At 52.2% G+C, this 68,048-nt stretch overlaps 2 protein-coding genes across 10 annotated transcripts; one reads left to right on the forward strand and one right to left on the reverse strand.

The window, feature by feature from the left end:
* The first annotated feature begins 16,020 nt into the window (after window positions 1–16,020).
* On the forward strand, window positions 16,021–47,893 carry C14H19orf12 (chromosome 14 C19orf12 homolog). 6 transcript variants are annotated; one of them, XM_074384336.1, is made up of 3 exons: window positions 16,021–16,253; window positions 23,036–23,205; window positions 47,004–47,893. In XM_074384336.1, exons 1-3 carry the CDS (start codon window positions 16,174–16,176, stop codon window positions 47,192–47,194), a joined length of 441 nt encoding a protein of 146 aa, XP_074240437.1. In that variant the 5' UTR covers window positions 16,021–16,173; the 3' UTR covers window positions 47,195–47,893. The 6 variants fall into 6 exon arrangements, with proteins under 6 accessions (XP_074240437.1, XP_010346162.1, XP_074240438.1 ...); XM_010347860.3 differs by lacking the exon at window positions 47,004–47,893 and adding an exon at window positions 28,230–31,960 and having other exon boundaries at window positions 16,039–16,253; XM_074384337.1 differs by lacking the exons at window positions 16,021–16,253; window positions 47,004–47,893 and adding exons at window positions 16,467–16,725; window positions 28,230–31,960.
* A 2,530-nt stretch (window positions 47,894–50,423) lies between these two features.
* Window positions 50,424–60,603, reverse strand: PLEKHF1 (pleckstrin homology and FYVE domain containing 1). 4 transcript variants are annotated; one of them, XM_074384334.1, is made up of 3 exons: window positions 60,521–60,603; window positions 56,021–56,138; window positions 50,424–51,967 (listed from the first exon to the last, which is right to left on the reverse strand). In XM_074384334.1, exon 3 carries the CDS (start codon window positions 51,952–51,954, stop codon window positions 51,115–51,117), a length of 840 nt encoding a protein of 279 aa, XP_074240435.1. In that variant the 5' UTR covers window positions 51,955–51,967; window positions 56,021–56,138; window positions 60,521–60,603; the 3' UTR covers window positions 50,424–51,114. The 4 variants fall into 4 exon arrangements, with proteins under 4 accessions (XP_074240435.1, XP_074240434.1, XP_003937349.1 ...); XM_074384333.1 differs by having other exon boundaries at window positions 50,424–55,715; XM_003937300.3 differs by lacking the exon at window positions 56,021–56,138.
* Between the last annotated feature and the right edge of the window lie 7,445 nt (window positions 60,604–68,048).

Here is a 68,048-nt window from a genome sequence, read left to right on the forward strand (position 1 = left end):
TTTGGGTAATTCACATGCAGGAGAAGACGTCATTTTCGGTGCAGTTCTGAAAGGAAGTATTAAGGGCGAGAATTTGATTTTAAGTGAGGGAAGGGAAAAAAAAAAAGGTGTGAATTGAGCTCCAGACTCTGCAGAGGATGAAAGAAGATGTTATATTTCTGTTTGAGACATTGCAAATCACTCTAGAGTGTCCTCTGAACTTCTCCCTCAGCCCACCTGTCCACAGAATGGCTGGGATTCACTCCACTTTGTGTACTCCGAAGCCTCCTGAGCCACAGTCTTTCGGGAACAGACCATCTCAGACAGCCCCTAAAATTACCGAGTGGACAACGAATTGTTCTGCAAAGTGATAGCGTAGAACGCACCAAAACATCTTGAAAGAAACTTTCTCAAGATGTGTTTGTTTCCTCAAGATGATTTTTTCTTTGTTTCAACCAGCAGTCTTGTGGGGACATATGTCTATGCTTAGCCAAAATGAAAAATGCTCTTAAAATTAAAACTCAGAAACTTTGACTAGAGTACTTGTATGTTCTAAGGGGGAAAGGGGGTTGCATAATTCATGCTGGGAGCAGATTAAACCTTCCCTCCACTTAGAAGAGTGGGGCTGGACGTGGTGGCTCATGCCTGTAGTCCCAGAACTTTGGGAGGCCAATGCAGGAGGCCAGGAATTCAAGATCAGCCTGAGCAATATAGGGAGACTCTGTCTCTAAAAATGGTTTAAAAATTAGCCGGGTGTGATAGCATGTACCTGTAGTCCCCGCTGAGGTGGGAGGCTCATTTGATTCCAGGAATTCCAGGCTGTAGTGAGCTATGATTATACCAGTGCATTCCAGCCTGGGTGACAGAGTGAGACTCTGTCTCTAAAAAATAATTTAAAACAAAATAGAAGAAAGATGGGCATTAAACCTAAAAATTTGACCACACTGAACCTAAGATATTTGTTCAGAGCTCTGGACTCCAAGTGCTGTGGCCTGCAGTGGGTTAGTGTTTTATTGTCCTGATACGGGAAGAAGAATCCAGGAAGAGAGGAAGAGTGAGCTGGAGGCTGGTCCACAGATGAGAGAGTAGCAGAAGGCTCTGTAAGATGGAGAGGGCCTGGCTGGGCCCAAGTAACTCTCAAGAACCAGGCGGTCTCCATATTCCATTCCAGGCACCTGGTGAGCCATGCTGCTACACTGAACCCTCACTGGTCACTGCAGACCCGACAGTCAAAGTCGATGGCGCCAATGCCTTGTGTTAGAGAGGCTTTGGGGGAGTCCCTGAGAAGATCTGGAGCTCCCAGCTCATTTGGGCCAGGCACACTGAAAAGAGGGTGGGCTGGAGGAGCTGAGGGAGGTGAGGAGGTGAATCCCAAAGAGTCAGGCTTTAGACATTTCTGATCAGGAGGAACGCAGAAGTGGCTCTTACCACCTCTCTCAGCAACCTTTGGAGATTCTGGGCTGGTGTTTGCTGGCTTAAAAATCACTCAATATGCCGGGCACGGTAATCTCAGCACTTTGTGAGGCCGAGGCAGGTGGATCACTTGAGGTCAGGAGTTCGAGAGCATCCTGACCAACATGGAGAAACCCTGTCTCTAGTAAAAATACAAACTTAGCTGGGAGTGGTGGGGCATGCCTGTAATCCCAGCTACTCGGGAGGCTGAGGCAGGAGAATTGCTTGAATCCGGGAGGTGGAGGTTGTGTTTAGCCAAGATCGTGCCACTGTACTTCAGCCTGAGCAACAAGAGTGAAACTCTGTCTCAAAAAAAAAAAAAAAAAAAAAAAAAAATCACTCAATATATACATTTAGAAAAGGAGGGCTTTATTTCTCATACAGGCTTACAACCTGCAAGGCAGCCACTCTGACCAGCTAAAAAGTGTAGTCTCCGGTAGAAATCAACAGGCAGGTACTTTGAGGACGGGTAGGAGGGGATAAGACAGGAATTCAAGCTGAATGGGTTGGCCAGGTATACGTATTCAATAGGATATAGGAAGAGCTGTGAATATTCACAGAAGGAGTCCGTGCACATGCGTGATAAGCAAACATGCATGTTACACGTGTCCCATGTTCACCTTGGGGTGGAGACTTCACATTTAAGTGTATTACAGTCATGCTGTAGACATCAAAAGGTGAAGCAGAGTCATAAAGGCATGCAATTGCACAGCCTCTGCAAACGGGCAGAACCAGGCCATGGTGAGTGGTCTCTTCTCAGAAGAAAGTTACTGCATCCGTCTCCTGTCCAATCAAAGCTGCAGTTCTGGCTAGAGGAGGGTCTGTCAGTGGGCGAGCTGCAATTGGTTTAACATTGCCTATCTCCAAGCCATTGGCTCGTTTAGCTGCTAGAGAAAAAGATACCCCTTGTGACAGCTAGAACATAGTTTATTTTTTAAGTGTAGCGATGTGAGACTTAACCCTTCCCCGATACAGCCCTTAGGTCTTGGTTATGATTTGTTATCTTACTGTCACAGAGTCCATTCTGCCAGTCTTATGACCTCTTATTTTTATTTTTTTGAGACAGGGTCTTAGTCTGCCACCCAGGCTGGAGTGCGGTGGCGCGATCTCTGTCCACTGCTACTTCCACCTCCCAGGTTCAAGCAATTCTCCTGCCTTAGTCCCTTGAGTATCTGGGATGACAGGTGTTCGCACACATGGCTAATTTTTGTATTTTTAGTAAAGAAATGGTTTCCTCATGTCGGCCAGGCTGGTCTCGAACTCCTGACCTCAGGTGATCCTCCCGTCTCAGCCTCCTAAAGTGCTGGGACTACAGGCATGAGCCACTGTACCTGCCGTGACCTCTATTTTAACATGAATGCTACTCATTTGTGTTTAAGCCACAAAAGGGTCAGGGTAGAGCAGGGTGTGTCTGACCTCCCTTCCCATCATGGCTGGGAACTCTGTTGTTAAGCTTCCTCTGGGGTCCCCTTGGCCAAAAGGGGGTCTGTGCAGTTGCTTGGGGGGCTTAGGATTTTATTTTTAGTTCTCACGTTTCTCTATAAGTAGATTGAGAACTTGAATCTCTTTTATTTATTCATGTTAAGGGGGACTTCCATTAAACCTGAAAGACTTGGGGACACCAAAAAGGCGGATAGCCATTAGATAATTATTATTAATGATAGTCATTAGTGATACCAATTAGGTACCAGTCATTCCAGGCATGAGTGCTATAAGGATGAATAAGACATAACAAGCTCCTTCCTTGTGGAGGCTGCCTTCTGGGAAGGGAGCGGTGGTGTTCCATGAAGATGTGACAACATCAAAAATCCATCTTAGGCCGAGTGCGGTGGCTCACGCCTGTAATCCCAGCACTTTGGGAGGCCGAGGCGGGTCGATCACTTGACGTCAGGAGTTTGAGACCAGCCTGACCAACATGGCAAAACTTCGTCTCTACTAAAAATACCAAAAATTAGCTGCGCATGGTGGCAGGCACCTGTAATCCCAGCTACTAGGGAAGCTGCAGCAAGGAAAATGCTTGAACTTGGGAGGTGGAGGTTGCAGTGAGCCGAGATTGTGGCTATTGTGCTCCAGCCTTGGTGACAAAGCCAGACTGTCTCAAAAAAAAAAAAAAAAAAAAAAAAATCTGTCTTAATCCAGTCTGTGGTTCCACTAAAAGGTTTGGCTTGCAGGAAATCTGAAATGCCTGGGACATTTCAGGTTTGCAATTTGGGGAGGACCAGGGTGTATAGACCTCCAACCCTGGCACTCAGAGCTTAGTCTCCTCCCTGAATGTCCCACCTTTTCTTTTTTGAAACAGGGTCTTGCTTTGTCATCCAGCCTGGAGTACAGTGGCATGATCATACGTCATTCGCAGCCTCAAGCTCCTGGATGCAAGCGATCCTCCTGCCCCAGCCTCCTGAGTAGCTGGGACTACAGATGTGCACCACCGCATCCAGCTAATTTTTTATTTTTGTAGCGTAGAGGTCTCCCTGTGTTGCCCAGGCTGGTCTTGAATGCCGGCCTCAAGCGATCCTCCCACCACCAGCTTCCCAAAGTGCTGGGATTACAGGTGCGAGCCTCTACACCTGGCCTGTACTTCTTCCCATTCGGCAGCACTGTTTCCATAATATTGTAGCACTGGTTGCTATGTTCATGCGTACACTTAGGTTTTCTTTCTCTGGAAAGTCAGGGATGCAGAGGGGGGACCTTATCTCTCTCAGCTACTGCTCTATTCCCCAGTCTGAAAGGAGAGCTGGCACTGGGAAGTCCCTGAGTCCATGTTTGAAGGCTGGGAACACCATTAAAGGTAACTGATCACTTTCGTTTGCATTGACTAGAAAGACAACCAAGAAATGACAGCTTTAGCTGTATAATACTCTCCTCTGGGCACTTGAAATAGTCCTACCAAATAATATTAATGACAATCACTTGTGGTAACCAGTCTCCAAGTTGGCTCCCAGTGATCCATGCCTACCAGCATTCACGCCTCTGTGCAGTCCCAGGCATATGGACGAATGTGTAGCCGGCGAGGTGTGGCCGGGGTGGTGTGTACCCGGAAAGCTACATCGTGAAGATGCCGTGGCTTCTGCTTCCTTGCTTGGATCCTCCCTCTGGAGGATGCCAGCTTCCTAATCACAAGGACATTGGAGCAGCCTGTGAAAAGCCCCACCTGCTGTGGCACTCGGGCCTCATGGCCAAGGGCCCAGGATGACTTGCCAGCCACATGAGCAAATGGTCCTCTCGGAAGCACATCACCAGCCCCAGGCATCCCTTCAGATGACTACAACCTCAAGAGAGGGCCCAGCTACAGCACTCCCAAACTTCTGACCCTTAAGAGCTGGGAGAGATGACATTGTTCTTAAGCCTTTAAGTTCTGGATTTGATATGCAGCAATAAATAACAGCGACAGTGATGCTGATGTTCCTTAATAATACCAACTAGTGATGATTTCTTAGTCTTTTTTTTTTTTTTTTTTTTTTTTTTTTTGGTAGAGATGGGGTCTTACTACTTTGCCTAGGCTGGAGGGCAGTGGTGCAATCATAGCTCACAGCAGCCTCAAACTCCTGGGCCCAAGAGATCCTCCTGCTTCAGCCTCCCAAGTAGCTGGGACTATGCGCACAGGCCACCATACTCAGCTAATTTTTAACTTTTTCTGTAGAGTTGCGGTCTCACTATGTTAGCCAGGCTGGTCTTGAATTCCTAGGCCTTCCAAAGTGCCAGGATTATAGGTGTGAGCCACCGCTAGGCCCCACATTACCTTTTTTAAAAGGCGCAACATAAAACCTTAACAAACAATGTGCTCGCTTTGCAAATGCAGCTTTAAAGAGAAGCTCCTTGAACAACCCGGCTGGGTCTCATGCCAGTAATCTCAGCAGTTTGGGAGGCCGAGGCATGTGGATCACCTGAAGTAAGGAGTTCGAGACCAGCCTGACCAACATGGAGAAACCTTGTCTCTTAAAAAAAAAAAAAAAAAAAAAAAAAAAAAGAAGGTGCAGGTGGGTGAGAAAACAAAAGAGAGAGAGAGAGAAACCCCTTACCTTCCAGCGCCTTCCAAACGCGTCATTGCCCTGAGTCCCTCCTATGCAGAAATGCTGGTGCTTCCACTGCAAGAAAAGCAGCCATAAGAAAGTGAGAGGGTTGAAGTTCTAGTTATTGCCACAGTCAAGGGGGCCAGCCAGAGCAAATGTAGGGTTTCCGGGGAGTTAGCTAAGGAGCGCAGCAGAAAGGCCGCTGGGTCTGGCTGGGAGGCCCGATTTCCTTAGCGCACGGTGCAGGCTGCCCGGGGAATAGGGGCGAATTATTTCAATAATAAAGGAAAGGAAGATTTTTATTTATGTCAATAAATCAAAAAACTTGACCATAATTGGTTAATTTTACTGAAATGGCATGCAAATTACTCGATGAAACTCAGCAGAAAAGCCCGGTGCAAACAACGGGCATTGTTTGGGAGCGCGTTTTCCGTTGGTCTCAAATCCACTTACAGTATTTCCTTCGTGCGTAATTATTTCCCCACTGTTCCCGTCTGCAGGGCTGAGCCCTTTGTCTGGCTCGCTTTGCACGCGGCGGGCAGCAAGTGCGGCGCCCTCCCCCGCGCCTGGCACAGATGGGGCCCCGGAGCCTTTGCTTTGGGGGTGCAGCGACACGATCTGTAAGGCCGGCGCCGTGGGCTCGGTGCACGTGCTGCGGGCGCGGGGTCCCCAGGCCGCCGTCCCCTTCCTTCCCGCTCCCCATTGTCTGCCCGGATATGGGAAGCCGCTGCGTTCCCGCCGCCCGGGCGCTGTCATCTCTGAGGTTTCTGAAGATTTGTGGAGGACCTTACTTGACACAATCGCTTGGCGCGCTCAGATCACTCTGCAGGCCTCTGGCACCCGCAGGGCCGCCGCCACAGCAAGAACTTCTGGTCTCCCGGGCCGGCGCCGCGCAGCTCCCCGCGCAGCTCCTCCAGCAAGGCACCTCCGCACCGAAAAAGAAAATCCTACGGTGGGATTTAGAGCAGAGAGGAGCGAGGGTTTGGGGCCTGGCACCTGCTTGAGTCTCGGGTAGGTGAGGGGCTTCCCTGGCTGCTGGGGGTGCTAGGGACCCACGCTCCACCCCTGAATTCCTAACCCCCAAGAACATCGCCCCAAAGTCACCCTGTTCGGGTGGGGTCTTTGCTTTCATAATGGAGAGGGGTTCCAGAAAGGGGACTGAGGAACGAACGTGTGCAAAGCACTGGTTTCATTCTGAAGTCAGAAGTGTGGTGTGTTCCCACCCCTCCTTCCCCGACCCTCCCACCCCCGTGGGCTAGAATTTTGCAGGGACAGCCGGCTATAGGATGGCTAATGCATGTAGGGTAGGAGGGAGGGCGGGCCCCAGAGACCCCACCCCACTGCAGGTGAGCCACAAAAGAACCCCTTGCAGATTCCAAGGTGCCTACTCTTCTGGGCTCTCTAAACTATCAGGATGTTTTCTGTGCTGGAGGAGTCCCTGACAGTTTTTCCTCTCTGATTTTCTCCACATTCCCAACGTGTGTGTGTGTGTGTGTGTGTGTGTGTGTGTGTGTGTGTGTGTGTATTTACCTTCCTGGGCTTCCCTGCCTTCCAAAGGTGCTCTGCATTCAGTCCAAATGTATCCACCCATAGGGCCTGTGTTGGTCAAGCTGGTCTCCCCATCTCTGCCAGCCTTGTGTTAAGGGAATAACAGAGGCTGGGAGGCCAAGAGAGGGAGTCTCACGCTTGTTGCCCAGGATGGAGTACAATGATGCAATCTCAGCTCACCACATCCTCTGCCTCCCGGGTTCAAGCAATTCTCCTTCCTCCGCCTCCCAAGTAGCTGGGATTACAGGTGCCCGCCACCACACCCAGCTAATTTTTTGTATTTTTAGTACAGATGGGGTTTCACTATGATGGTCAGGCTGGACTGGAACTCCTGACCTCAGGTGATCTACCCGCCTCAGCCTCCCAAAGTGCTGGGATTACAGGCGTAAGCCACCATGTCCCGCCCTGTTCTGATTCTGTTACTGACAGTGTGACCAGGGGCAGGTCCCTTCCTCTCTCTATTTCCTGAGTAGCCTAAGAAATATCTGAGAACTGGAGGGGCTCTGTCTAATCGAAGGCTGTGACTGGGGAACCTCAGTTCTTGGCAGGGCCCAGGACCTGCCCCTCCATCAGCAGTTTCAGACTCCGAGACTGGGAGTGTACATTACCAGGAACATGGAGACATGGTGGCTATGTGTGGAGGTGTGTTCTGACGGTGCTAGATTGCTGTGGGCAGATATTCCGGGACTTCTCATGGCCCTGAAATCTTTCCACTGTGGAAAAGCCAACTGGGCCAAAAGCTGGACCTAATGTCCAAGATTTGAGGATCAGCCTTCCCCGTGGGTGGCATCTTCTTGGAGGCGAAGACCTTCACTGTTGGAGACAGTAAGCACACTCCTGAATCCCACCTCGGCCTCCAGCAGCCTCTGATTTAACCAAAGAAATCTCCAGCCCCACCGCTCTTCAAGGTGGAGCTACCACCTGAAGCAGGATATGACCTAGCCTGAAGGCACCTAGAAGTTCAGCTTCTCTGTTTTCATGATCACTAGTATTAGTGTTACAAGATCACTAGTATTTTTTACCTTTTTAAAATACAGTGTATCATCTGGGTTCGGTGGCTCATGTCTGTAGTCCCAGCACTTTGGGAGGCCAAGGTGGGCAGATCAGTAGAGGGCAAATCGCTTGAGGTCAGGAGTTCAAGACCAGCCTGGCCAACATGGCGAAACCCCGTCCTTACTAAAAATACAAAAATTAACCAGAAATTGCTTGAACTCGGGAGGCAGATGTTGCAGTGAGCCAAGATTGTGCCACCACACTCGGGGCTGTGCAATAGAGCAAGACTTCCTCTAAAAAAAAATAAAAAACAAAAAGTTAGCCAGGCATGGCGGTGCACATCTGTAGTCCCAGCTACTAGGGAGGCTGAGGCAAGAGGATTGCTGGAACCTGGGAGGCGGAGGTTGTAGTGAGCCGAGATCATGCCACTGCAATCCAGTCTGGGTGACAAAGTGAGACTCCATCTCAAAAAAAATTAATACCAGGATTACGGAGACCTCTCCAGCAATAATGAAAGAAATTTTGCAGATACACAGAGACAGTCTAGGTAACATTCTTTTTAAAATTGTGTGTACCACAGGCTAACAAGCAAACAAATACCAGAGGTGGCTACACTGGAGTGAAAGTCATTCTGCTATAGAACAAAACCTCAAACAGACCAAAGTTGCAACAGAAGGAAAGACACACCACCCCCACCCCAAATTCAAAGCTGCCTTAATGTAAAACTAGTGGGAGAAAGAATTTCCATCCTCTGAGCAATTTGAAATAAAAACTTCAGAATCATAATAGTGACTCTACCATAATTTTCTGTAATAAAACATCTATTATAACAGATATGGCAATACAATAAAAGTCCTATTGTTCCAGAAACTGTATTATAACTGAAACAGGATAATTATAGAAATACTTTCGTGAGAATTGCATGTTCAACAGAACCATTGAAAAATCATTCTTCTCAGACTGAAAATAAGTCTTCCAGGCACAGAAGAACTCTTCAGTGAGATCTGAAATGCAAGACAAGGTGGGTTTTTTTTTTTTTTAAAGAAGTCTTTTATAGCAGCATGACCTTCTCAAGTCTCGTCAGGGCCATCTGTAAACTTGTCCAGGGGCCCGTCGGGCTCCAGCTCTGAGTTCCACACTTTCTTTGGAATACTAACAACTATGAGAAAAGATTTTTAAGTAGGGCATCTCTTTATGTTCTTTCAGTAGACAGATTTTAGGGTGAATCTCGGCTCTATCGAGTTCATTTGTAAATTCTAACTTAGAATTTTTAGCTGTTTAGAACAGCTGACCTCTGGAACATTTCGTAGAAATCCCATCCAATGTGAAAGGCATTGCTAACACCACCACCCTCCCTGATTTTTAGTTTACAAAGCACTTTTCAGTTTTTTCCTCCTTGAATTCTTGAAATAATCCCAGGTTGGTGAAAGCAGGCATTCTCATCCTGATTTTGTATTGGAGGAAATTGAGGATTATCTGTTTGGGGGCGGGGGCTGGGGGATTTGTCTGGAAGCTGTGTTTGCAGTAGAAGCACGCTGTTTTCACTTAGCTTATCTATTTTTTTTTTTTTTCCTGTCGCTTTGGGGAAACTGATGAGAATTACGGAAGAACCAGAGAGCCTGCAAGCCCTCTGTGACAAGTACAGCTTGTCACCACTACTGACTTTTAATGTCTCATCCTGAGTAACCTGGTACTTGAAAGGCTGGGAACCTGGAGGAGATTCACCGAGTGATAATGGTGGCTGAGAGGCTGAGGGAGGGAGCTGGGAGGAAATAATAATAATAATGACAGAGATGATAACACACACTCAACATGACAGCAAATATGCAGAGTGGTGCTAAGTGGGGACTAAAGGGACATGATAACCGTCTACAAATATTTGAAGGATGTAAACACCAAGGAAGAAGATGAATTAATTATTTAAAAGAACAGTGATGAAGCCTGGGAGGAGCTCATTACCAGTCCCCAAGCCACCTTGGCCTTCCACAGCGCTTTCAGAATTAAGCTCTCCCAAGACTGAAGGGAAGCGACAGGATGGTTCCCCTGCACACGACAGTCTTGACATAGGCATGGCCTGAGGCTGTTATTATTTTTTTTTGAGACAGAATCTCACTCTGTTGCCCAGGCTGGAGTGCAATGGCGTTGATCACAGCTCACTGCAGCCTCAGTCTCAAGCGATCCTCCCACCTTAGCCTCCCAAGTAGCTGGGACTACAGACTCATGCCACCACACGCAGCTACGTTTTAAATTTTTTGTAGAGATAAGGTCTTGCTATGTTGTCCAGGCTGGTCTTAAACTCCTGGTCTGAAGTACTCCTCTTACCTTGACCTCCCAAAGTGCTGAGATTACACTTGTGAGCCACCACGCCTAACCCAAGGCTGTTATTTTATTGTGCATGGGTGGACATGTATGTACTATGCACATGCTGAGATTATTGTTATTTTTTAATTTTTTATTTTTTGGAGACCGAGTTTCGCTCTTGTTACCCAGGCTGGAGTGCAATGGCACGATCTCGGCTCACCGCAACCTCCGCCTCCTGGGTTCAGGCAATTCTCCTGCCTCAGCCTCCCGAGTAGCTGGGATTACAGGCACGTGCCACCATGCCCAGCTAGTTTTTTTTTTATTTTTAGTAGAGACAGCGTTTCACCATGTTGACCAGGATGGTCTCATCTCTTGACCTCGTGATCCACCCACTTTGGCCTCCCAAAGTACTGGGATTAGAGGCGTGAGCCACTGCACCCGGCCCTCAGATTATAATTATCACGGCTGGTGCCTGGTGAATACTCATGCTAGGGTTCGCACGTCTTTAAAACTCATGTTGAAATTCAATGGCCATTGTGGTGACATATATATATTTATATTTTTGTTTTTGTTTTTTTGAGATGGAGTCTCACTCTGTCACCCAGGCTGGAGTGCAGTGGCGCCATCTCAGCTCACTGCAACTTCTGCCTCCTGGGTTCAAGCGATTCTCCTGCCTCAGCCTCCTGAGTAGCTGGGATTACAGGCATGTGCCACCACGACTGGCTATTTTTTATATTTTTAGTTGTGATGGGGTTTTGCCATGTTGGTCTGGCTGGTCGTAAACTTCTGACCTGAGGTCATCTGCCCACCTTGGTCCCCCAAATTGCTAGGAGACCCTTTCAGTGGTAATGATGTCATGAGTGGATTAATGCCGTTATCACAGGAGTAGACTCTTGATAAAAGGATAAGCCTGGCCCTATTCCCCTCTCTCACATCCCCTCTTTATGTGATACCTTCTGCCATATTATGACAAGAGGCTGTCACCAGATGTGGCCCCTGGATCTTGGAATTTCCTGCCTCCCTAAACTGTGAGCCAAAAAAAATCTTCTCTTTATAAATTAGTCAGTGTCATTCTGTTACGGCAGTAGAAAACAGATACCTGGTGTTAAGATCGAATTATATAAAGATGTGTTGAAGTCCTAACCCCATCACTGGGAATGTGATCTTATTTGGAAATAGGTTCTTTGCAGATTTCATCAAGTTAAAATGAAGTTATTAGGGAGGGCTTTTAATCTAATATAATTATTAGAAGAAGGAAGTTTGGGCCGGGTGTAGTGGCCGATGCCTGTAATCCCAGCACTTTGGGAGGCCAAGATGAGTGGATCACCTGAGGTCAGGTGTTTGAGAGCAGCCTTGCCAACATGGTGAAACCCCATCTCTACTACAAATACAAAAATCGGCCAGGTGTGGTGGCATGCACCTGTAATCACAGCTACTTGGGAGGCTGAGGCAGGAGAATCGCTTGAACCCGGGAGGCAGAGGTGGCAGTGAGCTGAGGTCGTGCCACTGCACTCCAGCCTTGGCAATAGTGCCAGACTCCATCTAAAGAAAAGAAAAGAAGAAGGAGAAGGAGAAGGAGAGGGAGAAGGAGAAGGAGAAGGAGAAGGAGAAGGAGAAGGAGAAGGAGAAGGAGAAGGAGAAGGGGAGGAGGAGGAGGAGGAGGAGGAGGAGGAGGAGGAGGAGGAGGAGGAGGAGGAAGGGGAAGGGGAAGGGGAAGGGGAAGGGAAAGAGGAAGGGGAAGGGGAAGAAGAGGAAAGTTTTGACACAGACATAGAATTTCATTTGGCAACAGAGGTAGTTCCAAGCCAAGGAACACTGAGGATTAAAGCCGCCACTAGAAGCTAGGGAAAATCAAGGAAAGTGTCTTCCCTACAGGTTCACGGGGACTGTCCAGGCCACTCAGGCTGCTGTAACAAAATACCTAGACTAGGTCATTTATAAACAACAACAACTGATTTCCCACAGTTCTGGAGGATGGGAAGTCCAAGATCAAGGCACCAGCAGACTCAATGTCTGGCGAGGGCCCACACCTCATAGATGGGACCTTGCTGCTGTGTAGTCACATGGGAGAAGGGGCAAACAACCTCTGTCCTGCAACTTTCTTTCTTTATTTTCTTCTTCTTTTTTTTTCTTTTCTGAGATGGAGTCTCACTTTGTCACCCAGGCTGGAGTGCAGTGGCGCAATCTCGGCTCACTGGAACCTCTGCCACTTGAGTTAAAGCGATTTTCCTGCCTCAGTTTCCCGAGTAGCTGGGATTACAGGCACCACTCACTGTGCCCAGCTATTTTTGTAGTTTTAGTAAAGGTTAGGGTTTCACCATCTTGGCCAGTCTGGTCTTGAACTCCTGACTTCGTGATCCACCTGCCTTGACCTCCCAAAGTGCTGGGATTACAGTCATGAGCTACCACATCCAGCATCTTTCACAGACCACTAATCCCAGCCACGAGGGCAGTGCCTGGATCACCTGTTCACCTCCCATAGGTCCTACCTCTTAATGCCACCACACTGGGGATTAACTTTCAACATATGAATTTTGGTGAGACATCAACATTCAGCCCATAGCGAGGAGCATGGGGCCACCTTGATTTTAGACATCTGCTCCAGAACTGTGAGATGATACATTTCTGTTTTAAGTGGCCCAGTTTATAATACCTTGTTATGGCAGCCAAGCAAATTCATACACCTAGTACATGTCCCGTGGGCTGCTGAAGACCACATATGACAGGAATGGTATGTATGGAGGGGTAAAGATCGGGCTGGGGAGACCTCCTCAAGCCCCTCAGGGCTAAGGACTCAGAGGTCCTTAGGAAGGGTGTTCTGGGCCCAGCATGTGGGGTTGCAACCTCTCCTGACCCAGGTGCTAATATTAAGAGGCTATAGGGTCCGGGCACTGTGGTTCATGCCTGTAATCCCAGCACTGTGGGAGGACAAGGAGGGTGGATCACTTGAGGCCAGGAGTTCGAGACCAGCCTGGCCAACATAACGAAACCCTATCTCTACTAAAAATAAAAATTAGCCAGGTATGATGGTGCACACCTGTAATCTTAGCTACCCTGGTGACTAAGGCATGAGAATCACTTGACTAAGGCCATGTGCTGTGGCTCCCGCCTGTAATCACAGCACATTGGGAGGCTGAGGCAGGCAGATCACAAGATCAGGAGTTCGAGACCAGCCTGACCAATATGGTGAAACCCCATCTCTACTAAAAAAAAAAAAAAAAAATACAAAAATTAGCAGGGCGTGGTGACGGGCACCTGTAGTCCCAGCTACTCGGGAGGCTGAGGCAGGAGAATCGCTGGAACCCCAGAGGCAGAGGTTGCAGTGAGCTGAGATCACACCACTGCACTCCAGCCTGGGCAACAGAGGGAGACTTCCTCTCAAAAACAAAGAAATAAACAAAAACCAAAAGATGCTGCAGGGACTCTGGGTGTGGCCCATGTGGCTGATCATCCAGCCCTGGTCTAGGTGGGTGGCATTAGCCTGAAAGCGCCATGGAAGTTTTAGGAGCTGGTGCACTCAGCTTCGAGAGAAAGTGAAGGCATACAAATGCTGGCCTCGGAGCGGGGGAGGGGCGGGAGTCTGAGTTCTGCTCTGGCTGGCCCTGTGAACACCACCTAGCAGCCTAGGGCATCATAGCATCATTGGGCCCCTCAGGAAGAGAGTGCTTCGTCAGGGTCGGGGTAGAACTGAATTTCCCACTACCTTGGGCACTTGAGGCTCATATTTGGGACTTTGGAGAAGCCACTCATTTTCCCATTCTGTAATGTAAACAAGAATAATCTAGATTCCTATACATTACCTCCTTTCATGTTCAGAAAGCCCTACAGGATAAGCCCTACTCTTGTTGCCATTTCCCAGATGAGGAAACTGAGGCATGGAGATGTGGAAGAACTTTCCCTAGGTCATTGTAAGCAGCAGAAAGCATCTCTGTGTGCTGGGCCAGTGCCATTTCCACGCCATCAAGAAGACCCCACTGCATGCCTAGCACACTCTGCAGGAGCCCCCACCTGCCTTTAGCAGCATAAGGCACTGTGTGCTCCATTTCTGGGATTTAGAATGTGCTATCATTTTATGCCTGCAGTCACATCAGAATGAGGCCCAGGAGGCTGATGGGTTGATTTCCATGCAATGGCCGGATCTCAGCTCACTGCAACCTCCACCTCCTGGGTCCAAGCTATTCTCCTATCTCAACCTCCCAAGCCGCCAGGACTACAGGCGTGCACCACAATGTCCAGCTCATTTTTCTATGTTTAGTGGAGATGGGGTTTCATCATGTTGCCCAGGCTGGTCTCAAACTCCTGGCCTCAGCTGATCTGCCCGCCTCGGCCTCTTAAAGTGCTGGGATTACAGGTGTGAGCCATCGCGCTCGGCTGCGTGAACTTCTTACATGCTTGCTTTCTCTGGAGGGTCTGGTCTGGACTCTGAAGCTTTCACACCCAGCATCTTCCCCTACACTGTCTCTCAGGGAGGAGTCTGCAGGCCAGTTTTGTAATGTCCCGCCAGAGGGAGCTGCCCGCAGAGAAACGGGAGCGCCTCACTCGGGCCCCAGGAAGGCACCAAGCTGGACTGCCCTGGTCTGAGTTCACTTTCCCTCTTGAAAGTCACCCAAACTCAAGCAAAAGCTCCGATTCAGGAATAAATGGGGTTGTCTTACCCCAGCCAAGGGCTGGGGAACCTTGGGATTAAGGGGTTTAACCTTGGTATTAAGAATGGAAAGGAGTCCGTCCTCTGGTTGCCTGTAGCACCCTGGAGAGCAGGCAGAGTGCCAGTCACAAGCGGGGGCTCTGAGCTACCGTTCCGGGCTGAAGTCTGGGCCCTGAAACTTTCTAACGAGGGTGGCCTTGGGCAGAGCAGTCTGTGTTTAGAGTTTCCCATCTGTAATATGGCAATGAAAACCATGCCTGCTTTGCAAGGTTGCTGTTAGGATTAATTCTCTAGAGAGCCCCCAGAAGCCACTGTTGGGTTTGAGATGGTTCAAGGCCAGACCTTGCATAAGAGTGGGGACAGCTTTCCACAGGCCTCAACACAATAAGACTCCTGGGCAGTTCCGCAATACCAGCCTTCTGCCCTTTGCGCCCTCCCAAGAGGCTGACTAGCCTCAGCTTTGGCCCCAACCCAAGAATCCTAGGAGCAAGGCTAGTTCTCCTTTTTTTTTTTTTTTTCCTTTCTTTTTTTAAGAGACAGGGTCTCGGCTGGGTGTGGTAGTTGACGCCTGTAATCCCAACACTTTGGGAGGCCAAGGCGGGTGGATCACCTGAGGTGGGAGTTCGAGACTAGCCTGACCAACATGGAGAAACCCCGTCTCTACTAAAAATACAAAATTAGTCGGGCATGGTGGCAGTCGCCTGTAATTGCAGCTACTTGGGAGGCTGAGGCAGGAGAATTCCTTGAACCCAGGAGGTGGAGGTTGCCGTGAGCCAAGATCGCGCCATTGCACTCCAGCCTGGACAACAACAGCGAAACTCCGTCTCAGAGAGAGAGAGAGAGAGAGAGAGAGACAGACAGACAGACAGACAGGGTCTCATTCTGCCATCCAGGCTGGAGTGCAGGGGTGCGATCATGCTTCACTGCAGCCTCGAACTCCTGGGCTCAAGCAATCCTCCGGCTTCAGCCTCCCAAAACACTGAGGTTACAGGTATGAGTCACCCACCCGGCCTCATTTTTATTATCTGTAGAAATGGGATGTCACTGGGTTGCCCACGCCCGACAGGCTGGACGCCAGCGATCCTCCCTCGTTCAGCCTCACTGGCAGCTGGGATTACCGGACCGCCCGGCCTGCTTTTTTGCAACCCCCATACCCAGAGGCTGCAGAGTGGGTTGAGGAAAAGCGGAAATCTGGCTCCGGCCCACACGTTCACCAAATACTGACGCAGCACCCTTGACCTCCAGATGCCCCTGTGCTCTCTTCCGCGCAAAGACTGCGGGGACGGAGGAGTCCTCCAGGCCACAGGGAGTGAGGTCTCCGCAAGGTGCCCGCGGGCCAGGGGGCGGGTGGGCAGGGCCCGGCTCTGACAGTGCGTGCGGGAGCGCGGCCTTGCGGTTCCCGGGCCTCCTCTCCGGCCGGGCGCCCCGGCTCGGCTGCGCCACCTGTAACCCAAGCCCGGGCCCCGGTGTCGGCTGCGGGGTGAGCCGGGGCCGGGGAGGGTGCGCCCGGTAGCGCGCACCGGGTCCCCGCAAGGCCGGGCGCAGCTCGGAGCCGGGAGCGGGCCCAGCGCGTGGCTTCCCGGAAGGCCCCGCGCACCGGAAGGCGGGAGGGAAGGCGGGGCCAGCGCCGGGACCGCCACAGAGGGAGGGTCAGGGTCGGGGCCGGGACCCGGGAGCCGGGCAGGGAGCGGGGGCACAGCAGGGCCCGGGTCGCGGGTGCGTCTCCGTCTCCGCCCGGGCCGCAGCCGCCTCTGATCGCCGAGCGCGCGCCGCAGGCCTTGGCTCCCGTAGGTAAAGGTGCGCCGGGGCCGGGCCGGGGCGGAGAACCTCCCAGGCCGCGCCCCGCGAAGGGAGGGGGCACACCAAGAGCAGGCCTGAGGCCCGGGAGCTCCTTGAGGAGTCCTCGCCCTGTGGGGAGGCCCTCCCCCTGCCAGGTGGACACTGTTAGTGTAGTCATTGTCCCATGGGGAAACTGAGGCATGGAGAGGCCGAAGTCACACAAGTAAGCATCAGAGCCGGGACTAGAGTCCCGGGCCCTGGCTCGCTGTCACCCAGGAGTGGCGTAGGCGTGGGTGTGGTGGGTGGGGGTGGGGTGCGGATGGTGGACGGGGTGGGAGTGGGTGAGGTTGGGTGGGGTGGCGGGTGGGATGTGGGTTTGGTGGGACTGAGGTGGAGGATGTGATGGGTGGAAGGTTGGAGAGGGGTGGGGTAGGGGTGGGGTGGGGAATGTGATGGGTAGGGCTGGGATGGAGTGAGGGTGGCTGGTGGGGCAGGGGCGGGGTTGCGGGGGGTGATGTATATTATAAATGAGAAGCGGATCTTACAGGACGCCTGTGGGGCAGCGGAGCTGGCTGAGCCATATGGGAAGATCTGGGCGATAATTTAGATTTGGTCAGGAAGGGGTGTTAATGATTTAGGAGGTGAGGATAGTTTTGGGGGTGAGAGGTAGTTTGTTGAGCTTTTTTTCTTTGAGACAGTCTTGCTTTGTCGCCCAGGCTGGAGTGAAATGGCGCGATCTTGGCTCACTGCAACCTCCGCCTCCCGGGTTCAAGCGATTCTCCTGCCTCAGCCTCCCGGGTAGCTGGGATTACAGGCGCCCGCCACCGCGCCCAGCTAATTTTTGTATTTTTAGTAGAGACAGGGTTTCGCCATGTTGGCCAGGCTGGTCTCCAACTCCTGACCTCGTGATCCACCTACCTTAGCCTCCCAAAGTGCTGGGATTACAGGTGTGAGCCACCTCGCCTGGCCAATTTTTGTATTTTTTTAGTAGAAACCTGTCGTTCCAGCTACTCGGAAGAACTGCTTGAGGCCAGTTGCCTACCAGCCTAGGCAACATAGGATGACTGTGCTTCTGGAAAAAAAGAAAGACAGAGAGAAAGGGGAAGGGAAAGAGAGGGAGGAAAGGGGAGGGAGGGAGGGAGGGAATAGGAAAAGAAAGAGAGAGAGAAAGAAAAAGAAATAGGGATACTTTGAGAGGCTGTCAAGCGACCTGTTTATTGGTCAAGTATGTAGGTAAGGTGCATGCTGCCAGGAGGGCCTGGGGCAGAGAAGGCAGGGTCCTGCTGGGTGGGGGTGGGCGCGGGGGCAGCCCCTGCTCAGCCCTGCATTGCTACACAGAATGGCATGTCCTATGTGGCCTGGTCTTCTGATTTTTCAGGAGAAATCAGGAACTTGAGGTGTATGCGAAATCTCCGGATTTTTAAATATTGGCAACTAACTTGCTTTAAACAAAAATAAAACTATGAGCGAATCAAAAAAATGTTTACTGGTGGGCTCCACCTGCCGCCTTTGTGCTGGGGTATAGAGACGCAGGAGGCCACTGTTAAGAGCCAGAACGCACAGTGGAGTTTCATAAATTCCACCGGAGAGCTGGAAAGGTGATCAAGACCACCGTGGCTCTTCAGAGACCCCTCTTCTAATTTTTTGTTAAAAGAACAGGAGGTCAGACGGCTCTCTTCAGAGCTATCCGAAGACTTCCTCTCCTTTATCTCATAAGATCTGATCCAAACTCAGAAAGCTAGGCTGCTGTCTGCGGGATGGGCCTGTCTCCATCTCTCTGTACCTCCCGGAACAGACCGGGTGCCTGCAAGAAACCAGGGCTTCGAGTTGGCATTTGCCTTCCCTGTGGCTGGTAGATGGGCTTCCTGTGATCAGGGCCTGGTATATGGACAAATCTGAATGTAAAATAGGTGTGACACATTGGTGGGGGGAGCCACACTCCCACCCCCTGAGGTCTGTCCCCATCCTCTCTCCTCACCCACTTCCCTGTCATTTACAGACAAAGGCAGCCTCGAGGTGGGAGAAGGTGTAGGGTGAGCTTCCCTCTCACTCTGGCGAGCCTGGGGATATCTGGAAGCTGAGCATTTTAGCAAGGGCTCAGGAGATGGAGTTACTAACCCTTCTTCCCCAACGAGAGCCAGTTAATGCTCTAACTTCTGAAATGATGATTGCAAAGAAATTAAACCCTGGATGGAGTCAGCCACAGCATCTCTACAATTAAAACACAGCGACTTCCTCCACCCTCACACACGCGGTGATAGCTGCTGGCCTTCCCGTTCTGCAGAGCCCTGAGCTTGTGTCTCGGTGAAACCAGCCTCATTGTCTGAGGTGTCACCGAAGTTCTTGGTCTCATGGCCAAGGGACACAGATTTCCTACCAGAGGGTAGGTTAGAGCAGAAGTTTAGTAAGCAAAAGGAAGAGAGGTCTCTGGATCAGAGAGGGGTCCCAGAGAGATGGGTTGCCGTTTTACAGTGAAATGCAAAGGGTTTGATAGACAAACTCCTGGGAGGGGTACTTCATTTACATAAGGTGTAAATTTCTGAGTTCCCACCCCCACCCTTTCTAGTGCACCTGCAGGCTTCTTAGCCTGAGTTACGCCATGTTGCTTATCTCTTCCTACTGAGCATGTATGAAATAGGTAGGAGGTTTTGGGGCCATGCAGAACACTCCAAGGTGGATGTACCTGGTCCAGGGTAGCTCTTCTTATCAGCACAAGCCTCTATGTCTGAGTATTTCTTTCTTTCTTTTTTTTTTTTTTTTTATGAGACGAAGTCTCACCCTGTCACCCAGGCTGGAGTGCAGTGGCTTGATCTCTGCTCACTACAACCTCTGCCTCCCAGGTTCAAGCGATTCTCCAGCCTTCCAAGTAGCTGGGATTACAGGCGCCCGCCACCACACCTGCTAATTTTTGTATTTTTAGTAGAGATGGGGTTTCACCATGTTGAATAGTCTGGTCTCGAACTCCTGACCTCAGACAACCTGCCTGCCTTGGCCTCCCAAAGTGCTGGGATTACAGGTGTGAGCCACTGCGCCCGGCTTGTCTTGAGTATTTCTAAGAAGGGAGAGGACTGTACTTACCGGGGCCCACTGTATGTCTGTATGTCACACAGGCGACCCCTTTCTCTGTTAGAGCTTGCCTTCTTTATCTGTGTTTCTTAAAGGAAAATGACCTTTTAGGCTGCTTTTTGTTAGAAGGGAATTCTGCTAAGGACCCTTGCCCAGCTATTTGCCTAATTGATTTATCTTTCTCCTCTCACATTGATGCCGGCCTGGCTGGGCCAGCTGGAGTTGGAAGTAGCGTTTTTACAAGGACATCTCTTTAGCCTCTGTAGATTTTCATTTAGAGTCATTCCGAGCAGGTTGGAAGCTGGTTTTTTTTGGGGGGGGTGTGAGGGGTAACCAGTAGAGCTAAAGTGCTTCTGTATCTGTTTCCTGCCTGCCTTCCTTCCCCTTCTACATGCATTTTCTTGCTGTCCATAAACTGTTTCAACAGTGCAGTCGAAACAGGTTGTGGTGGTGCATGCCTGTAATCCCACAGCTACTCGGGAGGCTGAGGCAGGGGAATCGCTTGAATTGGTTTTGGTGAGCTGAGATCTTCCCATTGCACTCCAGCCTGGGCAACAGAGCAGGCTCTGTCTCAAAAAAAAAAAAAAAAAAAAAAAAAAAAAAGGATTTCTCTCTCTCTCTCTCTCTCTCTCTCTCTCTCTCTCTCTCTCTCTCTCTTTCTCTCTCTCTCTCTCTCCCTCTCTCTCTCTCTCTCTCTCTGTGTGTGTGTGTGTGTGTGTGTGTGTGTGTGTGTGTGTATCTATCTATCTGGCTGTGCATCTTATCTCATTTCATTTGTGTGTAGCATTTCAGGACCATGATGAATGGATAAATCAGGTTCTGTCCTGTGTCTCCCCATTTCTGGTGGCTTCTGCCTATTCAGTGCTGATGCTGTGATAATGCCCTTTTATTGTTTAGACATTTGTGTGTAAACAAATCTTGACCACCAGAATAGGGGAAGGGAGTTCTCTTCTAGGGTGAAGGAGGAGGTATTCAACCTGTCTGCGAGCAAAGGGGCTGGGCAGGGCCGGGAAACCAGGAGGGGTTTTGGGTTTGGGGAGACCCAGGGCACAGGGTAGCCAGAGCAGGGACTCACAGGCCCGAATTCCCCTCCAGTCCCTTATATGAGCGGGGCGTACAAGGCCTGCCCTCACACTGCCTCTCATACTCCAGGGCCCAAAAGGACATATCTAGAGGTGCTTGTTTGCTTTCTGAATTTGAAGACTAAGTAACAAATGTCAGAGTCCTAGGTTGTGCCCTCTTGGGGTCTTGCTGCCCAAAGGGAGTTCAGAGGAGCAGTTTGGGGGCTTGTTGGAAATGCAGATTCTTACCCTCCCGTGCTGGTTGTCTCTTACAAGGTTTCCAGTGATTCCCACGCTCTTGTGGAGAATCACAGATCTAACGCATGCCAAAGGGGAAAGAGAAGGGAAATGTACAGGGGCAGGAGTGGAGGGTGCTCTCCTGGGATTGCAGAGAAGTTCGGAGAACCTGACTTTGTGGTCATCTCATGGATTCATGGGTTTGTTGTCTGGGTTCAGAAGTATATCCCAGGATTGGGAGAGCAATTTCACATTAGGGACTTCTGCTTCTGGTCATCCTTGGGTCAGAAAGGCACACATGGCTGGCTGCAGTGGGCCCACGCCTATAGTCCCGGCAGTCTGGGAGGCTGAGGCAGGATTGCTTGAGCTCAGAAGGTCAAGACCAGCCTGGGTAACATTGTGAGACCCTGTCTCTACAAAACAAAAAGTTAGCTGTGCATGGTGTTGCATGCCTGTAGCTCCAGCTACTTAGAAGGCTGAGGTGGGAGAATCACTGTAGCCCAGGAGTTCAAGGCTGCAGTGACTGTGATCGCACCACTGCACTCCAGCTTGGGCAACATCAAGATACTATCTCTTAAAAAAAAAAAAAAAAAAACCAAAACAAATGGTGGCTGACACCTGTAATTCTAACACTTTGAGAGGCTAAGGCAGAAGGATCTTTTAAGCCCAGGAGTTCAGGACCAGCCTGGGCAACATGGTAGTTATCTCTACTAAAAGTAAAAATACAATTAGCTGGGGGTGGTGACACACAGCTGTTGTCCCATCTATTCAGGAGGCTGAGGTGGGAGGATTGCTTGAGCCCAGGAGGTTGAGGCTGCAGTAAGCTGTGATCACGCCACTGCACTCCAGCCTGGGCAACAGAGCAAGACCCCATCTCAAAATAAAAAAAGATATTAAGCAATAGAATCTATACAAAACTTCCTTAGTCGAGTTGTTCTAGCAGCTGTTTCGGTATTTCCACCTAGAATGAAATGGGCAGTGCTGCTGGAGCCTTGGGCTCAGCCAGAGCTCTGAGGAGACCCACCACCTCGTGGCACCTTTGATTGTCTCAGCCCTTGTATTCTCCAGAGCCTGCCACTCCCAGTCCTGGCTCCAGCGTGGCACACGTTTTCCCGACCCCAGAGAATTGTGCTAAAGTTCATGTGCCAAAGGTCTACTCATCCGTCTATCTATCCATAAATATTGCAAAGCCTGGGAATGCTTTCATGTGTTTTATTCTCTGGTTGCTTCATCTTGTCCCTGCTTTTAGTGTCCCATGGGTACAATTGTGTTGACTTTTAAGAGCAGTTGCTTAAGGCTGCCCATGGCGCATGTTAGGAACAGAAGGTAACAGCGTTCGTTCAGAGACATCCTGGGTCCAGAGCCTCCGGGCTTATGCCAGGTACTTCCTACCCATCCTGCTGGCACTGTGCAAGAGTGCAGCCTGTAGGGGCTGTCTCTGTCTTAGAAGGGAGGTATCTGACCCTCTGCTCAGGGCCCACCACAGGCCGGCGCCCATATGGTCGCAGAGTCCCATCCCTTCCCCGGCCCTGGCTTGGCATCAGCTCAGATACCCACTCACGCCAATACTTCCTGGTTTCTGCTGGGCTTTATGTGCAGCGCGTTCCCCGGGCCAGTGCAAAGGCCGCTGATGCCAGAGGGGTAAGACTGCCTCCCTCGTGATGAACCAGCAGAACATGTGGCCCGGTTGCTCCTTAATCTTTCATAAGTCAGAAGTTAATCAGAGGGTAAAGAAGACCTTTCATCCACTCCGCTGCTGCTGTTCGCTTATTCACTGAGGGTTGCCTGCTTGCTCTGTGGAAACTTTCTGCCGTCTGGATGCTGTCTGTCATGCAGGCACTTGGAGCTGTTGTGCTCTCCTGAAAAGGGGGGCCATTCCTTAAAACTCTAGGAACTAGAGAGGCATTGGGATGGAAATACTCTTACGCTCGTTAAAACTGTCTCTCTGAACTTCTCCCTCGAAGGCCAGCAACGATGACCATCATGGTGGAGGACATCATGAAGCTGCTGTGCTCCCTCTCCGGGGAGAGGAAGATGAAGGCGGCAGTGAAGCACTCCGGGAAGGGTGCCCTGGTCACAGGGGCCGTGGCCTTCGTCGGGGGTTTGGTGGGCGGCCCGCCGGGACTTGCCGTTGGTAAGTACAAGTGTCTCACAGAGACAGCCAGCCTCAGGGGTGTTATAAAAGGGCCGTTGAAACACAGGGAGAAGGCCGGGCATGGGGGCTCAAGCCTATAATCCCAGCACATTGGGAGGCTGAGGCGGGCAGGTCACCTGAGGTCAGGAGTTCGAGACCAGCCTGGCAAAACCCCGTTTCTATTTAAAATATTAAAAAATAGCTGGGTGTGGTGACAGGTGCCTGTACTCCTGGCTACTCAGGAGGCTGAGCCAGGAGACTTGCTTGAACCCAGGAGGCAGAGATTGCAGTGAGCCAAGATCATGCCATTGCACTCCAGCCTGGATGACAGAGCGAGACTATCTCAGCAAAAAAAAAAAAAAAGAAAAGAAAAAAAAGAAACACAGGGAGAAATGAGCTCGTACAGGTGGTGCCCTCTGTCTCGTGGGAGGAGTTGGTGGAGTTAAGGTTGCCTCTGGGAAATGACCTTTGCAGATGTAATTTGTCCTGTTGGAAATACAAGCTTGTGAGTGTGAATGTCTCAGAAGTGTGGTGTACTCTTGAAAATGGATCTGTGTCATTTGGGCCTGAAGGTGCCCTTCTCCCAGTGCTGGGATGCTGGAACAAGTGTTAGAGCGATAGACCTTTGAAGATACCAGGGTGTCCTGGGCCCCATGGTGGCCTTCCTCACCCCATCCTGCAAGATCCCTGCAGAAGGAAACCAGGGAGGAGGCTGGGAGGGGCTGCGTTCCTACTCAGCACATGCAGTGTGGCCTTTTCACATGAGCCGGCTCATTCTGAGAGAGCTCCCCGGTTCTGAAAGAGACCACCAAAAGAACTGCCTTTCACCCCTGGAGGGCCTGCCCTCTCCTTTGCCAGCTGCTTTTTTTTCTGAGATGGGGTTTCACTCTGTCGCCCACACTGGAGTGCAGTGGCATGATCTCAGCTCATGTAACCTCTGCCTCCTGGCCTCAAGTGATCCTCCTGCCTCAGCCTCCCAAAGTGTTGAGATTACGGGTGTGAGCCACGGTACCTGGCCATTTAGCACCTGGTTCTATTCGAGAATCAGTTGCTGGCAGTGAATGAAAGCTTGGCTAATTTTTCCACTGTTTCTTGGAGCGAGGATGAAGTTACTTCCTTTGGCGTGGGGCAGGAAGAACTCCTGTGTCCTGAACCTCAGAAGGTCTGCCTGGCCCTACCCATAGGCCAGGATGGACTCAGAGAGTTGGCTGCCCTTCAGACCTGTCGGGGTGGCCGTGGGGACCTGCCATACAGTTTAGCAGGGGTTCTTACGATGACCGTGCATTTGTTGCGTCAGGCTTAGCAGGTTTGTGCCACATGGCTGCTCTGTGCTGGCCAGCCTGAGCTGGGGACGTGGGGCCTGGAGAGCTCACCGTCTGATGGAGATCCCTTCTGTGTGGCATGCAGTGTCTGTGCTCACAGGCGTGACAGAGAAGTGCTTTTCTGCTGAGGTTGGCTTCTGTTCCCCAGCTTGCTGGCCCAGGGTTTCTGCCTGTTCTTCCCTTCTGTGGTGGGACTGACATTCAAGGACATTTCATTAAGCTGAGGCTCACATCAGGGAGAAAAATAAGTGTGTGGGTGGCCCCAGAGCTGCTCTCTCCGTATTTTCGTTTCCAGACTCCATGAATTAGTGAGGCCTGACTTGAGCTTCTTTCCATCCAGGAAGGAAGCAGAGAGGTGAGAGACAAGGCCATTTCCTTCTTCCTCGATGACACTCCGCATCTGTGCCCCCACCTCCGTCTGAGTGCTCAGGGGAAGGCTTCGGGGATCATTTTATCGTATAGCTGTGCCCAGATGCTATTTTGGGAGCACATATTTTATTCAGATTGAGTAAAAGCTGGTGGAGAACAGGATGTCCACAGAGAGCCCAGGGATTCACTACTTCCAGCCCCTGGTCACGGGGTGGGAGCATCATTTTACCCTGAAAACAAAGAAATTTTCTCCTCTCCAAAGAGCCGGTAATTTGCTGGTCGATATTCCTGGCGACTTTTTGCATTAAGTGCTGCTCTAAATCAAATATTGATGTTCTCATAAAGGTTTAGTGCACATGAGTGCAACTCTTGTCAACTCTGAGCGTTTCACTGGTGTCATGGGGAAAAGTTCAGTAAAACTTGTAAATTAGCCGGTTTTCCCTCCCCAGAATTTGCCTTTCTTTTGCAGAGGAGGTGAAGCCTGTCTGCGTGCGGCATTCAGGCTCTGGGATATGAGGCTGGCCCCAGCTCAGTGCCCGGGGAGGTGTCTGCTGCAGGGGCCTCAGCGCTTGGCTTCCTGAAGAGGCCAGCGCTGGTTTTGCTGCCTGTCCTCTGAGCCCAGCCTACCAGTGTGGTCTCTGTGGCCTGGGCTGCATTTTTGAAAGAAACTTTTCATTTTACAATAATGCTAGGTTTACAGAGAAGTCGCGAAGATAGTGTAAAGGATTCCCACGTGTCCTCCATCCAGTTTCAGTTCCCCTAGCATTCACATGTATTCCTGTACATTTGTCAGAACTAAAACCAGCTGGGGGCAGTGGCCCACGCCTCCGTAGTCTCAGCACTTTGGGAGGCTTGCGGCAGAAAGATCGCTTAAGCCCAGCAGTTCGAGACCAGACTGGGCAACATGAGACCTCGTCTCTACAAAAACATTTTAAAAAAAAGAGCCAGGCATGGGTGGTGCATGCCTGTAATCCCAGCTACTTGGGAGGCCAAGGTGGGGAGATGGCTTGAGCCTAGGAGTTTGAGGCTGCAATGAGGTATGATCACACCACTGCACTCTAGCCTGGGTGACAGAGTGAAAAAAAAAATCTAAGAAATCAACACTAACCAGTACCTGACTATCAACCACTCTCCAGACTCGATGTGGGTTTCTGCAGTTTGTGCATTAATGGCCTTGTTTTGGCTCCAGGACAGGCTAAGACACTGCCTGGCACCGAATCTCCGGCTTCTTAGCCTCCTCCGGCCTTTCGCACTTTCTCAGGCTTTCCTTGTTCACAACCTTGCTAGTTTTGAGGAGTACTGGGCAGTATTTCGTAGAACATCTCTCAGTTTGAATTTGCCTGAGGTGTTTAGGATGGGACTGGAGTTAGGAGTCTTTGGAAGGCATGCCTGGGAGGTGACGTGCCCTCTCCCTTCTCTTGCATTCATTCCGGGGGTACATGACATCGTGACATTCACACCTCATCGTCAGTGATGTTGACCTTGAACACTTGGTTAAGGGGCAATTGCTGGGTTTTTCTGCTGTAAAGTTTCTGTCTCTCTTTCCATACTCTGTCTGTTGAAAGTGAGTCCCTAAGTCTAGAGGGCTTCATTTTTAAATATCTGATTGGTGATATTTAAAACTCGTGAGACGTTTTAAAGCTACAAACCTGGTATTTTGTGTGGTAGCAATGAGCTGGCGTGAAGTAGCCACTGCCCCTTCGTAGGAACCAGGCCGTCCAGGTCTTCTGTGTCCTGGGCCTTGGAAGGTCCAGGCAGTTTAAGGCTTGGCCTGGACCATAGGCTGGGATGAAGTCACAGCCTGCCAGCCACATGACCTTCACTCCTCTCCATTCCTGCCTGGCTCTTGGAGGCCCTTGACTTTGAGACCCCTTCCCACGGGGACCTTCCCTTCCTCTGCACTATATCCTCCACACGGTCCCTTCACGTAGAACTTTCCATGGATGCGTAAGTCGCAGAATAGCATGACCTAACCTTGGTAATGAGTTTACATTTAAAAATAATGTTTCCACCCTTTTAGAGTGGCAGAAGGAGAAATAGTAAACTACCTTAAATTTGTCACTTATCACCGCACGACTTGGAGGCGTTATATGAAAAGCTTCAAGAGGAAACAGCCTCCTTATCTGTCCCCAGGTCCTTTAACCACGTGGGCTCACTGAGATTTTATTAAGTTCAGGCGCAGGAAGCATATCAGCTGCCCAGTGGAGGAAATTCCGTCTCACCACTGAGATGATTTTTTTTTTTGGAGACAGAGTCTTGCTCTGCTGCCCAGGCTGGAGTGCAGCGGTGTGACCTCGGCTCACTGCAAACTCCACCTCTGAGGTTCAAATGATTCTCCCACCTCAGCCTCCTGAGTAGCTGGGATTACAGGCGTGCACCACCATGCCTGGCTGATTTTTGTATTTTTGTAGAGATCGGGTTTCACATGTTGGCCAGGCTGGTGTTGAACTCCTGACCTCAAGTGATCTACCTGCCTTGGCCTCACAAAGTGTTGGTGTTACAGGCGTGAGCCACCGCATGCAGCCTGAGATGGTTTCTTTTGAAAATGCGTCTGTGGCTAGGCACGGTGGCTCACGCCTGTAATCCCAACACTTTGGGAGGCTGAGGTGGGTAGATCACCTGAGGTCAGGAGTTCAAGACCAGCGTGGCCAGCATGGTGAAACCCTGTCTCTACAAAAATACAGAAACAGCCAGGCATAGTGGCACATGCCTGTAATCCCAGCTACTCAGGAGGTTGAGGTTGAGGTGGGAGAGTCGCTTGAACCTGGGAGGTGGAGGTTGCAGTGAGCTGAGATCATGCCATTGCACTATTTCAGCCTGAGCAACAGAGCAAGACGCCATCTCAAAAAGAAAAAAGAAAAGAAAAAAAAAGAAAATGCATTTGTTTCTCAGCCTTCGCAACAGAGCAAGACGCCATCTCAAAAAGAAAAAAGAAAAGAAAAAAAAAAAGAAAATGCATTTGTTTCTCAGCCTTCTCCTTTGTGATGAGAGGGATTTTTCCAGTAAGCGCAGGAACCTCCATCAGCCCTTGAAGAAGATCTTAGTGGGTCCAGCCCTGAGGTGGGAGATGGGGCAGGCTTCATTTTGCATCCCTACATGTGGAGCTTAGGGAATGTGGGTTGGGTGTTAATTATCTGAGCTGAAGGGACAGAAGAATGCCTAAACCTTTGCCCTCCACACTGCCTGGCAGAGCGGGCATGGCACGGAGCCTGCCCTGGCCGGCTCATGAATGCGCCTGCTCATGGCGCCGGCGGTGTGCGCTCAGTGGGAACTGAAGTAAGGCCATCGCTTATGAATAAGACCCCGCTAATTGAATGCTTCCTTGTTTTCTAGGGGGTGCTGTCGGGGGGCTGTTAGGTGCCTGGATGACAAGTGGGCAGTTTAAGCCAATTCCTCAGATCATAATGGAGCTGCCCCCTGCCGAGCAGCAGCGGCTCTTTAACGAAGCCACAGCCATCATCAGGCACCTGGAGTGGACGGATGCCGTGCAGCTGACCGCGCTGGTCATGGGCAGCGAGGCCCTGCAGCAGCAGCTGCTGGCCATGCTGGTGAACTACGTCACTAAGGAGCTGCGGGCCGAGATCCAGTACGACGACTAGGCCGCACCTCCGGGGAGGTAGGGGACGCCTCTGGATGACTCCGTGACTCTGAAGAGGTGGCCTGGGAGCTGGGAGAAGCCCAGTGGATGCCCCTGGGGAACCTTGACATCATCAGTGTACTGCTAGCAACGTCCTGCTGGAGAGGCAACCTCTGTGCAGTGTCACGTTCCAGAAATTACTTACGAAGACGCATGTGCCGGCGGCGTGTGCACCGACGTGCCATCACAGCCCTCTGACCGGTCCCCCCGGTGAAGAGCAAAGGCCTGCCTGCCGCAGGTTTCGGTGGCATCTACTGAATCCTCTCACCCGCGTGGGTCTGGGGAAATGATCGTGCTCAGCCAGTGGTCTGACCACGCTGCATCCTCCCCCGGGGGCCTTCTCATCTTGGGAGATGACTCCTCTCCCAAACACCTTCTGCAGGACTGGAGGCCACCCGTCTGCAGGCCCTGGGGTCTCAGAGCCTTGGAGGGGCCCATGCTGGAATCACGTTTACCTCTTAGCACAGCCCTTTCCTACCCAGGGACCGCCAAACAGCCCCATGGAGGGGACGGGCGGCCTGCTGAGTGAAGCCTCAAGCACCAAGTGGACTTGACCTCCAAGTGGACTTGACCCCAGCCTCCACTAGCTGCACACCTAGACTCGCCCTCCCAGGGGCTTGCTCTTCCCATCTGAAAAGTCACAGTAGTACTTGAGATTTACTTCTCAAATGAAATATTCTTAGTAAAAAGGACAGGCATACCTCAGAGATAATGTGCAGTAGCATCATGTCTAAAAAAATGTACAAACCTTAATTTAAAAATATTTATTGTTCAACACGCTGACACAGAGACACAAAGTGGGCACCTGCTGTTGGAAACACGGTGCCGATCGACTTGCCTGATGCAGGGCCGCTATGAACCTTCCGTTTTTGAAAAAACACAGGATCTGCAAAGCATAGTAGGAGAGGTATGCCTGAATCGCTCTTGCGGAAGTGGTGTGATATAAACCATCTCTAAGGAACGTTTCCACCCTAGAGATTTCCCCAGTACAGTCAGCTCTCTGTGACCGTGGGTTCCACATTTGGATCCAACCAGCCTTGGATAGAAAATACTTGGGAAAAAAGATGTATCTGTACTGAACACGTACAGACCTTTTTTTCCCTGCCCTTATTCCCTAAACAATGTGGTATAGCGTATTTACATGGCATTTATAGTGTATTTCGTATTACGCGTAATCTAGAGATGATTTAAATTATGCAGGGAGGTGTGTGTAGGTTAAATGCAGACACTCTGCCACTGCCTATCAGGGACTTGAGCGTCCTCGGATTTTGTGTCTGAGAGTTGGAGGTGCAGTCCTGGAGCCCGTCCCCCGTGGATACTGAGACATAGCTGTACCGTGCGTTTTCACCTTGCTTTCAGAACTACAACTGCAGTGCGATTAATTACAATAAATGTTTTTCTAAAAAGTCATTTTCCCATATTTTGTGTAAAGTATCTCTAACACTCAGAGTCTTACAAATGGAACAAGAGGGGAAGTACCAGATTTGTGGCTTTAAAGAACCCAAGAGTAGGCCTGGGGAGATGGTTCATGCTTGTAATCCCAGCGCTTGGAGGATCGCTTGAGGCCAAGCGTTTGAGACTAACCTGGGCAATATCGCGAGACCTCCATCTCTACAAAAAATGTAATTTATTGATCCCCAGGTCCTGGGGCAGGGCAGGGACTTGGGACTCTCCCCTCGGCCCCTGGGGGCTCTGAGGGAGGTTAGAGGAAAGCTCAGTATCCCAGCGCCTCCGTGTGTGTAAGGACCTCCATGTGAATTATAACCCATGGTGATTAAGGAAGGGCCGAGCCTTTCTCTTGCAGAGTGATTGCTCTTCTGTTGGCCTCGTCTAGCACAAATCAGGTGCCCTAACACAGGCCACACTCCTGGAGTTAATGAAGCCACCTTAATCATTTATGTGCCATTTGAGTTGATGGGGGACAGGGCAGGGGTGGGAAGGAGAGGTTGTCTGTCTGTAAAAACTGAGTGTGGCCTTTCTTGATGAACCGATCATTCTTGCTCTTCCTGCAAATAAGTCCTTCATACAGTCCCTGGATCTAAAAACGGAAAATCAGGGCATACCCACCTCCCAATTTGTTGTAGCTTTAGTGGGCTCTAAAGTTGCCCTGTTTAGTGTAAAGGAAAGAACATCGATTTGCAGACAGCATGAGAATGAAACTTCGACAGAGATGTTTGGGCTCAGTGCTTCAAAGTTGGGAGACACTTTTTTCCATGTTAAACAAATACCAGCTTCTCCAGCTGCTTAAAGCAAATCCCCCTAGAACGATCAGGGCTGAAATCGAGTTCCCTTTGTTAGGCGATTGGGACCCCCTCATTCCTACTCGTGCGTCAGGCCCCAGTCTGTGTCAGGTCCAAGGGACACGAGTGGTCCCAGCTCAGAGGTCCCATGTCGACTGCGGCGCCTCCCACAGCCTGCCCACCCCTACCATATGGAAAAACACACAGGGAAATGATGACCCAACTCCTGACCAGTTTTGTGTCTGATGGAGCAGGACTTGCCGAGTGAAGATGCTGGGACTACTGGGTCCTGGGTTGACTCAGAGGGTTTGGGCCCAAAAGGGCAGCCTGAACCTTAAGGCTCATCTCCCCTAGGAGCTGAAAATACTTTTCTTGATTTCCCTCAGGAAATCAAGCTTCTGCTTCTCAGCTCCTGTGGTTTTGGTATTTATTTATCTGTATCTTCTTTGTAGAAATGTATTTACTTTTGAATAAATAATACCTGCCTGGTACAAAATTTCAAAGGTGCAGAAAGTAAGAGCAGGGCTCCTTTCACACTGACCCGGCGGCAGCCACTGTTACCAGTTTCATGTGTATTCCTTTAACTGTTTTGAAATAAGTCTCTGAAAACTGCTCATTTCCTTTTGTCAGTATTTCTTGCTGAAAACCTAGAAAAACTCAGAAAGAGGCCGGGCGCAGTGGCTCACGCCTATAATCCCAGCACTTTGGGAGGCCGAGGCGGGTGGATCACGAGGTCAAGAGAACGAGACCATCCTGGTCAACATGGTGAAACCCTGTCTCTACTGAAAATACAAAAAATTAGCTGGGCATGGTGGCGCGTGCCTGTAATCCCAGCTACTCAGGAGGCTGAGGCAGGAGAATTGCCTAAACCCGGGAGGCGGAGGTTGCAGTGAGCCAAGATCGCGCCATCGCACTCCAGCCTGGGTAACAAGAGTGAAACTCCGTCTCAAAAAAAAAAAAAAAAACCACAAATTTCACACCCAGAAAACTGCTGGAAACAAATTTGCTGTCTTTCCTGCAATTGTTTTAATGCTATGTATGTATGTTTCTAATGTACTTGCCTTCCTGTCCTGTATACTCCTTTGAACACCTTTATCAATGAAGGTTAAATAACATTTGTGATGTAATTTAAGATTCCTTGTAAATATTTTTAATGTCTGCATAATATTCCACTGTGTCTAACCATGTCCCTGGTGTGGTTTCCTTTTGTGGAAATGCTGAAGTATTATGGTAATACTGTTAATGGTCTCTTTATTGCATTCTGGTATATAGTCTTTAAGATTCATTCCTCAAAGTGAAATTGCTGGATGTAAAAGTATACAGCATTTTTTTTTTTTTTTTTGAGATGAAGTCTTGCTCTGTCGCCCAGGCTGGAGTGCAGTGGAACAATCTCAGCTCACTGCAACCTCTGCCTGCTGGGTTCAAGTGATTCTCTTGCCTCAGCCTTCTGAGAACCTGGGATTACAGGCGCCTGCCACCACGCCTGGTTAATTTGTGTATTTTTTAGGAGAGATGGGGTTTCACCATGTGGGCCAGGCTGGTCTCAAACTCCTGACCTCAAGTGATCCACCTACCTCGGCCTCCCAAATTGCTGGGATCATGGGCGTGAGCCACCACGCCCGGCCAAGTATGCAACATTTTTTAAAGATGTTTGATCTATTAGGTCAGAATCCTTTCTGGAGAGGCGGTATCATTAACTTAGTCTCCCAAAAAGGGGGCACACATCTCATTGCATCCCCACCAAGAAGCAGAGTGCTGGTGTCTTCTGCCTTGATTAATTTCATGGGTGACTACTGACATCTGTTTTGATTCATTTTCCTTTGATTATGAATGGGGTTGATGGATCTGTAGCTTGGCTGTCTCTCAGTGAAAGACAGCTGGAGGTAATCCCCTAGGTGACTGTCTGCTCAGGGGTGCTGGGATCCCCACCCCAGTTCCCTGTAACTGATCCAGCTGGGAGGGTGAGCAGGGAGTCAGCTACATGTGGCTGGCAGGGCAGCTGAGTGGCGGGGTGTCTGCGTGGCCAGGTAGCATGGCATCTAGGTGGCTGAGTGGCAGGATGTCTGGGTGTCCAGGTGGTAGCATGTCCAGGTAGCAAGGTGTCTGGGCAGTGGGACAACAGGGTATCTGGGTAGTGGGGCGACAGAGTGTCTGGGTTGTGGGGTGGCTGGGTGTTTGGGTGTCTGTGTGTCTGGGTGGTAGGGTATCCTGCTGGTGGGGTCTCTGGGTGAAGGGGTCTCCAGGTGTTCAAGTGGCAGTGTGGTAGGGTGGAGGGATGTCCAGGTGGTGGAGTATCTGGGTGTCTTGATGTCTGGGGGGCAGGGTATCTAGGTGGTGGGGTGGCTGAGTACCCAGGTGTTCAAGTGGCTGAGCTGCAGGGTGTCCAGGTGTCCAGGTGGTGGGGTGTCCAGGTGTCTGAGTGTCTGGGTATCTGAGTGGCAGGGTGTCTAGATGGTGGGGTGGCTGAGTATCCAGGTATCCAAGTGACTGAATGGCAGTGTGTTCAGGTGGCTGGGTGTCCAGGTGGCAGGGTGTTATGTTTATGGATGTGAGGTATCTAGGTATCTGGGTGTCTGGGTGTCAGGTGTCGGGTGTCCAGATGTCTGGGTATCAGGTGTCAGGTATCTGGGTGTCCTGGTGTTCAGGTGTTGGCTGTTGGTATCGGGTGTCTGGGTATCAGATATCTGGGTGTCAGGTGTCTGGGTGTCAGGTGTTTGGGTGTCTACATGTCTGAGTGTCTGGATGTCAGGTGTCTGGGTGTCTGGGTGTTCGGGTGTCCAGGTGTCAGGTGTCTGGATGTTTAGGTGTTTGGGTATCAGGTGTCTGAGTAACTGAGTGTCTGGGTGTCAGGTGTCTGGGTGTCTGGGTGTCTGGGTGTCCTGGTGTCAGGTGTCTGGGTGTCAGGCTGTCTGGGTGTCTGAGTGTCCTGGTGTCAGGTGTCTGAGCATCAGATATCTGGGTATCCAGGTGTCTGGGTGTCTGGGTGTCAGGTGTCTGGTCATCAGGTGTCTGGCTTTCTGGGTGTCAGGTGTCAGATATCTGGGTGTCCTGGTGTTCAGGTGTTGGCTGTTGGTATAGGGTGTCTGGGTATCAGATATCTGGGTGTCGGGTATCTGGGTGTCGGGTGTCTGGGTGTCTGGGTGTTTGGTGTCCAGGTGTCAGGTGTCTGGGTATTTAGGTGTTTGGGTATCAGGTGTCCGAGTAACTGAGTGTCTGAGTGTCAGGTGTCTGGGTGTCCAGGTGTCTGTCAGGTGACTGGGTGTCTGGATGATAGGTGTCTGGGTGTCAGGGTGTCTGGGTGTCTGGGTGTCCGGGTGTCAGGTGTCTGGGTGTCCCGGTGTCAGGTGTCTGGGTGTCTGGGTGTTGGGTGTCTGGGTGTCAGGGTGTCTGGTTGTCTGAGTGTCAGTGTCTGGATGTCCGGGTGTCAGGTGTCTGGGTGTCCCGGTGTCAGGTGTCTGGGTGTCAGGTGTCCAGGTGTCAGGTGTCTGGGTGTCTGGGTGTCAGGTGTCTGGGTGTCAAGTGTCTGGGTGTCTGAGTGTCTGGGTGTGTGGGTATCTGGGTGTCAGGTTTTTGGATGTTTGGGTATCTGGGTTTCAGGTGTCTGGGTATCCGGGTGTCAGGTGTCTGGATGTATAGGTGTCAGGTGTCTGGGTGTCTGGGTGTTCAGGTGTCTGGGTGTCTGAGTATCTGGCTATCTGGTTGTCTGGGTGTCAGATGTCAGGTGTCTGGGTGTCTGGGTGTCAGGTGTCTGGGTGTCTGGGTGTCGGCTGTCTGGGTGTTGGGTGTCTGGGTGTCAGGTGTCCGGGTGTCAGGTGTCCAGGTGTCTGGGTGTCAGGTGTCAGGTATCTGGGTGTCCTGGTGTTCAGGTATTGGCTGTTGGTATTGGGTGTCTGGGTATCAGATATCTGGGTGTCGGGTGTCTGGGTGTCAGGTGTCTGGGTGTCAGGTGTTTGGGTGTCTGCATGTCTGGGTGTCAGGTGTCTGGGTGTCTGGGTGTTAGGTGTTGATGTCAGGTGTCTCAGTGTCAGAGTGTCTGGTTGTCTGAGTGTCAGTTTCTGGGTGTCAGGGTGTCTGGGTGTCCCAGTGTCAGGTGTCTGGGTGTCAGGTGTCCAGGTGTCAGGTGTCTGGGTGTCAAGTGTCTGGGTGTCCAAGTGTCTGGTTGTGTGGGTATCTGGGTGTCAGGTGTTTGGATGTTTGGGTATCTGGGTGTCAGGTGTCTTGAGTATCTGGGGTCCAGGTATCTGGGTGTCAGGTGTCTGGGTATCCAGGTGTCAGATGTCTGGTGTATAGGTGTCAGTTGTCTGTCTGGGTGTCTGGGTGTTCAGGTGTCTGGGTGTCTGAGTATCTGGCTGTCTGGTTGTCTGGGTGTCAGATGTCAGGTGTCTGAGTGTCTTTTAGGTGTCTGGGTGTCTGGGTTTGGGGTGTCTGGGTGTTGGGTGTCTGGGTGTCAGGTGTCTGAGTGTCAGGTGTCTGGGTATCTGGGTGTCAGGTGTCTGTTAGGTGTCTGGGTGTCAGGTGTCTGGGGGTTGGGTGTCTGGGTGTTCGGGTGTCTGGGTGTCTGAGTATCTAGCTCTCTGGTTGTCTGGGTGTCAGATGTCAGGTGTCTGGGTGTCAGGTGTCTGGGTGTTGAGTGTCTGGGTGTCCTGTGTCCAGGTGTCTGGGTGTCCAGGTGTTTGGTGTTTGGGTGGTGGGGTGGCAGGATTTCTAGGTGGCAGGGCTGGCCCTTCCAGTGGCATCTGGCCCAGGGAGGGCTGCAGGCTGCTGGTGGGTGTGGACACCTGGGTAGCTCTGAGGACACCTGGGTGCAGGGACCCAGTCATTGTAGGAAGAAACCATCTGCTCAGGGCCGGCTATTAACCTGCTCGGGTGTTGCCGTTCCCAAGCAGATGGTGCGTTTTAGCTGGATGACTGCTTTGTGTCTCTGCTGAGATGTCTGGTTGGAGGGACGCAGGCCTGGCTGCTGTGTGCAGAGCCGGGAGGCCGCAGGGCTGGGGACACGGCCTGGCATCCGCGGTGGGAGGCGCCCTCTGGCGGGCCAGCCGGGCACGACCTTCCTCCCCCTCTCCTTGTCCCCCCCCAGGCCAGGCTCAGATGGTGGCTCTCAGGGTGCCGTTTTGTGTGTTCCCAATGGGAGGGTGCAGAGGCCACCCTGAGGCTTTCATAAGCCATGGACAGAGCATCAGCTGTGTCTCCTGAAACCTTTTTGCATGTAAAACAGAATATCTCTCAATCCCAACCATCAACATTTGGCAATTAAGAAATGCAGGACTCATCTAAGCCATGCAGAAGAGGGCATTGCCTGATGTGCCTTCAGCTGGCTGGAGGAGAGAAACGGCTTTATTAGCTGGAGGAGGCCTCTAGAACCACGATGACAGCCACAGGTCAGCAGGCCAAGCTCGGGCCTGGCCAGCTGCATCACGGCCTCGGCGTCAGCTGTGGGAGCCCCCAAGTCCTGGCAAAGGAAGGAGCTGAGAGGTGGTTTTCTAAGCTGTGGACATGGTGGGCTGTAAATTTTATTTTTCTGGGTTTTAAGAGAAGGACTTTACTCATTCTTGTTAAAAATTAAGCGAATGCAAGTATAATATCTAGGAGATATCTATTGTACACCAATTAATGAGTAAAAATAAATACAAATGACCAAACCCACAGCTGTCAGGGCTTCAGGAAAGCAGTGCACACATATGCGCACACACGCACACGCACACACACACACGCATGTGCACATGCACACACGTGCACACGCTCATGCACACACACACACACGCAGGAGGTGGTACATAGCGATGCAGTATTTTGGGAGAGTGATTTGATGAAAAAAAAAAATCACAGGAACTATCATATATATATCTTCCAGCCAATTGATTTCACTTCAGAGAAAACATTCCAATAAAATAATTCAAGTGGAAAAAATTAAAGATATTCATAGTGCCGCTGTTTATAATAGCAGGAAAAAAGAAGGGAAAGAATTCCAGTTCTGAACACAAGGGAAGCAGTTAGACTATGTATGTGAGCAAGATGCTGGAATCCTAATAGCCCTGTGTAACGGATAGAGAACAGGGCTGGGCACGTGACATTCCGTGGATGTACCCCCCCCACACACACACATTTATTTACCTTACCACAATTTCATGCTTCAGTGCTTGGAGAGAATAAGAGAGAAAGAGAGACTGCAGGCTGGGTGTGGTGGCTCACACCTGTAATCCCAGCATTTTGGGAGGCCAAGGCGGGCGGATCACCTAAGGTCAGGAGTTTGAGACTAGCCTGGCCAGCATGGTGAAACTCCATCTCTACTAAAAATACAAAAAAAAAAAAAAAAAATTAGCTGGGCATGGTGGTGGGTACCTGTAATCCCAGCTACTTGGGAGGCTGAAGCAGGAGAACTGCTTGAACCAAGGAGGTGGAGGTTGCAGTGAGCCAAGGTCACACCACTGCACTCTACCCTGGGCAACAGAACAAGACTCTGTCTAAAAAAAAAAAAAAAAAAAAAATAGGAATTGCAGATGGTGCTGTGTTCCTAGCGGCCTCCCACCTGATGAAGGTATGACTGAGAACAGATGAGCAGGCATGAATCTCAGGGCAGGGGCATCTCCTGCCTGGAGGGTTCTAGTGTTTAAGATGTGAATTATTTATGTATCCCTAAACCAAACAAGAGGCAGCCCGATCAGATTTTTGGAGAGCCAGCCAAGTCCTCATCTTCTGGGGCTGCCTCTGGGGACCGTTGAAGGCTGTCACTCAGGAATAGTGCTCACAGCCCGCCTTGGATTCTGCTCTCCTTAGAGGAGTGGGCCCACTACCACATTCAGTTCCAAAGCACCATCCCAGATGCTGAGACTCAGGAAAGCTTGAGCTGATGTGATGTGTTTGTGCTCACTGACCAAGGCAGGAGGGCCAGCTGTGCTGGGGTCTGTTTTGGGTTCTTCTATGTTAGCGCTCTCCAACATGAATAGAGTACAAGCCAAACATGTGAGTGTTTTACCATGGGCAGGAGTATGCAAATCTACCCCAACATCTGAGGAAGCTGAGAGGCCGAAGAAAGAGGCTAGCATATCTAATTCCTTGGAAAGAAACATTCAGTAGGGGCCGGGTGCAGCGGCTCAAGCCTATAATACCAGCACTTTGGGAGGCTGAGGCAGCTGGATCATGAGGTCAAGAGATCGAGACCATCCTGGTCAACAGGGTGAAACCCCATCTCTACTAAAAATACAAAAATTAGCTGGGCATGGTGGCACGTGCCTGTAATCCCAGCTACTTGGGAGGCCAAGGCGGGCAGATCGCTAGAGGTCAGTTCAAGACCAGCCTGGACAACGTGGTGAAACCCCCATCTCAACAAAAAATAGAAAAATTAGCTGGGCACGGTGACCCATGCCTGAATCCCAACTACTTGGGAGGCTGAGGCAGGAGAATCGCTTGAACCCGGTAGGCATAGATTGCAGTGAGCCGAGATTGTGCCACTGCGCTCCAGCCTGGGCTCCAGCCTGGATGACAAAGTGAGACTCCATCTCAAATGTGTGTGTGTGTGTGTGTGTGTGTGTGTATTTTTCACTCAGTATTTTATATATATATATAATATATAATAGTATATACATAATATATATTATATATAGTACATATAATATATACATCATATATATTATATAATATATAAAATATATATTATATACATTATATATGATGTATATATTATATATGATATAATATATACAATTATATATGATATATATTATGTATATATTATGTATATAATATATAATATATAGTGTATATAATATATATAATTTATATATATAAAATATATAATATATATATAAAAATACATTTATATATATATATATATATATATAAAATACTAAGTGAAAGAAACTAGTCACAAAAGACCATGTATTATATAATTCCATTTACATGAAATGTGCAGAACAGGCAAATCCACAGAGGTGGAAAGTAGGTTCGCGGCTGCCAGGGGCTGGGAGGTGGGAGGAATGGGGCGTGACTCATCATGGGTGTAGGGTTTCTCTGTGGGGTGATGAAAATGTTCTGAAATTGGATAGTGGTGACGGCTGCACGATCTTGTGACTATACTAAAAACCACTCAGTTAGATACTCCGAAGATGGGGCGGATTTTACAGGATGTGAATGCTATGTCAATAATGCTATTTTCTAAAAACCCCAAACTCCCTTTAGATCCACTTCGCTCTCCCTTTGCATCAGAATTCCTCCTGAGTTTCTGTGCTCCCCCACGCCGATCTGTCTGCTCCACCCTCTCATCCTTTCTCCAGCAGGCATCTGCTCGGAACAGCCCACGGAGATCCTTCATCAAGGGCACCACTGACCTCCATGTTCCTAAGCCCCAGGTCAGTTTCCAGTCCACCCCTCCCTTGTCTCCTCCCTCTGGCTGCGCCGCTGCCCCAGGCTCTCCTGGCCTTCCCCTCGCGGGACTGGCTGCTCCTTCTCCATCTCATCTGCTGCTCTGACCTCCTGGGGTGTCCCAGGGCTCATTTCTTAGAGCCTTCTCTTCCTATCCACACTCACCCAGCCCCTGGCTTGCCTACTCACTGGTGACCCCCAAATATGGCAGCCTGGACTTTTCTCTGGCCCACTCAGTCTTTCCAAATCTAGTAGGAATCTCCACCTTGTCATTAAAAACAAATTTCCTGCTAGGGTGGCTCACGGCTATAATCCCAGCGCTCTGGGATTCCAAGGCGGGAGGATTGCTTGAGCCCAGGAGTTCTAGACGTGCCTGGGTAACATAGCCAGACCTCGACAAAGAAATAAAAAATAAATTAGCTAGGCATGGCGGTGTGCCTGTAGTCCCAGCTGCTCTGGAGGTTGAGGCAGGAGGACTGCTTGAGCCCAGGAGGTCGAGGCTGCAGTAAGCCGTGATGGCACCACAGCACTCCAGCCTGGGTGACAGAGCAAGTCCCTGTCTCAAAAAAAAAAAAAAAAAAACCCGAGTCAGACTGTGGCACATCCCAGGCCCGCTGCCATCCCCTCTCCCCTAACCTCTCCCAGTCTCCTGGCTCCCTTCCCTGACTCGCTGCTCTAGGCCTCCTCCAGGCTCCACAGTTCCCCACCCCAGGGCATTTGTAGCTGCTACTACCTCTGTCTGGAATGCTCTTCTCCCAAGTAGCTGCATAGCCCTCTGCCTCCCTTCCTTTAGGTCTTGACTCAGTTTTACCGTTCCAGTGATGCTGTGCCTGGCCATTCCATCTGAAACCGTAGCCACCCAGCCCTCACCATCTCTCCCCTGCTCTGTCATTACCCATAGTATTTACTACTTGCTAATACACTCCATTATATATATATTTTCCCTCAAATGAGACAATCTATAGCAAGGGGAAGAATGTTGAGATAATCTTTTCGGCAGACAAACAAGCCCATCAGCAGAGCTGAACTGAAAAGGTCAGGCACATGTATTTCCAAACACTGTGGCCCCTCTTTGCTGGGAATCTTCCTAGTGCTGGTAAAGATCCCACAGGTATGAGAGACTCTAATATACTTTTTTTTTTTTTTTTTTTTTTTCTGAGATGGAGTCTCACTCTGTTGCCTAGGCTGGAGTGCAGTGGTGCGATTTCAGCTCAGTGCAACCTCTGCCTCCCAGGTTCAAGCGATTCTCCTGCCTCAGCCTCCTTAGTAGCTGGGATTACAGGCATGCACCACCACGCCAGGCTAATGTTTGTATTTTTAGCAGAGACAGGGTTCACCATGTTGGTCAGGCTAGTCTCAAACTCCTAACCTCACGATTCACCCACCTCGGCCCCACAAAGTGCTGGGATTACAGCATGAGCCACTGCGCCCAGCCGCTCTAACACACTTTCGGCTGTAGTTACTGTCTGTCTCCCTTCACTAGAGTGGGCTCCCAGAGAGGAGAGATTTTTGTCTTATTCACAGCTGTAGCCCCAGTGCTCGTGCGTACTCAGTAAATATTTGTTGAATGAATAAATAAAAGATTTAAAAGCTGGCAGGCAGTTTTCTCCCCTTTTGTTTTTTTGTTTTGGTTTGGTTTATTTTTATTTTTATTTTTTTAATAGAGATGGGGTTTCACCACATTGGTCAGGCTAGTCTCGAACTCCTGACCTCGTGATCTGCCCGCCTCGGCCTCCCAAAGATGCCTGTGAGATTCCTCCATATTGTTGTGGGATCTGTCGGTTGTTCTTTCTCGTTGTGGAAAAGTATCCTGTTTTATGACCCTTCCACAAGTTCTTACCCATGTGCTTGGTAAGACATCCAGGTGGTTTCTAGTTTGGAGTTGTTATGAATAAAGCGGCTGGAGGCGTTTCTGTACTGTCTGGGTGGACAGAAACTCTCATTTGGTAGGTACATCACTGAGAGTGGAACTGGGCTGTTGGTATATGCGTGTCCGATTGAGTAGAGGCTGCCGGTTTTCTGCGGCAGTTACACAAATCTATACTCCGTCAGCGTGGATGAGGCTTCCAGTTGCTCCACACCCTCACCGGCACTTGGCGTTATCAGTCCTTTCACTGTGATCATTCTGGTGGGTTACTTGGAATGTGGGTCTCAGACACTGCCCTGGAATCAGAGCTCACCTCACCGGGTTCGCGGGGTCGGTCGGGAGTCGGTCGGGGGACGGGGGAGTCAGCTGTTCCTCCAGCACTCCGGCAGAGCAGGCGCCTGAGAATGACATCGTGTGGGTGGTAGGCCCAGTTCCAAACCAAAGAGGCAGTCAGCTTGTTTATGGCATGCACAGCTTGGCGTTGGTGCAAAAAAACAAAAGAGGAGGCCAGGCGTGGTGGCTCATGCCTGTAATCCCAGCACTTTGGGAGGCCAAGGTAGGTGGATCCCATGAGGTCAGGAGTTACAGACTAGCCTAGACAACATGATGAAACCCCGTTTCTGCTAAAAATACCAAAATTAACCAGGTGTGGTGGTGTGCACCTGTAATCCCAGCTACTTGGGAAGCTAAGGCAGAGAATTGCTTGAATCAGGGAGGTAGAGGTTGCAGTGAGCCAAGATTGTGCCACTGCACTCCAGCCTGGGCAACAAAAGCAAAACTCTGTCTTAATAACAACAATAATAACAAAAAGAAGTCAGTATAATGCACACAGTATGATTCTATTTATATGACATTTTTAAAAACAGTGCTCTGTGTGGTGGTGCATGCCTATAATCCCAGCACTTTGGGAGACCAAGGCAGGAGGATCACTTGAGGCCAGAAGTTTGAGACCAACCTGGGCAACAAACTGAAATCTCATCTTTAGAAATAAAGTTAGCCAGGCATGGTAGTACATGCCTTTAGTCCCAGCTACTCAGGGGGAGTAGGGAGGATCCCTTGAGCCCGGGAGGCTGCAGTGAGCCAAGATTGCGCCGCTGCACTCCATGCACTCCAGCCTGGGTGACAAGACCTTGTGTGTAAACGAAAAAAAAAAAACAAAAAAACACCAGGGAAAACTCGTGAGAGAAACCAGAGGACCAGGTAATCCTTGGAGGCAGGTACCGTGAGGAAGGGCTAGAGGGAGCTTTCTGGGGCTGCTGGAGATCTGGATGGTGCCTTACACACTTATGTGTTTGTGCAAAATCTCACTGAGGTGCACACTTAAGATCTGTGCAGTTTACTGGATATAGGTTTTACCTCAATTTAAAAAAAGAAAGAAAAGGCCGTAATGCCAACACTTTGGGAGGCCGAGGTGGGAGGATGGCTTGAGGCCAGCCTGGGCAATGGCAAGACCCCAGATTTACAAAAAATTAAAAAGTTAGCCCGGCATGGTCGTGCACACCTGTAGTCCCAGCTACTTGGGAGAATCGCTTGAGCCCAGGAAGTCAAGACTGCAGTGAGCTGTGATCACACCACTGCACTCCAGCCTGGGTGACAGAATGAGATCCTGTCTCAAAGCAAAACAAAACAAAAAGAAAAGAAAACAAAACTCCCAAGGCAGGGAGAATCCGTCGCCACATGGCTTGCTATCCCCGTCCTCTGAACTATGTGTCCGGCCCCATGCTAATTCTTCCCAGTACTTCTTCGAAGACTTGCTGATTTCCGTAACCGCTTGCTCCTTGACCTTTGGAGAGGAGACCAATATTGCAAAATACCTTGGACCTAGTAGTGGGGACACGGGCGTTTTAATAGAGTAAGCCCTGGAAGCCATTGGGTCCTTCCGAATCAGTGTCCCTTAAGTAGAGTTTTGCCTCTGAATTCTGCTGCCTCCTCAGTCTTCGACTCCTGTGATCAGCTGTGAGGGGGAGACCTGCTGAGTGAGAGTCCATTGTTTTGGGTTTGCATAAAGGCGCCAGTCACTGTGTCCATTGTGCTGCTGAATGCTCGCCTTCACATCTTGGAGTTGCTCATTGCTGGATGGCTTTCTCTGTAATGGATTGAAATGGCACAGTGCTCCCCAGCTACGCCCCAGGCTCAATTCTGGGGGCGAATCTAGCTCCCAAGACTTCACCTCCCTCCCTTTCCCTGGACTGTCCTGAGAGCCCCGCACGGTGACTCCCCTGCTGATGTGGCCTCTGACCACCCCTCCCTCTGCACAGTGGGAGCAGAGGCTTTTGACCCTCTAAGACCGTGATCGGGGGATGGGTGCGCTGTCTAGGCCCAGCTCTAGAGCCAGGATGTGGGTGGGGTCAGCTGTATCAGGCTGTGCAGTGGAAGGTGAGGATGAGGAGGTTCCGGGTGGAGAAGCGCTGTGCCGCTGGCAGCTGCCATCCCAGGAGCTCACTTCCAGCTGCATGTGGGCATGGAACTGTGAGTGTGCCGAGTTTCAAGGTGCAGAAACAGCATGAACGCAAAATAGAGGGGGCTCCGGGAGCCTGTGGCCTGCCCCGGGGTGTATGATCAGCACTCCCTGGCCCCCACAAAAGGGTCTTGTCAAAAGCCCAGGCACACCCCCTCCCCTGCCCCGCCGTGCTGAGCAGTTCTGCTCCGACGCTTGCTCTCTCTGGACCAACTCCAGCTCTGGAATGGGGAAAAGAACCCCTCCGAGATTGTGTTGTGCCAGCAAGTGGTTATGGCCAGGGTAGGCAGGGTTCAGCGGCCTCTGTCTCCTGGTGGGGGCCCCCAGGAGGCCTGGTGGCTGCTGAGATCCAAAGACATTTTGGTATTTTAAGGGTGTTGGTAATTTGCAAACTGCTCAAGTGTCCCAGTGTCCCATTGTGCTGCTCCAGAATCCTGGAGGCATGATGGCCACGCCCGTGCTGCCTCGGGAGACAGGGACCACCTCGGGGAGCTTCTGGGCAGCCCAGAGGACGGGCCCCAGGCTCTGTCCCTCCCAGCCCGGGAGCCACAGTGGGCAGGCCCTCTTCTCCAGGAAGCCCGGGTTTCCAGGTCAGAATGTCTGGCAGGACCCACGAGCTGACGCTCCAAGGATCGAAATTTCCACTTGTTGTTGAAATGTCTGGCTCTGCCTGCGCCTACCCCCGTGCCTTCCCTGCCTGCCGCTCTGCGCTGAGCGCTGGAACATTCCAGTCGGAGCTGGACTTGGTGGTGGTGGTGGAAGCCAGCAGGAGACGGGGAGGTCAGAGGCTACACAGCTGGCCGCAGCTCTGCTCCGCCCGGACCCTGACACAGAAGTGCAGGGCGCGCCCTCCCCTGGGCCCCCCGATTCCAGTCCTGATGAGGAAGGGATAATGGGGAGGAGGCTGGAGTCTCCCTCTGGTGGTTCCCTGCTCCTCCCTTCTACGCTGGCCCACACCAGCCTCTGTGGCCTCGCCTGAGCTACTCCTGCTGGGCCACAGGGACGCTCTTTAAGACGCCTCCATTCTGCACCTGGGGCCCTGGAATGCATGAGGGAGGAGGTGGAAGGAACGAGGGAAGGTCCAGAGACACTGTAGGGTCTGGCTGGGACATCCACGTGCAGGTGTCCCCAAGGCAGGACAAGCGGCTTGGGCAAAGCTAATGGTGTCAGTTTGGGACATATTGGCTTAGAGGCTCCTGTGACATCTTCCCAGTGTCCTCCAGGAGCTAGGGGAGGTGACAGTTCCTGCTGGCAAGGGAAGCATCTGTGCGACGCCCAAGGGTACGGGACCCTGGGCTGGGGCCGTGGAGGCCAAAAACAAATGAGAAACATGTTTTCAAGGAGCTCAGATGCCAAGGCCAGGTTGGTGGGGGGGGGGCACAGGCCGCCTGAGGCTCCTCGTGGAAAGTGGAGGTGGGAGAGCTGGAGCAGAGGCCGCTGGGCTTCTGGGGGCACAGATGAGTGAGCCACACTACCTGGGGCAAGCCAGGAAGGCTTCAGAGTGGAGGTGGCATCTGTGCTAGGTTCACAGAGAGGGTTGGGCCAAAGTTCACAGGGAGAGCTGGAGAAATGGTGGGCATGGGGTCAGTAAGCAGCCCAGGGCAGGCTGGAGCCCGGATCTGCTGTGCCAGCAAGGCAGACCCCTCTCCCCTGCCCACCCCGAGCCCCTGCTTTGCCTGAGGTTCTGCTCCTGGGCACCGGTTCCATCAAGTCTGCCGAGGGCAGGGGCAGAGCATGGGCATGGAGGGTGTGGGCGCCTCCCAGGTGAAGCTCTTGGATGCAGATACAGGCAGGGGATCCCCCCTTCTCCCAGCCAGCAGGCGCTGAGGGGGCAGCCCTGGGCCTAGGGGCATGAGGTGTTGGGAGGCAGCCTCTCCCCTGTCCTCAGCCCCAGGAGGCTCACTTCCTGCAGGCGTCCTCAGAGACAGCCCGGGCGGAAGCGGTGGCCTCGGTTTGTGCGTGTGGCCCAGGGGGCAGCGGATGCCGGCTGGGAACTGCGTCAGTCTTCGAGGAACCTCCAGGCCCCATCCCAGGGGCTGAGCCCAGGAGCCGCTCTGCCTGCCCTAGGCCTCTTTCTCGCCTTGATCGAAGAACAGGCTGGGCAGGGAAGTGGCCAGGCTGGCGTAACCCCTGTGATGCCAGCCTGGACGAGAGCCTCACGGAAGTCTGGAGCCCGGCCTGCGATCAAGTCAGACCCGGCTCCAGAAAGTGCCACTTGGGTGGGGTGGGCATTCTGGTCCCCACTTGAGAGGGCCACTCACATTTAGCCTATGGGAGGGGGACTGATCCCTGAAGCCTGGGCCAGACAGAGCCCTCCTGCTGTTCCTGTTCCTGTAGAAATACGCCAGAAACACCAATTCCTATCCAGAGCCCAGACCGGAGGCTCCAGGGTGAAACTCAGTTGCTTTCATTATCATCCTCTCTACCCCGATGCCCCCAGCCCCATGTCCTCCTGACTCACTTATTCATTCAACAAATGTTTAATGCTAAGAACATGGAAAGACAGTTACCAAAAAGGGCCAGAGTCCCAGTCCTCATGGAGACTACAATCTTCTGATAAAGTTCTACCATCCTCTGAGGCTCAACCAAACACCACCTCCTCCAGGAAGCCCTCCTAGCTGTTCTGCGAGTTTCCCTCTCTGGCTTTGTCAATCCCTTTCTCTCTGGGCTCATGACACATATCCTTTAGCCTTAGGATGGCCTCATGTGACCTGGACTCTGCCTCCTTGAAACTAGCATACAGATGGGCCTCAGTAAGTGGCAGTCGCTGCCACCATCAGCACCCCCGCATCCCTCCATCATCAAGGAGGTACAAGATTCCTAGGGTCCTGTGAACCTCCCGCCTGGCTCCCTGGCCTCCGACAGGCCACACCCCAATGTTACCAGCACATATGATGGTGGGCCTGTCTTTAAGAAAACTTGGCATCTAAAAATCCCAACCACCAAAGCTCACAGGTAGGGCCCACTTGACCTTTGTGAAAAACCTCCTTAGTGTCTGCAGCGTCTGGGTCTCATGGGAATACTGCACCCTGCAGAGCTCTAAAGGTGACGGTGACTCACACCTGTAATCCCAGCACTTTGCAAGGCCAAGGTGGTGAATGATCTGAGGTCAGGAGTTCAAGACCAGCCTGGCCAACATGACGAAACCCCGTCTGTACTAACAGTACAAAATATTAGCCAGGTGTAGTGGCGCGTGCCTGTAATCCCAGCTACTTGGGAGGCTGAGGCAGGAGAATCGCTTAGAACCTGGGAGGCGGAGGTTGCCATGAGCCAAGATCGCGCCACTGCACTTCAGCCTGGATGACAAGAGCAAGACTCCGTCTCAGAAAAATACAAAAGAAATAAAAGAGCTGGCTGTCGTCAGTCCCCAAGTGCCCTGAGGTCATGGCTGTGACTGCACTTGCCACCCCAAGCTGTTCTACTCTGAGCTGGTTCCTGTAAGAGCGGTTCAGGTCCTGCCCCTGTGGGTGGGGTGGTGGAGTTCTGATGCCCCTCAAACGCATCCTGTCCTTGGACCTTCCCCTTGCCCCTCTTTGTCTCCTAGGAAGAGGCAGGCACCTCCCAGGAATCCTATGTTGCCTGTTCGCAGGACCGGCTTCTGGCAGGGCCGTGGAGTCCAGGCACAGCTGGGAGGAAGATGTGCGAGGTGGATGGACGGCAGCACTCGGCTGGCAGGACAGTTGGTTCCTGTGTCCTTGCCAGGCCTTGCAAGCAAAGCCCCAGGCAGGAGCGTGAGGCTGGACCCCGGCCCAGCAGCCCTGTGATCCTGCCAGACCTCAAGCTCAGTTCTGGGGAAAGGGAGAATCTGTAAACAACAGAGGGACGGAGCCTGGCCTGAGACCTCCTGACCTTCCCAGGAGTGGGGACGGAGGTCACGAGCAAAGCTAGCTCAGCTGCATGGCCGGGACTCAGGGAAACTCCCAGAGCCTCCAACGAGCTTCCCCGCCCAAGAAGGGGACTGGCAGTGGCCCTGTGGCCAGGCAGCGGAGGCGGTCGCTTCACCCCTGGGCCTGATCCTGGTCCAGGAGGCCATCTTTGGTGGAAAATAAACCTGTCAGGAGCCGAAGACAGGGCAGCGCCTTCCCTTCCCAGGCCCACAGGCCAGGCAAACATCTTCCGTTTTGGGTGGCTCTGCTCTCTCCCAGCACACTCCCCTCTGTGCCTCAGTGGCCAGGGGCGGACTCATTCAAACTCACCCTGGCCCCAAGCACCCTGGGGGGCATTCGGCTTCCTGGCACCCCCTTGGACATCACCTCAGAAGCTGAGACTTGTGTCTATTGAACACCCCAGCGTTCGCCAGGTGCAGTGGCTCCCACCTGTAATCCCAGCACTTTGGGAGGCTGAAGCGAAAGGATCGCTTGAGTCCAGAAGTTTGAGACCAGCTTGGGCAACATAGGGAGATCCTGTCTCTACAAATAAATAAATGAGAAATTAGCTGGGTGCCGTGGTGTGTGCCTGTGGTCCCAGCTCCTTGGGAGGCTGAGGTGGGAGGATGGCTTGAGCCTGGGAGGTCGAGGCTGCAGTGAGCCGTGACTGTGCCACTGTACTCCAGACTGGGCGACAAAGCGACTCTGTCTCAGAAAAACAAACAAACAAAAATCTCCGCAGAACAGGGGAGGGGCCTGTCCCTTGGAAGGAGCTGAGGACGGGAAGGAGGGCAGCTAAGGCTTCCAGTCCACAGCCAGAGGCGGGATCGGCGGCAGACGTGGCCTTAGTGAAGCTCAGGTCCTCCCTTTGAGATCTCAGGGGAGCCGACAGCTGCCGCCCCCCATGCCTGCCCGACCCCCTCTCCCCACGCCAGCCACCCGCACACAGCAGTCAGGGCAAGCTCTCAAAAGCCAAGAGCAGCCGCACTGCACGCCGAAGGCTCCCACAGCTCCCGCACACCCGAGGTGGCTGCCCCGCGCCTCTGGGAGCCCAGCTGCAGCCACACTGCACGGGTCACACGGGTTCCTTTCCTGCCTTTGTGCTGGCTGTTGTTCCTTCTGCTGAAATGTCCTCTCCCCACCCGGCAGACGTCACACACTCATTCTCAGCCCACCCCCATCACAGCAAGCTGCATCCCGGCTTCTGTGCCAGGGTCTCCCCCACCATGCGGTGTGGGCCCCAGAGCCAGGACCTTGTTCATTTCCCTCCCAGCGGTGTCCCCAGCAGCTGGCACGGCCTAGCCGGGGCGGGAGCAAGGCTGCAGGATGGGGGGTCTGCAAAGGTCCTGGGCCACCCCCAGCCATGGGTCCTTATAGGTCGTAACACCTTGGAGCTCTGTCCCAGCCTTGTAGGGCTAAGGGCCAAGAAGCACCTACTCAGCCCCAGACCCCAGGGGCTGCCGCTATGCCGTGAAGAGGATGCCACTGCACTCAGTAAGCCTGGGGTCCTGTGAGCGGACCCCCTTGGCAGGCTGGTGTGGCCAGGCTCAGCTGCCTGTGGTCCCTTCTCCCATCCCAGTGAACGCTGCCTTTTAGGATCTGAGGGTTTCTGGGCAGAGGAGTGGGCTGTGAGAAGCGGCGAGGAATGGCAGCCAGCACACCTTGCCCTGGCTTCACTCCCGGGGTGCAGGGATGGGGTTGCCCAGCCTGGGCTTCAGAGAGGGCACTAGATCTGTCCAGGAAGTCACCCTCAGCCCCATGAACTGCCTTACCCTGCGCCCTCTGCCCAGGCAGAACCAGCCTAAACCAGTTAGTGTGGTTCAGGGAGGCCAAGGGAGAGAAAGGGCCTATAAACAAATAGGTCCTTCCTGGAAGGCCACTGGGCCTCACACACTGGTCTCTCTGCTGAGCACGGCAGGTCACAGGCGCTTCAATACCAACCCCTCGGCCAGGCACAGTGGCTCACACCTGTAATCCCGGCACTTTGAGAGTCCAAGGCAGGTGAATCACCTGAGGTCAGGAGTTCAAGACCAGCCTGGCCGACATGGTGAAACCTTGTCTCTACTAAAAATACAAAAGTTAGCGGGGCATGGTGGCACATGCCTGTAATCCCAGTGACTTGGGAGGCTGAGGCAGGAGGATCACTTGAACTCGGGAGGCAGAGATTGCCATAAGCCGAGACTGTGTTACTGCATTCCAGCCTTGGTGACAGAGGGAGATTCTGTGTAAAAAAAAAAAAAAAAAAAAAAAAAAAATACTGACTCCTACCACCTCCCTTGCAGGGAGCACACAGGCCACCAGCAGGCCTTGTCACCTCAAGGATGGTCAGTGGGTGGTGGTGGCATGCAGGCCCTGGGAGCTGGGCCTTGATCTGCCGAATCAGAATCTGCACCCTCCAGGGTTCTGTCTGCCCGTGACCCTTGGAGAACTGGCCCCAGGAGGACAGTGCTAGCCGGGGAGAGGATAGGCTGGTGAGGTTTCAGACGCTGTGCTGCGTGAGCAGGGGGCTCCTAGCCCCACAGTCAAAACTTCCAGCTGACAGCAACCCCAGTCTATGCCCCAGTTAGGCCAAGGTCAACTAGGGGCTGGGAAAGACTAGTGCAGAAGCGCCCACGGGAAACTGTTAAAGGACCCCCAGCTCCATGGCCAGCGTGGGACCAGGTGTCGAGAGGCCAGCCTCGAGCCCCAGGCCCCAGGCACACTCACTCTGAGCAGGGTTGGTGCACCTGGAGCCCAGTTTCCCACTCCACAGCACCAGCCCCAGAGCCAGGCAAGACTACAGGGCGGAGCTGTCAGCCTGGGAGGCCCAGCAGAGCCACACAAATGGCTGTTTGTGTCCTCAGTTCCTTCCACTGAGATCCCCCACACCAAAGTGACTAGGGCCGCAGGCGCCGGGCCATGGTCACAGCACCCAGGCAGACCTGTGACCTGGGGGGCCCAGCCAAGGCTCGGCATGAGCGTCTGTCTCCAATGGGCAGCCAGCATACCCGGGAACGCCCAGTGTGGGGGACAGTGGTAGATTTTTGCCACCTAGAATGTTCACAACCACAGACAGAGCCATGTCTGATGCAAGGACACGCCTGGGCTTTGCAACCATCTGAGTCCATAAACTTTCTTTTTTATTATTAAGTGTGGGCGGGGTTCTGTTCTTGCAACTGAGTCCTAACAGAAAACACGGGATTCACTGGCCAAGGGGAGAGCTGAGGACGGGACAACAAGGCACGAGACACCTGGACACCTGGAGAGAAGTGACGCAGGCCGGAGTCCTCACCCGGCTGCTCTGGACCTCCGGGAGCTCAGGCTGCAGTCCCTGGACCTGGTGACACCCACAGCACGGCAGTCTCTGGCTGTGCTTTGGGGAGCTCACATGTCTGGCAGGCCTGGGCTTCCCGGAAGCCTCCCCCGACTCAGGCTCTTCAGTGGGGTGTGCTTGTCGTGGTGGAGGTGGCTTCTGTGGCTCAAGGCTACACTCCTGTCCTGTCTTCCCTCTGCGCTCCGAACCCCACTCTGGTCCCTAGATGCCTAGGGACCTGGGATTGTGCAGCTCAAGAGGCTGTCTGGAGCTGCTGCTGCAGCCTGCAGAGCTGGGAAGTGGCCTTTGCTCCCAAGAGTTCTGGGTGCTCTGGGGCTTTCTGAACGGAAAGGCATTACCTGCAGTGGAGCCAGAAAGACATGGTGTCCAGAAAAAAGGCACTGGGAGTCCAGAAAGCGCCACTCCCCACGGCTGTGCCTGCTCAGAGTCCTGGGCGGTGGAGCTGGCCCAGGGACAGACTCTCTGCAGGCCGGGGGTCAGCTGTGGAAGGCAGACCAGGCCACACCGGAGCTGTAGAACTCCACGCGACTGGACCAGTCACCGTCCCCGCTGCCCTCCTTGTCCTCGTCAGAGTCATCGTCGTCTCCGCTGGACGCTCCGCAGATGGCCCGGGCCAGGTGGGCCGGCTGCCCCGGGGACCCCGCGCCCTGCTCCTCTGCCTCCTCCTGCCGCTGCTGGGCGGCCAGCTCGCGGTAGCAGAGGCTGCAGACGCGCACAGGCTTGGGGGACAGGCGCGGGAGCAGGAAGCGCTGGCGCGAGCACTCGGCACACACCACGAAGCCGCACTTGCGGCAGTGGTGGCGCCGCGTGAGGGCGGAGAAGCGCGTCTGCGTGCAGCGCATGCAGATGTCCGTGGCCTTGTCGGGGATCCAGGGCGCCGCGTGCTCTGTGCTGGGCGAGCGGCCCGTGGCCCGCAGCTGCCGCCGCACGCACTCCTCGATGTGGCTGATCCACTCCTGGCGCTCCGTGGCGGAGGCGGCCGACACCACAAAGGACTTCTTGGCCGTCTTGATCATCCAGCGGTTCTTGGCCTGCAGCGTCTCGGGCAGCAGCTCCAGCGTCACCTCCTCCAGGGGGATGATGTGCTGGCTGCGGTACTTCCGCTTGTTGAGCACGATGCTGCCGTACACCAGGATGTCATTGAAGAGGAAGAAGATCCGCGGCTTGGCCTTCTTGCGGCACTCCTTGGTCAGCACGCCCTCGCCCAGCAGCACCCGGCCCAGCAGTGCCAGCGGCTGCCCCGAGGCCCCGAAGCAGCTCTCCACAGCTGCGATGCGCTGGCTGTTGATCTCCGTGTTGGCCAAGTGGTCCACCATCGTCTCCAGCCCGCTGCAGGAGGAAACAGACAAGGAGCACGTCCAGGCAGGCGTGGGGGCTGCCCACCCCCAACTCACTAACCCGCCACACCAGATGGCCCACTGACTACCCATGGTGCCCTGCAGGCCTGCCCAGCACTGACAGGCATCACCCCGGAAGCCGGCACTTAGACTGAGCACAGGGAACTTCAGGAAGGGAAGGGGGATTCCTCAGTCCAGGACACGTGGAGGCCAGAGGCTGGGAGCACCAGCTCACACCTGTGGTTCTAGCACCTTGGGAGGCCGAAGCAGGAGGAGGCCTCCTCAGCCCAGGAGTTTGAGGCTGCAGTGAGCTATGATCACGCCACTACACTCCAGCTAGGTGACTGAGTGGACTCTATCACTTCAGAAAAACAAAGTGCTACTGAGCAGGTGACCACTATGGGCAGCGAAGTTCAGCCCCACTGGGGAGCCTTGAAAAACAGGGTGGAACAGGCCTGGATGGGACATCAGAACAGTCCTTGCCAGGAGACTTGGGTCTCCACCCCCAACCCATCCCTGACTCTGCCATCCACCAAACCAAGCCGTCACAGGTCCTGCAACCCATGTACCCACCCAGTGAGTGCAGCAGTCACCACCAACATCACAGACACGGGCCCCGAGTGCTTCCTGTCAGCCAAGCGTGACTATCTGACTTAGTTCCCGCCCGACCCCAGGATACAGAATCCCCGCTTTACAGGAGGGGAACTGAGGCAATGCTAGGAGGGAGGGGCCCTGGAGTCCGTATTATGCTGCCCTACTGCATGGAGTGTGAGGCACACAGACCCCTCTGTTAGTGCCCTAAGCACTAAGCACTAACTCAGAGCTCATGCCAAGCACCCCCTGCTCGATCCACACACACACCAGCCCACTAGACTCACAACCTTGAAGACCCCCTCAATGCCACAGCCTTCCCAGTCCAAGCCTCCAGTCCTGGCCTCTCCAAGCTCTAGGAGGGCTCTCAGCATAGATGTTTACCTGCTTGTCTAATAAGCTCCTTAAACGCAACACATCCAACACCAAGCCCAGTCCCCGCAGACCTGCGCCTCTTCCTCTCCTTCAGTAACACCACCATTCACCCAGGAGTTCAAACCTCAGATCTAGGACGCATCCTTGAACCTCCCCGTCCTTGTACCTCCAACATTCAAGCCATGAGCAAATCTCATCATCATTACCTCTCCACTCTAGCCTGCCCGCTTCTCAGCACACGGCTCTGCCACCGTATCAATGACAAGGTGCCCCTGTGTCCCACCTGAGACAGGCTGTCCCAGGGTCGGCTCCCTCCTGCAATGGGTTCTCAGTTCCCGTCTGCCTTCCAGAAGGGTTCTCCTTGACAGCCCCTGCTCAGGCAGCCTCTCCCCACACCCAGGACAGGCATTGACAATCTACGGTCTGAGAGTCAAATCCGGCCCTCAGCCTGCTTTTGCAAAGATTTATGGGCCAGGCACAGTGGCTCATGCCTGTAATCCCAGCACTTTGGGAAGCGGAGGCAGGTGGATCACAAGGTCAGAAGTTCAAGACCAGCCTGGCCAAGATGGTGAAACCCTGTCTCTACTAAAACTACAAAAATTAGCCGGGCACGGTGGCAGGCGCCTGTAATCCCAGCTAATCGGGAGGCTGAGGCAGGAGAAGTGCTTGAACCTGGGAGGCAGAGGTTGCAGTGAGCTGGGATCATGCCACTGCACCCCAGCCTGGGCAATAAAGTGAGACTCCATCTCACACACACACACACACACACACAAAAGATTTATGGGGACACAGCCACATTCATTAATTATTGTCTCTGGTGGCTTCCACACTGCAATGGCAGAGTGGCATGTTCAGGTGTCCCCAAACTACGGCCCGCGGGCCGCATACGGCCCCCTGAGGCCATTTATCCGGCCCCCCGCTGCACTTCAGGAAGGGGCACCTCTTTCATTGGTGGTCAGTGAGAGGCGCACAGTACGTGGTGGCCCTCCAGCGGTCTGAGGGACAGTGAACTGGCCCCCTGTGTAAAAAGTTTGGGGACACCTGGGCATGTTGATCACAGGGACTACATGGTGACAAAGCCATAGTCACCATCTGGCCCTTTGTAGAAAGGGTCTGCCGACCCCTTCTCTGGGATTCCACCCTATTTTGTTTTTTCTTCATGAGATTTAACAGGACCTGCTATTTTCTCACCTAGTCATCGCTTGCATTTTCTGTTTCCAACACTCAATTCTTATTTCCACGAAGAAAGGAGCCTCTTCTTGTTCACTGTGCCTACAGTTCTTGGAGCCATGCCAAGCACACACTAGGTGCTTCATAAGCAGCTCGGCATGGTTCCAAGCAGCTCCCAAGGCCCGCCATGCATGACTCAGCTCTCACCTCTGCAGAGGAAGAGGTGAGAGCTGGTCCCACCACCACCACTTCACACAGGCGTTCAGGCACACACAGCACGCCTGGGCCCGAGCTGATCACACCCACAGTGTTTCTGGGTCACCGAGCTGCCGTTCTAAGCCTGGGCACCTGCAGGAAGCCAGAGTGGGGCCCCAGTGCGGGGCCTGGATGCATGGTGCAAGAGGGGAGGCTGTGCCCCTCAAGTCCCGTGCCACTTGTCCCTGCAGATCACAAGTGTCCTGAGAAGTGCTGCCCACACCGCCTTATGTAAGAACTGCTATTTTTAGGTTGCTGATCTTGGCTGTATACTGCAAACCTAGGGGATTATCAGTGACAGCCCTGGCCTGTCCCGCCATAACTGATCACTGAGTACCAGGCTGATGAACAGTTTGACAAAACCAGAACTGCATTCCACAAAGAGCAGTAAATGCACAGCAGAGATAACCAAAATGCCTACCAGCAAGGAAAAGGGTAAAAACCCTAGGCTACTCACGCAATGAGAGATACTGATTAATGTGGTCTGACAGCAAACAACAAACACTGATGGAAAATCGCAACCTGTAGAATCTTGTTTGTAAAGTGATACCACTTACACAGGAATTATATAACATTCTGGAAGTGTTCAAGAACTATATCTATGAATAAAAATAAGAGGAAGGCCAGGCAGTGTCTCACGCCTGTTATCCCAGCACTTTGGGAGGCTGAGGCAGGCGGATCACCTGAGGCCAGGAGTTCAAGACCAGCCTGGTCAACATGGTGAAACCTCATCTCTACTAAAAATACAAAAATTAGCCGGGTGTGGTGGTGAGTGTCTGTAATCCCAGCTACTCGGGAGGCTGAGGCAGAAGAATCGCTTGAACCAGGGAGGTGGAGGTTGCAGTGAGCTGAGATTGTGCAATTGCATTTCAGCCAGCCTGGGTGACAGAGTGAGACTCCATCTCAAAAAAGAAAAGCGGCGGGGGAGGGGGGAAACAAAATAGAAAATAAATAACAAGTGTTGGTGAGGATGTGCAGAAAACCTGGAACCTGTGCACTGCTGATGAGAATACAAGCCGGGTACAGCCTCTGTGGAAAACAGTACGGAAGTTCCTTCGAAAGTTAAAAACAGAACTACCATCTGATCCAGCAATGCTACTTCTGGATATATATCCAAATTGAAAGCAGGGACTAAAGTAAATAAATATCTGCTTTCCCATGTTCATACAGCATCATTCACAATAGCCAAGAGGTGGAAGTAACTCAAACGTCTATCAGTGGGAGAATGGATGAACAAAATGTGTAACATACGTACCATGGAATACCATTCAGCCTCGGAAAGGAAGGAAATTCTGACGCATGCTACAACACAAATGAGCCCTGAGGACATCATGCTAAGTGAAGCCAGCCTGTCACAAAAGGACAAGTACTGTAATGACTTCTATGAGATACTCAAAATGCTCAAATAGAATGGAGGTTGACAGGGGCTGCTGGAAGGGAAATGGGGAGGTTGTCTGGGTATGGAGTTTCAGTGTCAAATGATTAAACAGTTTTAGAGGTCAGGCATGGTGGCTCATGCCTTTAATCCCAGCCCTTTGGGAGGCTGAGGTGGGCGGATGACTTGAGGTCAGGAGTTCAAGACCAGCCTGGCCAATATGGTGAAACCCTGTCTCTACTAAAAATACAAAAATTAGCTGGGGATGGTGGCACATACCTGTAGTCCCAGCTAGTCAGGATGCTAAGGCAGGACAATTGCTTAAACTTGGGAGGCGGAGGTTGCAGTGAGCCGAGATCACGCCACTGCACTCCAACCTGGGCGTCGCAGTGAGACTCTGTCTCGGGGGAAAAAAAAAGTTTTAGAGATCTGTTTCACAACAATGGGAATATATTTAACACTACTGAATTGTACACTTGAAAGTGGTTAGGAAGAAAAAAAAAAAGATACGGGAGAAAGTGGCCTGGGGAGAGGCCCTAGATGCAGCCAGGAATGGGGGACTCAGATTGGATTTCACCTTTGTCTATAATGTTTCATTTTTTTAATTAGAAAAAGGCAGCAGTAAACATGACTGAAATCTGAATGCCTGTCAATTTCAAGAAATGGGAACATGCGTTTCTTCTTCTAATTTTAAAGTCCTCAAAAAGAAAAGAATTACAGGCCAGTGTCTAGATCGAGTCCTGGGCTCCGTGGTTTGGGGGCCGCTGAGCAGGTCTCATGATGGGACACCTGGCTGGGCCTGGCAGGGTGACCGCATGGCATCCAGGCCTGGGCACCTGCCCGGGATGTCAGGAGCCCCGAAGAAGCAAGGCCACATGTGCTGAGAAGTCAGGCCACTGGCAAAACAGGACAAAAACCCCATCCTGAGACTGTAGACCAAAGCCTCACACATTCAGTGACCGAGGCAGGTGGGCTTTGTGCCCATAGAGCAGGTAGCCTCCCGTCAACCCTGGAAGCTCGCGGAGCTCGGGAGACTGAGGCCAGCCAAATGGGCAACATAGAGGAAGGGAAGGAGCAGCATCAGGCAGAAGAGAGCTGCAGGCAGGGCTGCCCAATCCACCCTGGACCCAGCCAGCAGATGGGAGAAGCCTATGACTCTATCTCTGCAGCCTTTGGAGGGAGTGCAGAACACTCAACATGGGACCCCGATGCTGCTCTACCCACCCCACGCCACCCCCACCCCCCGGCCGACCGGTGACTCACAGACTTCCTCTAGGCCCTTACAGCCCATGTCCAGTGGCTGGTGGCAAAATGTGAACCAGGAAGGGCAAGGAGGGGCATCTGGTGGCGATGAAAGGGGCTGGGCTCAGAGCTGACCCCATATTGGGGCAGCCAGAGGCTCACATGCACCCCACTTTGTGAACCTGCTGAGGGTCCCCCGTTGGGCAAGGGGCAGGGCAGACAACATCCTCCTGGGGGCTGCCCCGGCATGCTCACCCTCTCTTCGTGACCATAACTCCACATCCTAGTTTGACCTGGCCCGTAGGTTTCTCTTGACAAATACAGCAGCCCAGAGTTAGATGGGAAATGCTTCTTTTTTTTTTTTATTGAGACATCGTTTTTGTCTTGCTTTGTTGCCCAGGCTGAAGTGCAGTGGCGCAATCAGGGCTCACTGTAGCCTCGAACTCCAGGGCTCAAGAAAGCCTCCCACCTCCCCCTCCCAAGTAGCTGGGACCACAGGCATGCACTACCATGCCTGGCTAATTTTTAAATTTGTTGAAGAGGCGAGAGTTTACCATGTTGCTTAGATAGGTCTTGAACTCCTGGCCTCAAGCACTCCTCCCTCCTTAGCCTCCCAAAGTGTTGGGATCACAGTATGAGCCACTGAGCCCAGCTGGGAATCCTCTTTTATCATTCTCACCAGGGAAATGAGCCTCCCTCCCTTAGCACAGGGGAGGAGAAAGCTGAGCCCCGAACCTGCTCATTTGGGGTTGGCCTGCCTTGGGAAGATGTTGGCGACAGAGCTTCCTGGCAGCCTCTGGGCCTCAGATAGTGCCTGTGCTGGCCCCAGTGTGGCCCTAGGGCTGCTGGTAGATGGGAGGCCTCGGCACAGGGTCAGTAAAACTTGGAGACCCAGCGACGAACAGACCCGTGTCCTTCTTTGAGGGTTCAGAGGCGTAGGGGCTCTCAGGCTCAGTGATCCCACTGCCTGCAGAGGGGCTGGAGGTGCTCACAGGAGCACGGCAGCTTGGGAGCCACATCCTGAGAGCCACCGCGTGCCTGCAGAAGCCACGAAGCCAGGTTCTGTAAGTGGCAGCCCGGGTGTGATACGTGATCAACAGCAGGGGCTGGAGCGCTACACCAAACCTGAGCCACTGCCAGCTTTTCTAAGTCCAATTTTACCGAAAGACAGCCATGTGGGACAGAGTCGCTATGGCTGGCAAAACCGAAACTATTCGCTACCAGCTTTTGACAGAAGTTTGCCAACCCCTGATCTACACAATGCCACGTTGTAAAATGCGTAACGCACACACTGCAGGGCACGCTGAACAGGCTACGCAGCCCTGCCCGATGGGAGTCGCCTGTCCTTTCCCCTACTCGGTGAGAGATGTGTGGGGCTCCAATATGGTAGCCCGGGAAATTAGGAGCTGGGCAGGGGGTAGCGGGGCAGGGGTGGAGGGCTGTAACTCTTTCACCTTGGGTTACACATGGGGACACTGCTCAGGGACGTGTAGGGCCAGGGTTGCTAAGGGAATTAGAGTTCTGGGGGCAGCTCAGCCCTTTGGACTTTCCCTTGACTTCCAGATCGGGGTCCACCTTCCCTGCAGGGACCTGGGCCCCACGAAGGCCCACCCTGCTTCCAAGCCTGCCTGATTTCATTTTCCAAGTATTTTTGAGACCTTCTGTGTGCCAGACACTTTGCGAGGTTACAGTAGGGAGCTGGGGACCAGGCCCTTCAGGAATGCACACTTCCTCCCAGTGAGACTAGAAGAACATTAACAAGGTCTTTTCTGAGCGCCAGTGCTAAACGTGGTGAAGAAAAAGACTGGTGTGCCCGGCAGGGCCGGGGCTAAGGTGACAGTGGAGGTCAGGGAAGGCCTTGGGAGGAAGTGACCTCACTCCAGCCTGAAGAAGCCAGCCTTGCAAAGACCTAGGGGCAGAGTTCCAGTCCTGGGGAGCAGCTCAAGGTGGAGTGGGTGAAGTCAGGCCACAGAGGAGGGAGCGATGGGGCTATGGGGACAGATGAAGTCGCAGGGCTGGCAGGGGCCATCCTGCAGACTTCAAGCCTCCTCTCCCTCCAGAGGGGCCGCCCCTTGGCTCTGCCTAGCCCTGTGATTCCTGGAAGGCCCTCCTCCGGGAAGAGACCGGTAATAGGAAAAACAAAGCAAAACAAAACTGGAAGCGCCTCCAACGGAGTGCTTAGCGCTCACCAGGCTCAAAGTTAAGCATATCACGTGCATTATTTCACTTAATCCTCACAAAAGCCCCCTTGGGGAAGGTACTTCCATCATATCAAAGTCCCTCCCCAAAGTCCCTGCTGAGTGATCAGGAAGCCCGGTTCCAAAATAGCTATGAGCTGCGGAAGGCTGCACTCAACCAGAGACCAAATCAGAACTCCAGAAATCACAGTCCGGCGGGTGTTGCCTGTGCTCCAAATGCCTGATGTTCACCCTGTCGCAGGCAGGTCCCTCAGCTTGGCTGGGCTGTCCTACCCTCCAGGCCACACCAGCCAAGCCCCCTTCCTTCCTCAGGTGGGCTGGACTGGGTAGGTCCCTTAGCTCTCCCCGGGCGCCTGGCCTGTGTCTTGGCAGCCCTGATGGCTGACGTGTGCAGGGACGAAGGCCGAAGTCAGACTCACCTCGGCTCACACAGACTCCACTGGGAATGAAGCTGTGCAGAGGATGATCCCAGCGCATTAGGGGACTACTTCCCCACCCACCTCCTTGGCCTCTGACCCTCTCTGGCCAGGAGATACCAGCTGTGTTCAATTTCCAAAGGGGTGCTCCCTTTGGGCTGCAGAGACCAAGTTTCAGGGTGACTCGGAACCTCTGCTTTCCCACTTGCAAAGGGGCTGACCACACCTCCACCCTACACAACCCGTCTGGTGTTGGGGAAGCCAGAAAGGAGGAGATTCCAGGCCGCCTCTCTCTGCGGGTCTGCTCAATAGTTTCCTCTCTGCGACTGCAACCATGCCCGAATCTGTTTCCCTTGACAGCTCCCACCAAGAGTCACAAACTCAACTGCTCCAGAGGAACTGGGACCCCAACGCCCCCTCCCCGGCGCCCTGAAAGTGTTGATCCACTCACAACACCTCCCTGCCCAGGGGGATATTGGTCCCATCCAGGCCTCCAGACTGCAGACTGGGACCGAGAAGAGAGGCCTGGCGGCCGCACGACACCAAAACTCCTGGAAACACCACCGGCAACCGGGCTTACTGAGACCCCTGCAGCCCCGGGGGGCCCGCGAACCCCTCACCCCCCGCCAGCTTACACCTGCGCGTTTCCACGGGGACTCCGCCTCGGCCTCTCTGGCCCCTGCCCGCTCTCCCTCGCTCTCCCCAGGCTCCCTACCGCGCCCACCCCGCAAGCCGCTCAGGAGCGCCCTTCCCCGGCCTCTTCTCGGGCCGGAGTCCGCGGCGCCGCGCCCCGCCCGCCCGGGAGCCACCCAGACGGTGCGGCCGGAGGGAACTCGCCTGCCCCGGGGGGGGGGATGGAGGGACTCGCCTCCTGGGACCGCCCCGCGCCCCGCAGCCCGGCCGGAGGACGGTGGAGAACTCACCTGCAGCGCTGGACCCGCGCCCGGAGCCCCGAAGCCACCCCGCGAATCCGCGCCGCCGCCGCCTCCCGCCCGCCCTTGGCCACCCGGCGCTACTCAGGTCCCCGCCCACTCCCAGCCGGACACTCCCCTGAGGCGGCTAGGCCAATCGGAGCCCGGGGCACGGGAGGGGCGGGGACTGGGCGGGGCTGACGCTCGTGTTTGTCCCCCCCCCGGCCCCGCCCCGCTACCCTTTCGGCCAGCTGCGGCCGCACGCGGAGTGCGGCGTCTGTCCCCCGCTGGGACTGCGAGCCTGGCTCTGGGCGGGGCTGGGGCGGGGGCGCCGGCGACTGCGAGGCCTGCGGGGCTCGGCGGGGAAGGGGGCGGTGGGAGACTTGTGCCTTCTGGTGCCTCCGGAGGGCCTCACCACAGTCACCCGCAGCGGTCGTAATATGAAAATGCGGCAGAACTTTATGGACTTTTTTTTTTTTTGAGACCGGATCTCCCTCTGTCGCCCAGGCTCGAGTGCAGTGGCGCGATTACGGCTCACTGCAGCCTGCACAGAAATCATCCTGACCCCAGGAGAATTAGCCCGCCAGGACCGGCTACTTTTTGTATTTTTGTAGAGAGGAGGGTCTCACTATGTTTACCAGGCTGGTCTCGAACCCCTGAGCTCAGGCGATCCTCCGGCTTGGCCTACTTAAGTGCTGGGATTTCAGCAGCGAGTCACCGCACCTGGCCTATTCTTTTCAATTTTTTATAGTGGAAAATTTCAAACTGAAGGAAAGAAAATAGTCCAGGGGACCCTGGTGCCCATCACGCAGCTCCAGCACTAGCAGCAGGTTCTGTCACCCCTGACCCAACCGCACCGGAGCCTCCTGTGCGACTCAGAAGGAAATGCCCGGGCTTCAGCGCCCCAGGCCTCCCTGGCTCTTCCTGGCCTCCTCCCCACTGGTTGTCTCAAATGGGCTTCTTCCTGTTCCTTAAAGACCCAGGCCTCAAACTGTCACCTCCTCAGGGAGGCTGCCCTGGCCACTCACAGCGGTTCCCTGTCTCCACCCCATCTCCCTTCACAGTCACCCGTGTTTGTGACTTTGCAAAGCGTCTCTCCCAACCCGGAGTCCTCTCCTGAGGAGGTTCAGGGCTGCCTCCCAGGCTGTGGCTTCTGTGGAATGCTCATAAACAAGTCATGCTGGTGGCTTGCCTCCCACCCAGGCTGTGAGTCCCACGGGCCAGATGATAATTTCTTCTCATTCAGACAGGACTTTCTTCTCGTTCACCGCTGCAACCCGAGTGCTGAGAACGGGCAGCTCACAGAGAAATGCACTGTCACATAGATGCAGGTTGTCTTGCCAAATAGAACCCCACCTGGGCACCCCAGGGGGCTGGCTCAGGCCGGGGTAGTGCCTGTGGGGCCAGGATAGGGTGGGAGGGGAGCAGAGCAGGAGGAGGGCTGATGGGCTGCAGGGCCATGGGGATGCAGCTAGAAAAGGTGCCTGCTCTCCTGGCAGGGTATGGGCGAGGCTGTGAGGTGGGCCCAGTGCTGGTGACTGGCCTCTCCCAGCTGAAAAGGGAAGGGACAGGGAGCAAGGGAGGGAAGGAGGAAGAGGGAACGGACAGGCAAGTGAGAGGGCCACCAGCAGTGGCCTTGGGGAACCCCCCTCCCCACCACCACCTCACGGAACCCACCTGCTACCATTGTCCTCATCAGCAAGGACACCATTTATGAGATTCAACAGAAGCCACCACCTGGTAAGTAACCCTGAACCCCACTAGACCTGAATGATGTCTGTTGGCTTTCAAAGTGCTTAAACCTTTTAAAAATGCATTGCTGTGAACATTACATATGGGGAGAGTTCACATAAAAATCAGGATCTTCAGCTTCTCTTAAATCAGAAGATTTGAGAGTGTGGGTCCTCTTTAGAGGGGCCCTGTGTTCTGCCCTCCACACTGGTCCCCACACTCCCTCCGCTTTCCCCCTTGGGATGCTTTACCCGCTTTTGTACCTCCAGTTGAATATGCGTTTGGGTTCACAAGTTCTGAAGGTGCAGCCAGGCCGCCACACCACAGAGCAGAATACACAAGATCTGAGATCCCACAAGCTGAGTCATAACCAGGAGGGTCACTGGTGCCATTGGGATGCTGGGAAACGCCACCTCGAGTGTACGCACACTGCTTGTCACCAGCGGGTGGAGGGGGACTTCAAGCTGAGCCTTCAAGGCTGCAATCCATGACTGCTCAGTGCCAGGTCTACCACCTCCCTGGCAAGGGGCTGCTTCTCATGGGGGGTTGGCCCTGGCTGGAGTGGAGGTGGCCGTGAGACTCGGAAGGAAGCCCGTTCCCTGGGAAGGCAGGGCTGTCTCGTTTATGATGGTGTCCTGGCATCTAACACCATGCCTGCACAGAGGAGGCCTTGGGAGAGGGAAGCCTTTTCATGACTGGGAAACTAGAGGGAGGATGCACATGTGTTGGTCCCCCAATCAGGAGAACCCTCCTAGCCTTGTCCTGCTGGTGGCCCAAGGTCCACTTGGACCATGGTCTCCTCATCTGTCCTTCCTTCCAGCTTTGGATGTGAGTGGTGCTCTGAGAAACCCCTGGAGGCAGCACACGCTGGTCTCCCAGCTGTCCACCCACTTCTCAGCGGTGCTGGCTGTGCGTGGGGACAGCTGGGTGAAGGGTGGAGGGCCTCGCTCCTCCAAATAAGAGAGGAAAAACTTGTGACTCAGGGGCAGGCAGAAGTTGAGTCAGCGAAGCCACAAGCTGTGGAAAGAATGAGTTTTCTCCAAGGCTTTTGCACTCCTTGGGAAAGAAACCCTTTCGGAGGAAAAGCTGGCTTCCAGACTGCGGGAACCCGGGTTTCAGGAAAGCAGCGGGCTCTGGATTTTCAAGTTAGGGATTCTGGCAACCATCTCTGTGCTCAATGCCAGGAATTTTTTTTGGATCGTTTATTAAGTTTTACCTACATGCCAAGTGCTGTGTGCTAAACAGTGTATGTTATCTTATCTCTTCCCACACTAAGCTATCATTCCCAACTTGCAGTTTAAGAAACTGAAATAGGCACTGAAATATTTAGGGGTGAAAACAGACGTTCCATCCAGAGAAAGAGAAAGCAAATGAAGCAGTATATTAACAATTGGTAAATAGGGGTCAGGAGTTTTCTTTTTCTGTAAAGGGCCAATTGCTAAGTATTTTGGGCTGTGAGATCCAGGATCTCTGTGGCAATTATTCAACTCCAACTATTGAACTGCACCATTGCAAGGCAAAAGTAGCCACAGACAGTACTTAAACGAGTGGCTTAACGTCATGGACAGTGGTGTTGGAATTTCATATAATTTTCATGTGCTATGAAAAATTCTTTTTAAATTTATTTTCCAACCATTTACAAAAGTTAAAAACCATTCTTAGCTCATACAAAACCAGGCTGTGGGCTGAAGCTGACCAATCTCTGATCTCTGGCTATTCGTTGAACTTTTCTTACAACGGTTCTGATGGCTTAAAAGTTTTCAAAACAAAAGGCTGGGAAAACAAATTAAAAAAGAAAAAAAGGAAACAGAGGTCCTAGTCTTTAGATTGGGCAGATCTTGAAACTGGCTCTAAATTTGTGTCATTCCCAAACTACTATGTGCTGCATTCTTTTCAAAAAATTATTTTTATTTTATTTCAATTTATTTATGTATTCGAGATGAGGTCTTGTTCTGTCACTCGGTAGTGCAGTGGCACAATCATGGCTCACTGCAGCTTTGACCTCGTGAACTCAAGCGATCCTCTTGCCTCAGCCTCCTGAATAACTGGGACTAAGGGCTCACGTGACTGCACCCAACTAACCTTTTAAATTTTGGGTAGAGATGTTGGGGAGAGAGTGGCCTATGTTGTTCAGGCTGGTCTTGAACACCTGACCTCAAGTGATTCTCCCATCTTTACCTCCCAAAGTGGTGGAACTACAGGCATGCACCATCGCACCTGGCTAATTTAAAACATGTTTTGTAGAGACCAGGTCTGACTATGTTGGCCACGCTGGTCTCAAACACCTGGGTTCCAGTGATCCTCCTGTCTTAGTCTCCCAAAGTGCTGAGACTACAGGTGTGAGCCGCCACAGCTAGCCTAAATGCTGCTTTCTTTATCAATGCAGTAACACACCGAAGACGCCGCGTCTCAAAGCTATACAATGTGAGGCATTTTGAAAAGATCTCTACTGCAATGGTTAAGAACATCAGTTTTTTGGCCGGGCACGGTGGCTCACGCCTGTAATCCCAGCACTTTGGGAGGCCGAGGCGGTTGGATCACAAGGTCAAGAGATCGAGACCATCCTGGTCAACATGGTGAAACCCCGTCTCTACTAAAAATACAAAAAATTAGCTGGGCATGATGGCATGTGCCTGTAATCCCAGCTACTCAGGAGGCTGAGGCAGGAGAATTGCTTGAACCCAGGAGGCGGAGGTTGCGGTGAGCCGAGATCGCGCCATTGCACTCCAGCCTGGGTAACAAGAGTGAAACTCCGTCTCAAAAAAAAAAGAACATTAGTTTTTTTATTTTGTTTTTTTGAGACGGAATCTCGCTGTGTCACCCAGGCTCGAGTGCCCTTCTCCCACCACGCAAGACTTCAATCTCTAGACAGCTTTTAAGCCTCTAGATTCCCCACCTTTCTGCTTCCCCGCCTTTGCTTTCTGCCTCCCCACCCCTCACTCTGTCCACTCCAGCTGATGGGAGAGCTTTCATACACCCTGTCTTCACATCTTAGGGACGTTTTCTTCCTTCCTTCCTTTCTTTCTTTCCTCTCTCTCTCCCTCTCTTTCCTTCTTTCTTTCAAGATGGGATTTCACCACGATGGCCAGGCTGGTCTTGAACTCCTGACCTCAGGTGATCCAGCCACCTCGGCCTCCCAAAGTGCTAGGATTACAGGTGTGAGCCACTGCACCCGGCCCAGGGACGTTTTCTTTTTCTTTTTTTTTTTTTTTGAGACGGAGTTTCGCTCTTGTTACCCAGGCTGGAGTGCAATGGCGCGATCTCGGCTCACCGCAACCTCCGCCTCCTGGGTTCAGGCAATTCTCCTGCCTCAGCCTCCTGAGTAGCTGGGATTACAGGCACGCACCACCATGCCCAGCTAATTTTTTGTATTTTTAGTAGAGACGGGGTTTCACCATGTTGACCATGGTTGGTCTCGATCTCTCGACCTCGTGATCCACCCACCTCAGCCTCCCAAAGTGCTGGGATTACAGGCTTGAGCCACCACGCCCGGCCCAGGGACGTTTTCTTGAGACATAAAAATCACCATCTTTTTCAGGATGCATTTTATTCCTGTTTTTTATGACAAACTCCAGCAGCATCTTCATAAACTTCCCATAAAACCTCCTCGCTTACAATCCTTGGAAGGCTGACGCTGTCTTTTATCCCGAGAAACTGGATAAAGAGCAAACTTCTACCTTGGGAGCAAATGTCCCCATGATGATATCATTCTCCAGGAGGTGAAGGTAAACGCTTTTGCAATGAATGGAAAAAAGGCCTCAAATCAATCCTTTGCATTTCCACCTTGAAACAAATGGGCTAAAAAAGAAGACGTTAAACCCCAAGTATTAGGCCGGGCGCGGTGGCTCAAGCCTGTCATCCCAGCACTTTGGGAGGCCGAGGCGGGTGGATCACGAGGTCGAGAGATCGAGACCATCCTGGTCAACATGGTGAAACCCCGTCTCTACTAAAAATACAAAAAATTAGCTGGGCATGGTGGCGAGTGCCTGTAATCCCAGCTACTCAGGAGGCTGAGGCAGGAGAATTGCCTGAGCCCAGGAGGCGGAGGTTGCGGTGAGCCGAGATCGCGCCATTGCACTCCAGCCTGGGTAACAAGAGCGAAACTCCGTCTCAAAAAAAAAAACAAAACAAAAAAAAAAAACCCCAAGTATTTAGAGGAAAGGACATAATAGAAATTGGAGTAGACATCAATAAAATCGGAAAACTGAAAAACAACAAAAAAGTCTCAAATCGGGATTTTTGAAAAGATTAATAAAATTTATTTACCTCTGGTTGGACTGAAGAAGAAAAAAGAGAGAAAACACAAATTAGTAATATTAGGAATGAAGGAGGGAATAGTACTACAGACTTTAGAGACAGTAAAAAAAAAAGAAAGAAATACTATGAATAAATCTGTGTCCATTCATTTGACAACTTAGATGACATGGACTAATTCCTTGAAAAATGCAAACCATTAAGACTTTCTTGAGAATAAAGAGATACCTTGAAAAGTATGATAACTATTAAAGAAGTTATTTTGCATGTAAAAACCATACAACAAGAAGGAAGTGCTCCATGCCAGATGGTCTCACTGATGAATGCTACCAAACATTAAAGGAAGAAATTAGTAACAATTCTTCAAAATTTCTTCCAGAAAAGTTGATGAGACCAGCGTTACTCTAATACCAAAATCAGAACAAGGCAGTATGAGAAAACTACAGAACAACATCCTTCATAAACTTAGATGCAAAAATCCTCAACAAAAGATTAGTATATTAAACCTAGCAATATTTTAAAAGATAACACATGGTGACCAAGTTGGGTTTATACTAGGAATTCAAGGCTGATTCAACATTTTAAACAATCAATTAATGCCGGGCGCCGTGGCTCACACCTGTAATCTCAGCACTTTGAGAGGCTGAGGTGGGTGTTTTAACAGTGACCCCATCTCTACTAAAAATACAAAAATTAGCTGGTGCGGTGGCTGGTGCCTGTAATCCTAGCTACTGAGAAGGCTGAGGCAGGAGAATCGCTTGAAATTGGGAGTTGGAAGTTGCAGTGAGCCGAGATCACTCAATGCACTCCATCCTGGGTGACAAGAGCAAAACTCTGTCTCAAAAAAAAAAAGAAAAAAAGAAAAAGAAACGAAAGTAAAGGAATAAAGAATGGCTACTTCATAGGCAGGGCAGTACTGAGGACTGCACGTTGTCTATTTTTATGGTTATTGCTCGATGTCATGCTAAACAAGGGGTGGATTATTTATGAGTTTTCTGGGAAAGGAATGGGCAATTCCTGGAGCTGAGGGCTCCTCCCCTTTTTAGACCATATAGGGTAACTTCCTGATGTTGCCGTGGCATCTGTAAACCGTCATGGTGCTGGTGGGGGTGTCTTTTAGCGTGCTAATGTATTATAACTAGCGTTTAATGAGCAGTGAGGATGATCAGACGTCACCTTTGTCGCCATCTTGGTTTGGTGGTATTTGGCCAGCTTCTTCACCGCATGCTGTTTTATCAGCAAGTTCTTTGTGACCTGTATCTTGTGCTGACCCTCCTATCTCATCCTGTCACTAAGGATGCCTTAACCTCCTAGGAATGCAGCCCAGTAGGTCTCAGCCTTATTTTACCCAGAGCCTATTCAAGATGGAGTCACTCTTGTTCAAAGGTCTCTGACAATTCGGAGACACAGTGCAGAACCCCACAAGCTTTTTATTCTAGCCAGCTCTGCAGACCGGTCAGTTTGTCGTTCTGATCGGATTGGTGTATAAACTTCGCTGTAGGTCCGCAAAATTAAAACCAGATGAGGTTCCTTCTCATCTTGTTTTATGTTCTTC

This window comes from Saimiri boliviensis, chromosome 14 (genome assembly GCF_048565385.1).
Source record: "Saimiri boliviensis isolate mSaiBol1 chromosome 14, mSaiBol1.pri, whole genome shotgun sequence".
Taxonomy (NCBI): Eukaryota; Metazoa; Chordata; class Mammalia; order Primates; family Cebidae; genus Saimiri; species Saimiri boliviensis.

Excerpts from the sequence above, each read along its gene's own strand:
- C14H19orf12 (XM_010347860.3), top strand. The coding sequence starts at position 16,174 with ATGCCCCTGTGCTCTCTTCCGCGCAAAGACTGCGGGGACGGAGGAGTC. Across the intron at positions 16,254-23,035 it reads GGGAGTGAGGTCTCCGCAAG|GCCAGCAACGATGACCATCA; the intron begins GTGCCCGCGGGC and ends TCTCCCTCGAAG. Across the intron at positions 23,206-28,229 it reads CCCGCCGGGACTTGCCGTTG|GGGGTGCTGTCGGGGGGCTG; the intron begins GTAAGTACAAGT and ends CTTGTTTTCTAG.
- PLEKHF1 (XM_074384333.1), bottom strand. The coding sequence starts at position 52,068 with ATGGGTAGTCAGTGGGCCATCTGGTGTGGCGGGTTAGTGAGTTGGGGG.